The sequence below is a fragment of the Trichosurus vulpecula genome, chromosome 2 (genome assembly GCF_011100635.1).
Source record: "Trichosurus vulpecula isolate mTriVul1 chromosome 2, mTriVul1.pri, whole genome shotgun sequence".
Taxonomy (NCBI): Eukaryota; Metazoa; Chordata; class Mammalia; order Diprotodontia; family Phalangeridae; genus Trichosurus; species Trichosurus vulpecula.
The window spans coordinates 73,612,731-73,683,622 of NC_050574.1; the positions used below are offsets into that span (position 1 = coordinate 73,612,731).

The 70,892-nt window shown below is 43.1% G+C and overlaps 2 protein-coding genes and 2 long non-coding RNA genes across 6 annotated transcripts; 2 read left to right on the top strand and 2 right to left on the bottom strand.

Annotated features, from left to right (window-relative positions):
* Positions 1-267: 267 nt before the first annotated feature.
* On the bottom strand, positions 268-5,418 carry LOC118835506. 2 transcript variants are annotated; one of them, XR_005009505.1, is made up of 5 exons: positions 5,329-5,418; positions 5,127-5,239; positions 4,674-4,886; positions 2,764-2,996; positions 268-1,005 (listed from the first exon to the last, which is right to left on the bottom strand). It is a non-coding gene; the product is annotated as an uncharacterized LOC118835506 (long non-coding RNA). The 2 variants fall into 2 exon arrangements; XR_005009506.1 differs by lacking the exons at positions 4,674-4,886; positions 5,127-5,239 and having other exon boundaries at positions 5,329-5,417.
* Positions 5,419-5,598: 180 nt separating this feature from the next.
* On the top strand, positions 5,599-13,389 carry LOC118838497 (MYC binding protein). The gene is made up of 5 exons (XM_036745807.1): positions 5,599-5,714; positions 5,932-6,004; positions 8,742-8,790; positions 9,743-9,872; positions 11,181-13,389. The coding sequence occupies exons 1-5, from the start codon at positions 5,700-5,702 to the stop codon at positions 11,223-11,225; spliced, it is 312 nt and encodes a 103-aa protein (XP_036601702.1). The 5' UTR covers positions 5,599-5,699; the 3' UTR covers positions 11,226-13,389.
* Positions 13,390-14,783: 1,394 nt separating this feature from the next.
* Positions 14,784-15,836, bottom strand: LOC118838755. Its single transcript, XR_005009600.1, has 2 exons — positions 15,335-15,836; positions 14,784-15,199 (listed from the first exon to the last, which is right to left on the bottom strand). It is a non-coding gene; the product is annotated as an uncharacterized LOC118838755 (long non-coding RNA).
* A 248-nt stretch (positions 15,837-16,084) lies between these two features.
* Positions 16,085-36,844, top strand: RRAGC (Ras related GTP binding C). 2 transcript variants are annotated; one of them, XM_036746303.1, is made up of 8 exons: positions 16,085-16,365; positions 19,785-19,988; positions 20,704-20,903; positions 22,304-22,418; positions 24,248-24,390; positions 30,406-30,450; positions 30,953-31,101; positions 35,181-36,844. In XM_036746303.1, exons 1-8 carry the CDS (start codon positions 16,114-16,116, stop codon positions 35,330-35,332), a joined length of 1,260 nt encoding a protein of 419 aa, XP_036602198.1. In that variant the 5' UTR covers positions 16,085-16,113; the 3' UTR covers positions 35,333-36,844. The 2 variants fall into 2 exon arrangements, with proteins under 2 accessions (XP_036602198.1, XP_036602199.1); XM_036746304.1 differs by lacking the exon at positions 30,406-30,450.
* The last annotated feature ends 34,048 nt before the right edge of the window (positions 36,845-70,892 follow it).

A 70,892-nucleotide genomic window follows, 5' to 3' on the forward strand; every position in this document is an offset into this window, starting at 1 on the left:
CCTACTTTTCCAAACTGATCTCTATTTCCTTTTATGCTTGACTGACCATGTTATAGACACATTGATCTACCTCTCCACTCCGTCCCTACATCTTTGTTCATGTCTAAATGATTCAGATTCACACACCATCAACAGCTCTGTCTGATTCCTGCATCCTTCAAAGTCCAGCTCAAAATCATCTCTATGAAATGTTCCCTTTTAACCAGTGGTATGTGGGTAAATGTTTAACAATCAGCTCTCTGAAAAAAAAATATACACATGCATATATAGATGTTTATTACAAATTTTACTGATATAAAGGATGTGTAGCATATTATTTTCAAAAAATAAAATATGCGAATATTCTTTATTGTAAATTCCATAGAGCTGATTCTTACAGAATGCTTTTAGTAATTTCAGACTCCTCTACCCATAGCTAATCTACAGATGCAATTCAACCCTGATTTGACACATGGAGTTGCATCCTGATCTGCTAACTCTTTCCACTCCAAATTTATTGTTATTAAATCTGATATATGACCTATTGCTAAAGCATTTCTCACTCTTGTACAAATTCTATTCATTAAACTTTGTAAACACTTTTAATTTCAACCGAGTGCAACATTGGTAGCTATTTAACTATTTGTACAGCTGTAGGACCTGGAACATTTTTTGATTTAAATTATTTACGAAACCTCAGAATTCATGCAAATAAATTTCATGTTTGAAATTTCATTTAGATTATACATATGTGTGTATGTGTATATGTATGCATGTGTGTGTGTGTGTGTGCATATATATAATTAGCAATCCATCGTGAAGGTAAGTGCTTCCTAAGGCCAAGCAGCTTATTATCGGTTAAAGGAATGTCTATAAACTTCTCTGACTTTACCAGATCTTCGACTTGAGATTCGTGCTTTCCAGCACCCATTTAAGTTCCCCGGAGCTTTTACGCATGGTATAGCTCTTCATGTTTCCAGAGCTCTTGATTGATTTTTGTACGTTCTGAATGTTAGTCGATCTTGACTGCAAAAGAAACGTAGCAGTTCACGTAATGAAAATTCAAGAACGACGTTCATTAAAACAATGTCTTACAAGAAATTAATGTTAGCTAACTTCTTTGCAAAAGCAGGATCCAAATGAAGAAAATATGTACAATGTAGGCTCTGCATGCCCTGCAGCAGTAGCAGCTTGCAATCACCATACCATCCATCCTAGTACTTCACCAATTTTTATCATTTCAGTTTTAGATTCTTTAGCTTCCATTTTAGACTGGTTTGATTTTTGTTAAACTGGTGATAATAAATTTTATGCAGAAATATTTTTAAATGATTAACTTGCTTTATTTCAGATACTGAATCATCAAAGTGCTAATTGCAACTGATGATTCAAACAGGGCCAAATGATGATTTTAGGAAAAATTTCTACTTTTGTAGTTACTTCAGACTTTCTTCCTAGCACTGTATTAATGCAATTAACTTTGTTTTCAAATATTCATTATCAAAGTCACAATCATTTAAAATAGACAATAACATACACAAAATACACTCTGCTGTAGCTGACAGCAAGTCTTTTAAATCAATATTACCAGTGTGGAAACTGAGTGAACTGAGCAATGGAAATAAATCCTTAGGATCCTTTTCTTTAAAACTGTAGGTGCCTGTCAATGATAATATAGATTTTGGCATTCTCTTCTATAAATTTAAAAAATATTTTTACCTTAATTTCTTTTGCTATATGTTCTATCTCCTTGCATTATCTATGTAAACAATTCCCTACTCCAATTTTCTCCTGTGATTCTATTACTTCCTCAACATTGATAAAAGGCCTCTTAGATTTTACTAAACGGCAAACAACACTGAACGCTTTTAGGGCAGAGTCAATATTTTACAATTAGTTCTGCACAGGACTTACATATTCCTAAAAATCACTACACTATGTAAAATTGCCCAATAAAAACTACAGGGCTTATGGGAAAAATGGGATTAGGGTACAAAACTACAAAACAGTGACACATTAAAAAAAATAGTAACCTAAAAAAAGTAGCAGTTTTATACATATTAAATAAATACATAAATACTACAATAGCGGCAGTGGCAGTGGCCCTGGGCTGTCCATGGTAACAGCTAGAGGCCTCCATGAGCAGCAACTCAGGGAAAGAAGGGTGTATTGGGGAGGAAGGAGGGCTGGTCTGACCCTCCTCTGCCCACAGCTCACACTGTACCAGGAGACAGATAATAAATATGCCTTTACTTTGAAAAAGACCTGCAATTTGCTTGTGAAAGTGAGCATGGGAAGGGTTGTGAGTTATAAAGTGGCACAGGATAACACTCAATGACATGAGGTAGCTGGCAGATGTTTGAGGTCTGTTTGTGGGCACTTTGTGCTCAGTTCAGCTGGATGCAATTTGTTTCTTGCTGATGAAATCATGCATAAGTAACCATGAAATTTGTGTATACTCAACTTGTTCCCTAGTATGTCAATTTCATTGGAGCAAGTTAGAATTTTCAAAACAAGCATTATAGTAGAGGGGACTACGGTTTAGTTTCTGCACTAAGTTGGAAACTGAGTCACTACTTTTAGGAAATCTTGAATGTTAGTATTGCCTTTAGAAATGTATTGTATCCTAAATTTTTTTTTTCCACAGAGAAGCTTGTCTAATAGTTTTATTACTATTATTTGTGGTTAGTAAATATGTGCTCCACTCCTTGGACACGTGGAGATGCTTTTTTCCTGTCATTACTAAATGCTAACCTGCCAAACTATCCTTATATCCTAATTTACCTTCTTTTACTTTAAGCCATTTGCACTGTTTTGTAAACATAAAATGCACATGATTATGTTTCTTCCTTTGATGAACATAATGATTTTTCTTCAGTGATGTGATATTTGATTCTGTTGGCTTCCTTGCTCCACACTGATTTCCATTCCTATCGTTTTGTGTATGTTTTCACCTTCACGTTAAAAAAACCCAACTTAACAGATAGCTGTCATTTTGTCATTTCAGGGATCAGAATCTGAAAAATAATTTTATGTTAGTAAATTCAGGGTACCATTTGGGAGCTAATTAAAAAATTTCTGTTAATGATTTCTTTATAACTTTGGGAAGGATAAATTTTAAGGTAGAATATTTATTTTGTTTTTCATTTTACACCTATCATTTCAGTGTGCCTTGCTACTTCTTGCAATATCCACTATTCGTTTTTGTGATTCTATTAGCAACAATAGTGTCAAAAAAAATCAAACTATGAATACTTGATTACTATCTAATTCAGCAAAGAAGTTGCTTCTCTCACTGATGAATGAACGTAGTTCTCATTGGGTAATGCTGGTTGCTATTTTCATTTACTTTAATGAGGAAGACAAAAGTAAAACAATGAATGTCACTCATTTGTTAATGACTCACTTATTTGCAGAATTTGATAATCCTTTATGAATAATGGAAGAATATTTCCTTACTTTTTTGTGCATATTAACAATGTAATGGCTTACAGACCTGGTATACTTTTAAGTTTAATCTGTATTATCAACTTTCCTCCATTATTTTATTGTCTAGCAATTAATAAGAAAATAGTAAGAAAAACTTAAAACTAAGAAAATTAGGTAAAAAAGCCCTGCTTTGTATTGTTGCTGATTTCAGAGGTATAAAACTCCCACTATAGCTGATTTCAATCTACAATGGGGACTTTGTTAGAGATTTGAAGTAGCACACTATAATATAGTATCTCTACCATACAGTTACAATGGATAACACCTCAAGAGCATAGGAAATAGCAAAATAAAAAGGGGGGAATGATGAATTATGAGTAATTATTATCTTTTTAATATAATTCATTTAATTTATAAATTTGATTTTTAGTACTGCTTCTGCTTAACAACGTGCTTGCAAGATTCCTGAAAATTTAAAAGTTCCCTCCTAGAGGTGCCAGCACACTGATACTATAGTAACTTGTTCCTAGAATAAGACATTCTATCTACTGACTCACGGCATTTTTATTGGCTGAATTCCACGTGTGGAATGGTTTCCCTCCTCAACACCATCTACTGGCTTCTCTTGGTTAAGTCCCAACCTAAAATACTATTTTCTACAGGAAGCTTTCCCCAAGCCCTTTTAATTCCAGCACCTTCTTGGTTGATTATGTATTTATCCTGTATATAGTTTGTGCATAGTTGTTTGCATGTTGTATCCCTCATTAAATTGTGAGCTCCTAGAGAGCAAAGGGTTATCTTTAGCCTCTCCTCACTAACCCCCCTCCCCACCAGCTTAGCACAGTTCCTACTACATAGTAGGAGCTTGCTTATTGACTGACAATACCCAATTGTGATTTCTCACCTCTGAAATAACATACCAATTTGTACACCTTTTACTGTACTTTCCCGTGTTCTCTCTTATTAATCCGATTATACATGAATTTCATGAAGGCACATAACATGTCTTTTATTAGACGATCTCACTAAATGATGAATGGATATGCTTAATATATTTTTAGCTCGGTTATCTTGAAAATAAATCTTAAAGAGTGGTGGGTGTTTTATCTCCCCCCTATCTAACACCAGACAAGAAAATGGTAACATTCATACTACTTGGCTCTAGGCTCTGCACCTTTTTCCATCTTTAGCAATCCCACCCAGAAACAGCTCAACTCAGAGGGCTCAATTAAGACTGAGACGCAGCTATGGGCAAATGAAAACACCTCGAATTGCCTCTTCTTTGCAAAAGGGGCCTGACACAGTAGCTGCATTCTCTAGCTCAACGGGAGGCGGGGAGGAAAACCCTTTGTCAGCTCTAAGCCACCGCATGAAGACGGTGTTGGGTGACAGACTCCTGCCCTCAAGCTTCGCATTGTGCCCTCGTCCCCCGCAGTAAGCTTCGGGACGCCGGCTCCCTTTGGCCACTCGTGGACCTCCTAGTGAAAGGCCAAATAGGCCAGAGAGCGAAAATGGGGTGAGGAGTCGCAGAAGAGAGCCAACCTCCCTTCCTCCTCCCCGGGGCCTGCAGCGCCCTGCTCGTGCGATGTGCGGACTTATGCACGCACGCACATGCCCCCTCCCCTTTCTAGGGCGGGACAACTTGGCTTCGTCCAGCCCCGTCACTCATCACACTTCTCACTACCCCCACACACTCAGAGGGAGGAGCCTGGGCTGACCCGACTTCCCGGCCAGTCGCGCCCTCTGGGCCTCAGTTTCTCGATCCGTACGACGAGAGGGGGTTGGGCTAGCCAGCCTCAAAAGTCGCTTGCAGTTCCGGCGTTCTTGGGTCCTACGAATGGAATCCCCAGAGTCCAGCCGTGTCCCCAGCTTTGCACGTCCGGAAATCCTGCCCCACCCACCTTCCGTTTCCATACTCACCTCACACTGTCGCGACACCAGCCAATCTAGCTCTAGGGTCACGACACTCCCCTTCCCCCCACCCCAAGCAGCTCCTAACTGACTCTGAGGGCAGACCGGAAGAGGAAACCAGGCACAAGGGCAGGCGACAGGGCAGGGGTGGGGCTACGCGTCTACGCAGACTCCCTAGGCGCTGGAGCGCGGGAGGCTAGGGGGAAAAGCTCACAGCGTCCCTGTCACCATGAAAACAGGCCACGCCCCGGCGCCCCGGGCTCGTGGTCCTCCAGTGCGCAGACGTACGCGCCTGCAGGCGCACGCGCAGTTCCTGCCCCAGGAACCCGGCAGCCACGGTGTGGGGCGCGCAGGATACGCCGCCCGCTGCCGCTGTCACTATGGCCCATTACAAAGTGAGGGGACGCGAAGGGGGTCCCGGGACTGGGACGCGGGGCGAGAAGGGGCGGGACGTCCGGGAGCCGGGGGCCCCGGCCTCGTGTGGGGTGTGTGTCGGGGCTTGAGGGAGCCGCAGATGGAGCCGGGTTGGCGCCGGGGAACGGATCGGGGCGTCCTCAGCTCCTCCTCCCCGGCCCCTGACCCTGATCCTGACCTGCAGTGTCTCCTCCTCAGGCCGCCGACTCGAAGCGGGAGCAGTTCCGGAGGTACCTAGAGAAGTCGGGAGTGCTGGACACGCTCACCAAAGGTGAGCTGAGCGGCCGAACCGCCGCAGGAGAGCTGCGCCCCAGTCCCGGCCCGCCCAGGGTCCTGAGCCGCCTTCTCTTGGGGCCTGGAACCCTGTTCTGCAGAACAGGGGGGAGTGGTGCCCCCATGGACTAAGAGTCCCCTGCAGCGTTCACGCTGGGCTCTCTCATTCCCAGAGCTCCGGCAGCCCAGCACCCCCTGGCGTGCCTCTGCCGGGGAGAGGGCAAGAGAGGGGAGGGGAGGGGATGTGTGTGGGGGAGACCGGACCAGGTACGTCTCCACCTGTACCAGGGCCTAGGCTGTTGCTGCTGCCGCAGGGCCCTGCCGAGGCCGCCGAGTGAGCCGCAGGCGGAAGGGAAGACGACCAATGTGCTCGGCTGTGAGGCTCAACCGCCCGCTCCCTGTTGTCCCCCGCCCCTCCCCTTTCTCTGTCTCTGCTTCCCCTTTGCTGGCCAGGGAGTGGCGGCTGTTCCCCGGATTAGGCCAGAGGGAGAAAGATTAACTTCTGCGGTTGTTGCAAATCAAATAGTAGGCCGATCTGGGAAGAGGTGTGACCCTCTCCTTTCTCCACGAGTTTGTGTTAATTCCACCACGCCTTAATCTGGAAAACCTGAGGGTAGGTACGGATTGGAAATCCAGGTGGTTAATTTAAGGCTAGTTTTTAAGCTGTTGAATGTGACTTAAGTCACTTGCTAATTTTTTTAAGGTTACAGAGTGTAAAAAGTTTATAGTATTGGGACCGGGAAAAATTTAATCCAAAATTAAAATTGTCGAAAACGGTGGGTTGTTTAGCTGTTCAGAGTAGGGTACTCTTTCTAGTATGCTGAAATATATACCTTTGTACTTTCTTGGGGTTTATATGAAGAGACCACCAATTTCCATCTTGCAGAATTCTGGTTTAAGGGGCGGGGTGGAGGTATAAAATTGTTATATTCTATCCAGTTCATTAAAATGGAAACCTATTGCTACAGTGTACTTCCTCTTTTATCCTCATCCCAGCTGGATTTTAGATTGAGGATGGAAGTTGGATAAATAAGGGAGCAAGGTAGAGGCGGCAAGGTCAGAAGGTTGGCCAAGGCATTTACTCACTTCAGCATCTTGGATTTTCCATGGGGAGAGAAGCAGGACAGACAAAGTTAAACAGAGAAAAATGTGCATGTGAAAGTAAGACTTACCTTTTAGATCTGGATTTTAGAATCTGGTAGTTTGAATAGAGTTCCTATCCTGGGCATCAATCCAGCCGCCAGTGTGACTACCTCCAAGTCCATATGCCACAATCCTTGATGTTCCCTTCTATCTTGCCTTTCTGTTTAATAGATTTCCCTACATTTTCCCATTAGTTATCTGCGGGGGAGGAGGAGAGGAAAACGGGACTGGGAGTAATAGAGCCTGTCAAATGTTTTGTCTTTAGACATTTTGGAAGGGTTGTTGTGGGAGGAAAATTAGATTTGTTCTCTTGGCCTCAGAGGGCAGACTTAGGAACAATAGGTGGAAGATGCTGAGAGGGAGATTTTGGTTTCAAGTCTGGAGAACCCTTCATAACAAAGATTTCTAAAAGTAGAATGCATTGTATTGTCTTGAGAGGCAGTGGGTTTCCCCTCAGCTTCAGTCTTGGAGGAAAGGCTGGATGACCGCTTGTTGGATGTGCTGTTCAGCAGATTCTGTTCATTTGCAAGCTAGACTAGATGGCTGAGATCCTAGTGCAGATTCTGGGATTTGTATTCTGTTCTCTCTGGTTCCCTAGACTCCTTCCAAACAAGTGCACCTTTTCTGAATGCCCGAGACACCTATTCCCCTACTGATACGGGCACATCTGTATCTTGCCAAACTTTTCATAATCTCTTCTATATTAGTCCTGTTATTAATCCAATTCCACAATTGTTTCTATCAAGTGCCTCTGAAGTACGAAGTGCTGGAAATACAAAGACAGAAAGGAAAATGGCCTTGCCGTTAAGAGTTTACATTTTCTGAGTTTAGGATTCCCTTCTGAAGACTTGTCAGAGGTGCCAGCCTTTCTTTTGAAGGATAAGCCCCTGGCTCCAACACTCACCAGCTGTGTGACCTTGGACGAGTTCAGTTTGCTGAAATGGCTCTTTTTTCTTGACTTATATGAAGAGACTGTGCCAATTCCTATCTTGTACACTTTTCAGAATTTCAGGTAGAATTCCAGTTTAAGGAGTCCAGTCTCTCTTCCTGTCTCATGGATAGGCATCTTATCAGTGGAATCATATCTGAGGACCTGAACACCAGAGTGAGCACTGACAGCCAGAAAGCACGCTTTATTAACTTTTTTTTTAAATGCACCTTCCCTTTTCCTTGAGATCACTGCATCACATTTTGAAAAACATGTCAAATTTTATTATATTGACTATTATGTATAATGTATAAATAACATACCAAAAAGAATTGTGAATAATGTATTTATGTAGGATTTCACATTTGATTTAATATATTGTATCCACTCTAGCATGGTAGTGGTCATATGGACTCAGCTTCTTGGGAAAGAATTTTATTCTGTGCAACAGGATCTCCCATTTCTTGAGCTGTCCTTAGCTGAGCATGTTGATTACTAGTTATTTGTTTAAGTTTTTGATGAAAACTTCCTTAGCATTTCTTGTGCTGAAATTTTACTTAGAAGAGTCCTTGATTCTTTCAAATACAAGTTTTTAAAACTAAAAACCTTAGCCAGTAAGTCATACTGTATTTAACTGCTATTTTTTCTGCCTTTTGATTTGCAGTATTGGTCGCCTTGTATGAAGAACCAGAAAAACCCAATAGTGCATTGGAGTATCCTTTGTCCCACCTGACAGTCTTGGGCCGTTTTTCCCTACATACAAAACCTTGTAAAATGTTGAGGGGAAGAAAGACTTTACAATTTGTCCATTCCAGTTCCTGAGTTCTGAGGTTATGTTATCTGGTTGATCTGTGTGGAAATGACAGCAAGAGCAGCTGGGGATGGCTAGGAAAAAAAAGCACTGAGCCCAGCAGGTGTCAGAAGTGGGTTTGAAGCCACTAGCCCTGCCACTTACTACCTCTGTGATCCTGAACCTCTCAGCATGTTGGATAAGATTCTATCTTTAAGGTTCCTTGTAGCACCTGCTTTTTGCCAGGCACCATGCTAAGCACCCAAATAGGTACTGTTAATACACCTATTTTACAGCTGAGGAAACTGAGGCAAATAGGGGTTAAGTGATGTGCCCAGGGTCACACAGCTCGTGTCAGAGGCCAAATTCGAACCTGGGTCTTTCTGATGTTAGGCCTACCACTTTACTCACTGTGCCACCCAGCTGCTAATAAAGGGAAGGTTCCTACCCTGTAATCTCTTGATTTCCTTCTAGAGACAGGGTTGTGACTATTGCATAAGAATTCCAAGAATGTTTATGTATCACTTAAGAGCTCACATTTATAGGGCTTAAAGATTTACAAAGTATTTTCTCCGTAACAACCTTGTTGAGGGAGAATGAAGGGCAGTATTAGATATTATTCACTCCACTTTATAGGTGAGGAAACTGAAGCCCGAAGACATGAAATCATTTCCCCAAGGTCACACGTAGAAGGATCAGAGTGAGGATTTGCTCCCAGATCTTCTGATTTCCAATTCACTAATCCAGGCTGCTTCACAACACACAAAGTAATATCATACATTATACCAGCCATTACTGAGGAGCATTGCTGTTAATGCTCCTTCACTGCAGCTTTACTCATTGTTTTAATATAATATTCTTAACTCCACTGTTAGTTTTCTAAAGCATCACTTAGGAGCTGCGACTCCAGAAAATCCAGAAATAGAGTTGCTTCGCCTAGAATTGGCAGAGGTGAAAGAGAAATATGAAGCTGTAGTAGAAGAAAACAAAAAACTGAAAACAAAGGTAAATACTGAATTTTAAGGCACCCCCTCCCTCACTGTTCTCGATTATGAATGATATAGTAAAACCTCACAACTTTGGACACGCTGAAGAAAGACTATTCCCAGTCAGTAAAAAAAAAAAAGTCAATTATAGATTGTTAGGAAAAACGATAAAAGTTTTACTGTTTTCAAGTATATGCAAGTAATCTGAGGTTAATAAAGGGCTGTTAATATTAAGAATACTGTACAAAAGCAGGTATTAAATGTTGAACTGAAAATGTTCTTGGGGGCCTCCCTTTATTGAGAAGATATGAATGACTAATAATTGGCATTCTTTCTAAGTAAATGTGTATTTTTAAAAGTTATTTTAATAATTTCTCTTAAGTAGGCCAAAGTGCCCCTTGAAAACTTGTTTTCTTCCTTCATTGATCAAAATCTTATTTTCTTAGCACAATGATAAACCTCAGCTTGGCACTTAATTTTCACAGGTTCCGAATTAGTGTTGTCCAAATCAATGAAGTTTTACTCTGTCTTGAATCTGTAATATGTTTTTTATATATAATTGTAGTCTTCATGTAATTCATAATGCTTGTTAAATATTTTTCTCTTACTAGATGTTGTCAGATGTTTATTTTATCTTTCCAACTCATACCCAAATCCCACAGCTAACTGACAGGACCCGGGTCTTTCAAGTCCTGGCCCAGTATTCTTTCCGCAGGAAAATTCTTCAACCTAGAAAATATTCTAGGAACCACATGGGATTCTACAGTGTGCTGATGCTACTTTGCTCTTGAGTTTTTTGCAAGTCAAAGTGTTGGTAAATCCTGGGGGGCTCATTTGTCAGAATATCCTACACATTTTTTCTCTACACTTATTTTTAGGAAATTTCTCCTGATAAATCATTTAGAACCACAGATTTGGTGGGGAGAGGAAATGTTTGCCTTAATGCATGTCACAAAAGCATCTAATGTGGTCAAAATGATTTGTAGTGAGAGTCCTAAAGATTTCTCCTCAAGGAAAAAACAAAGTAATACTCTTGAAGTAGTGCTGCCAAAAGCTGGGCATATTTTTTAGTTTGGTAAATGAAAATATTTGAAAATGTCAACACTAAAATTTGCCTCTAGTGGGTTTAGTTTGATTAATCTTAGACCCTGGAGTGCCTTTTAAATGGAGGCTTGTTTGGTGCAGGAACTGAAGCGAATGTAAGTGTGCTGCTTCCTAATTAGATCGAATATGATCAAGTTATTGCTGCTGGTTTTGTTGCCTTTGAGTTGCTTTTTACCTAGTTTAGAATCCAACTCACCAAAGCTCCTCTGTCTTTGCCCCATAGCTTGCTCAGTATGAACCACTTCAGGAGGAGAAGCGTGCTGAATAGGATTCTTCTCAGTTGAACAGGCACTGAAAACTGGCTTTGTACGATTTGCATAGTTTGTATAGTATATAATCAGTCTTTTATGGACAGATACTATAGAACTCTTCTAATATGTTAAATTCACGTATCACATTTAATTGTTATAAAAATACTTAGAATCACTAATAAATAAACTTAATATAATTTTCTTTGGCTCATAAAGCAGGAAAATCAAAAGTAAATCCTGAGAAATTCTAAATACAGCCATCTAAATTGTCTTCATTACCTTAAAATGTAGTTATCTGTTGTTTTCTCAGATTAAAAATGACTGTACTGTTGTTATATTTTAACCAAGCAAAAACGAGCATGGAGCTGCCTTGAGTTTATTGCAGGATGGAAGCCTAGATAGGGCTATGCTTTGTAAAGCTGACAACATTGTAGTTGTGAGGCTTCCCTCTGAGCTTGGCCTGTAGCTGAGGGGTGCTGGGGGAGGAGGCAGCCATGGCCCTGCACGGGCTTCCCTGGAGCCCCTGTGGGCTCTTTGTCAGATCTGTGCCATGGATGTCATCTCATTGGCTCGCTGGTCCTTGTGCCATTTTGCTGTTGTGATTGCGCTCTGGCTGCTGGCTCATGTGGTGCTTTGTAGTGGGCTTCCCTGTGTTCCTCCTGCACCTTGGCCTTGGCGTATTTGTTTTGAAGCTCGATATACAGTGGCACTTCCTGAGCCAAAGTTCGTGGAACTTTAAACAGAGCCAGACCTGCTGCTACTAATGTACTGTGTAGCCTTGGGCAAGTCACTTCTCATCAGGCCTCAGTTTCCCCTTTCTGCAAACTGAGGGGCTTGCTCTCCGTGGTCTCCAAGGTCCCTTCTAGTTCTGATGTTATGTAATATTTGTGTCCATTTCTTCCCTTTGAAACTTGCCTATTTACGTTCAGCACTGATCAAAGGCAGTCCTGAAGAGACAGTTCTAGAACCTTGGTACCCGTAGTTCATGGTCATTTGTAGTTATCTTACGCCTTTAAGTGTTTACCCCTCTAGTCGTTTCATCTCATCCTTAGTATTCCTATGATGTAGAGAGGGCATGTTGAGGTAGAGAAGGAAGTTTTTCTCTTTCCCCCAGGCCTCTCTTAGGTTACCTTATGTTGTTACTGATCCTTGCTCTGAGCCCACATAGTACTTGTGTGATCTCATTTGGGGGTCACTTCACCTCTTGGGGCCTCAATTTCTCATCTATAAAACAAAGGGGCTGGACTAGATGACCTGAGCTACCTTCTGGTTCTAAATCCCATTGCTTATACTATACTTTTTTAGATGGTACAGTGTCTTCTAATTACTATTAGGAGTATGAAAGTGTCTCCTCCATTAAGTTTAAGACTGGTTTGGTTAATAATAACACATTACAACCTCTGTTGAAAGCTATTCCAACTTGATGGTACTAAATCTAGTTAATCCAATGTGCCTTGCTGGTCCCACTCTTTACATCTGTGGAGGTGGTTTAAATGCAATACTGTTAACTCAGCTATTTTAATTAAGTACCTACCAAGGGTAAGAGTCTGTGGAACATATAAAAATGAATTCAATCTAGTAGGAGAGAGAAACTACCACTAACTACACTACCAGACCCTATATAAAATGCCACAAGAGAAGGGAATGACATTAAATTCAGTTGGAGACATCACTTTTACCTTTGGGGGAAAAGTGGGGTGAGGCTAGGGCAAGCAAATTACTTGCATTTACCTAGTTTAAGTAAATGATGTGAAACCTCCATAGATGGGTGTGGACAGGCTACTACCAGGAGCTAACCATTTCCTTTTGGGATGGAATTGCTAGAATGGCAGATGTAGGGCATACGTCTTGGGCAAAATTTCACAAAATTTCATGAATCCATAGCTCAAGGATCCATGAATTTTCTCAGTATGGATGCCCCCTCCACCAATGCAGATTTCTGCTCTAATGCTGGTTAGATAGCCTTTTGAGAGTTGCTGTGGCTGAAAAATCCAATATTATGTGGCCTTGATCTTGAAATTTAGATAGATTGGTCTTCAGATGAGATTATAGTCTGTCACTGGGTTCCTACTTCAAGAACCCAGGTCCCCATCAGCATTTACTCTACATTTGTTATATGATGTGGTAAAATGTGGGTTGGATGGGTGATCATGTGGCTAATTAAAGCTGGTTGAACTTTAACAAACAGTGTGGATTTAATGGCTCCATATCAACTTGGGAGGTCTTCAAGGGCACACCATTGGGCTCTGTCCTGTTGGTGTTTTCACCAGTGACTTGGATGAAGATCAGAAGGTATGCTTATTAAATGTGAAGGGTTAACTATTGCAAATGACATGACCTCAAGGGACCAGAATATGGGGCTAAAATCACTAACCTTAAATTTAACAAGATACATGCATATTCCTACAGTAAGGCAGACCTCTAATTTGGGAACAATGTGTAAGAGATCTGGGGATCTTGGCTGACCACATTGTCAGTATGAACTAACTTCTGTTGCTTAAGACGAGCTTTTTAAAGCAGCTGCAATAGAATTAGTGTGCATATCCCCAGAAATTAATCCCTGGGTGTTTTGCTGTTGTGACACATCTGAAATACTAGTAGGTTCATTTCTGGGATCCTCCAGTTCAAGAGGAACACGATGAGCTGGAATACATCTGAAGGAGGGCAACCAGAGGGCTGGAAACCATGCCATGTGACCAATTGGGAATGTTTAACTTGAAGACTTAGGGCAAGGAGATTCCTGATAATTCAGTATTTGAAAAACTATCTTTTATTGATCTTAAATTATTGTCTTCTAATATTTAAAGGATGTCATTTTAAAGTGGGAATAGAATTGCTTGGCATGCCCGACAGCAGAAGTAAGACCAAATGGGAAGTTGAATTTTTCCCAGTACGGAAAAAAAAAAAAAAAGACGTATGGTGTAGGGGAGGAGAAGGTGGTCACTGAGGTCTAATTCTCCCTCCTACCGTATTTGACAGATGGGGGATTTTAGGCTCAGAGATGAAGTACCTCGCCTTAAAGGTGCCAGTTTAGACCAGGGATTCAGATCCAAGACACCTGACTCAAAATCCAGTGTACTTTCCTGTCCAACAACTGGAAAGGCTCCCTTAGGTGGTAGGCTCCTGCTCACTGGAAGTACTGAAGTGAGGAGATTATCTGTTAGGGATGTTGTTATAGAGGGTGTGAGGATGGATTACCTGAACTCCAGGGTTCCACCACTGTGAGAAGTCTGTTCAACGCAAATGAACATGGTTCATCTGAAGGACACCTACAGCTCATGCCTCCTGCCTAGGTGATCAAAGTAGCCAGGGGAGCACTGCCAGGCCAGATAGGATCTGATGGGATCCTTAAGCGTCTAATTGTGTTCTATCATGGTAGGCAGAAGAGGCAACCTTTTACACAAAACTAAATTAGGAATTTTTCTGACATAGTCTCAAACTTAATATGGCCAAAAAACAATCTTGATTTTTCTTCCTAACAACCAAGTCTCAAAGTAATATTTTTGGCTGGAAATAGGTTGCCTAAGGAATTGTCGATGAAATCCTGGCATAGAGGAATAACTAACCCAGAACCATTTTTTATATCCAATGTTTAGTTACTACAATCTTTTTCATTAGGGTTGGATTGATGCTGATTAAATGTTGGCACTCACACATGCACATTAACGATAACTACCCAATTATATGGGGCTTTTAGGTTTTAGGCAGAACTTTCCGCACCACATTGTTCTGTGAGGTAGGCAGGCTCAGGGAGGTGGTGACTTGGGCTTCACTCCCAGGCCACCGATTCTCCCCTCTGTCTATCTAGATTACGCACATCCTCCAACGCCCCAATGGATCTGTCATCTCAACGCGGGTAGGTACATTCTCCCAATGATGCAGACTGCAGCTCTATCACGCCCACCCATCCTGTGCCTCTCTTCTCGGTCCTCCCGTCAATCTGCCGCAAGGTGCGGAGGAGGAGGGGGGACGCCCTATGTACTCGGTGCTCCTGTAAGGGGGTAAAAGAGGGGTGGATTTGGGGGTCGGGGAAAGGTTTCTGGAGGAAATGGCCTCGAGCTGCTGAGAGTAGCCCTGGCATCTCCAAAGCTATGCCAATGGAGCCCAAACTCTTGACAGGTCTTACCAGGCAGGGAGTGGTTTTGAGCATGGTCCTGGCTGTGCTCGGCCAGGCGTCCGCGAAGGCGGAGAAGAGAATCAGCCGCAGGTCCCGACGTTCCGAGTCCAGGGCGGCTGCAGGGGTTCTCACGGTGCCCCATCTCTGGAAGGCGGTCCTGAAGGCCTTACCGACCCATTGGGCCAGCGCAGCGCAGCTTCCTCTCCTAAGGAGCTCTCCCCGTCTGCTGGGGGAAGAAAGGGGCAGAGGGGATCGAGAGACAAAGGCGAGCGCCCCTGCAGGCCCGAGTGCCGGGGACGCGCTTTCAGCCAGTGGGGTCAGAGGCCACGGCCACAGCCACAAGCGCCGGGCTGGGGGTGTGGGGAGGGCTCCCGTGGCCCCGGGCTTTCAGGCCGCGCTAGAGGAAAGGGAGGGGCAGGGGCCGAGCCAGCCCGACCGGGCCTCCGAGCTCATCCAGGGGCACCCTCCTCGTGACCCTATCCTCCTCCTCCTCTTCTCCTCCTCTTTCTCCTCCTCCTCCCCCTCCCGCTGCGCCCAGTCAGGTGACGTAAAGCACGTGACGAGGCACCGCCTACCCTGCTGCCGCAGAGTGGCGGCGGTAGCAGCCAATGAGAGGGCGAATTTCGGGCGTCGAGCCAATGAGCGCGGCGAGGGGCGGGAAGGGTCGGGGCCGGTCCGGGCGGCGGCAGCGGCGGCGGGGGGCGGCTGGCAGGCAGCGGCAGGAGGGGCGGCCTGGCCTGGCCTGGCCTGGCTTGTCCTGTCAGGGCGCAGGCAGCGGCTCCGGTACGATGTCGCTGCAGTATGGTGGGGGGGACGAGGCGCCGCTCTCCGGCAGCTACGGCGCGGCCGATTCGTTCCCCAAGGACTTCGGCTACGGCGTGGAGGAGGAGGAGGAGGAGGCGGCCGTGGTGGCGGCGGCGGGCGGAGGCTCGGCAGGGCCCGGGGCGGGCGGCGGCTGCGGGGCGGGCGGCGGCGACAGCTCCAAGCCGCGGATCCTGCTCATGGGGCTCCGGCGCAGCGGCAAGTCATCTATCCAGAAGGTGAGTCCGGGCCCCCCGCGCAGTCCCCATCGGACCCCAGCCGGGCGCAGCGGGGCAGGGGGCGGGCCCGGAGTCTGGGAGCCCCGGGGGCCGCGGCCCTGGCAGCGTCTCCGTGCCCACGCCCAGCCAGCCGTGGGGAGGGAGAGCAAGCGGGTCCGGGGGGTCAGCCCCTGCCGGGAGACATCGGAGGCAGCCCTCCTCCTCCCGTCTCCTCGGGTGCCCTCCCCTTCTCCTTTTCTTGACCTGTCTGTACCTCGATTATCCTCATCAGTAAACTCCAGGGAGTGGCCTGGATGGCCTGGGAAATCTGTGATCCTGGGGGCTTCCTCGGGCAGGGGGCCCAAGAGCTGGGAAGGAGCACCGAGGCTCTCTAGTTCATTCTACTCGTTCTTACAGAAGGGGAAACTGAGGCCCAGAGAAGGGGGTGGGGCCTCGAGTACCCCAGGTAGGCCTAGATGTCATGTACTGTTGTGTATGTCTCCGACCACACGAACCCTCAATTCGATGGCCTCCTTCTTTTGGTTCGCCCAGACCACAATCCGGGGCTCTGCTGCTTGCTACCTGTGAGACTTAGTAAGTTTGGCCCTTCGTTTTCATGCTCAGAAAGAAGGGCTTGGACTAGTTAATCTGGGAGGCACCACTTTTAGGCCCACGACCCCTAAATCCTTTCTCATCTTTGGGGCTTAGTGTAAAAAAAAAAAAACAAACCAAAATAAGGAGATGTACTGGATTTCCAAGGGAGATAGATCTCTTCTAGTTTGAAATCCTACATCTTTGGGCATATACTTAGCAAGAGCTGATTTAGGTTTGCAGGGATGACCAAATTAAATCTGCTTAGGTAAAGAATTTGTTGTTTACTTCTCTCTTGGTTTTTGAGGAGTTAATGTCATAGGGCTGTTTTGGGATGGGTGAAATGGTTATAATTATTTGATACCTGGTTTCTCTGGAGGTGTTGGGAAGGTTTTCTAGACTGATGTGAACCCAGTTATCTTTACTATGGTTGGGTTTGTGAGGAAGAAAAGGGAAGGTGATTTCTAATTTACTAGGAAGTCTCATATGCTTATAGATTTTGAATTGAAAGAGACTTTTAGAGGACATCTGGTACAATTCCTTCATTACATTCATAAAGAAACTGGCCTCCTGAGTGGTAAAGTGACTTGCCTGAGGTCACACGGGAGATTCAAACCCAGGGTCTTTGACTCCTAACTCAGTTCGATTTTCATTGTGCCAGGCTGCCACCAGACTTGCATAGATAGTCAAGCTGTGCCTCCTCAGACACACAGCTCATTGCTATTTCTCATGTATATGGTGAGGAAGGTAAGTTTGGAAATAAATTCTATATGCTGTATAGTCTTTATTTTGTAAATTTGTTTTTCGTATCCAATCCTTCCCTGAAAGTCTGCTGCCAGCCTTAAGTCTAAGCCCTTTTTGTATCTTCCTTTGGGCTAATACAATAACTTCCTAATTGGCTTCTGACTCTCGTTTTGTTCAGCACCTTGCTCTCAGCTTTATCTTTCTGAAAGACATCTTTGATCTTATTCCTGCAAAAGTCTGACTTAGGTCTGTCTTTCCAGTCTTGTATTGTGCCACTTTTGTGAACTCATAGATCTAGAACTGGACATCCAGTACCCTCTCATTTTAAAGATAGTGAAACTAAGGCACAGAAAGCTTACTACGTGTCTTGTCCAGGGTCAGACAGTGAAGGTGGGATTTGTGTCCAGATTTCCCTGACTCCAAGTCCAGGGTCCTAATCACTGCCCTGCCACTTTATGTAGAATGTACATCCTTCCTTCTCCCGGCTAGACACATGGCCATTCTAGACACATACCTTACATTCCCACCTGTGTTGCCTCATTATCTGCCTTGATATCTGCAATGCCCTGCCTTGTCTTTGCTGGTTACCTGGTGTAGTGGAAAGAAGACTGGAGTTACAGAATATACGTTTGAATCCTGACCAGAATATTGATTACCTTTGTGATCTTGCCCAAGTCCAAATTAAGAGGTTGCATGCACTCTCTTAAGGACCATGTTAATTTTGAGTTCTGTTCTCTTAAGACCTTCCAAATTGGTAAGCTCAAAGCTCAGATGCCACCTCTTTTAGCAGAAAGTGATCTCTTTTCCAAATTCTTTTGTTACTTTGTTACCTCGTTTGTGCTTTTACATTCTGTTTTGTATTATGATTATTTGTATACAAGTCTGGTCTCTCCTACTAGATTGTAAGCTCTTGAAAACAGGGACTATCTAATTTATCTTTGTAGTTCTCCAGTGCAGAGCACTGAGCTTAGTACAAAGCAGATAGAAAATGAATGAGAGGCATCCTCTGTGGGACCGTGGTAAGAGTTCTGGGTTTTCAGTGAGAGGACCTGGGTTCAAATCCTACCTCTGCCCCATACTTCTGGTGGACCTCCTTCCTTATCTGTAAAAATAGGAGTTTGGACTAGATGGTCTGTTAGATCCCTTCTAGCTCTCAGTCTATGATCCTGTGAAATGCTGAACACTTATGCTTTCAAAAAGTGCCTTCATGTTACCCCTAACACCCCCATTTGGGTCAATATTACGTTTTAGTACTATCCTTACATCGCCTTTCATCACACATGTACAAAGTGCCTGCTGTAGCTCCAAATGCCTCTTCAGTTACTGCTCATTGACTCAACCTTGAGGATTGTTACCCATTTAATTTTTTAAAAAAGGAATAAATCTTAATTTTTGACAAAATCCATTTCTTAGAGATGTTGCTTAAATTAATTTAATAGACAGTAGTATTTTAGGTTTTGTGTTCCTTAAACTAACAGAGACCCTTAAATCTCAGTGTATTGCTTTAAGTAGTCCCTAAGTGGACCTTGGCCAAAGGTAAAAATTTTCACTGTACAATAAAGTATTAAAAAGTTTCTAGAAATGTGGATGTAAAGAGTAATGATTATGCTATTAAAGTTGGGTAAAATATTGTGAATCTGGACATAATAATGGTGTGCTATGCTGGGAATCAGCAAACCTGGTTTCTAGCCCTAATTTTGCAACTAACTAATTATCTAATGTTCACCATTGAAGGCAAGGCCCTTTCATCTCTCTGGGCCTTACTGTCTCACTTCCAGGCTCTCTCCCCACCTCTCCAAAGCCTTTAAGCTCATTCTAAATGTAAAATTGTTTATTAGATCAGACTTTTAAATAGAGCAGAGAATAAGGCAAACATTTTGGAGTTCCCAATTTTCTTTGAATGGATAATCAGTAATTTAATGGGACCTCTTAGCAAAATGAAAAAGACTGGTGATTAGACCTTGCAGAAGGATCAATTTAAGCCCATTAACTTCTACTGCAAGGCCGTTCTTGCATTTCTTTATTGGTTCATAATTAATTTTTACCAATCTAGGGCTGGTTTTTGTAACTGGTGGTAAGACTGACTTTTTTTTTTCTTTTAACAGGTGGTTTTTCATAAAATGTCACCCAATGAGACCCTCTTTTTGGAAAGCACCAACAAAATTTACAAAGATGACATTTCCAATAGCTCCTTTGTGAATTTCCAGATATGGGATTTTCCTGGGCAAATGGACTTTTTTGATCCAACCTTTGACTATGAAATGATTTTCAGGGGCACAGGGGCGCTAATCTATGTCATTGACGCACAGGTAATTATGAATAATCAGATTTCATTTTCTTTTTAAATTGGTTGTAAAAGCACGGGAAGAAAAGGAAAAGATTCACTTTCTCTGACCTTTGTTTCTCAGACATTCTTTATGCTAACTGTCACTAGATTAGTTATCAGCGTTCTAAGATAGACTTAAGGAAGTAAGTGGCACATGAGGAACTTGCCAGTCTTTAGGTATGGAAGGGCAAGTGGTTGGGGACGTTTGAAATCCTGAAGTGCTGAGGTCTTTGTTGTGTTTCCTTTTTTATTGGCCCTTTATATGTCGGGTATCTCAGTACCCTGTAGTAACGATGGCAAAGTAGACTCTTAGACTAAATTATTTGTGCCCTGTAATAGATGGAGCATGTTTTCTTGTTTGCCTGAATTCAGAAACTATATAAGAATGAGTTTGAAACAATATGAGTTGTTACGGAAGAATGTGGATTCTTACCTAATCCTCTATGTACAGTGTTTGTGTGTTCACAGTGAATGTCACATTTAAACTTGTTAGAAAATTTGTAGTCAGAAAATATTAATATATTTAGTCTTGATTGGAAGGGATGAATGTTATTTTTAAAGAATTTGTGTAGTTACCAAAGTTATAGATACTTTGGGATGTGTGACTGTATTGTCTTTACAGAAAGGAAGGGGATTTTGAATCAAAGAGATAGTGATAGATTTTTATTGTGGTTCAATTCTGTGTTTCTGTTTTATAGGATGACTACATGGAGGCTTTAACAAGACTTCACATCACTGTTTCTAAAGCCTACAAAGTTAATCCAGAGATGAACTTTGAGGTTTTTATTCATAAAGTTGATGGCTTGTCTGATGATCACAAAATAGAAACTCAGAGGGACATTCATCAGCGGGCCAATGATGACCTTGCGGATGCTGGGCTAGAAAAACTCCATCTTAGGTAATTGTGTGTTCTTTCTTTAAGAACCCTGAGAAAAATGCCTGTAATTGTGTCAGTGCACATGCTATGGTTTTCTTTGTTGACGTTCCCTCCCACAGAGCCATTTTTTTTAATCTAGCTCATCCCCCTCTCCCAACCTTTATTAAGCATGATTGTAGGGAGTGTTTTATGATTTGAGTCATAGCAAAGGGATATACTTGTTTTCCTGGCCATCAAAGTCACCTTAAGTGTTTTCACTAAAACTTTTCTCAAGTAATCTAAGTCTGTATTTTTAGTAAAAAAAAAAAATCTGGTTTGGGACTTCCTTTTCTTGGTCTAATAAGATCTTCCTGAATTTAGTGCAGGAATCTCCTGCTTAGTATTTGGATGTTTTAATAGGAGATTAGTTGCAGAACATCCTGCATCTGGACCTCATTCAAAGTATTATTTACCTGACAGTCAGTCTGTTCTCAGCCTCGGCAGAAAGGGTTGAATTAAGTAGGACTGTGATTGGCAGAGAGGCTTTGAAGGGACATGGCAGACCGGGCCTTCAGGCCCTGCTGGGCTCCAAAGAATCTTGGTTCTTTTCTGAGGTGGGTGATCGCTTATGAGCTTCTACAATTAAGAGCTTTGGGAGTTTTAGTCTTTGTTAGTCCTACTACTGCAAACTGTTTGCAACTGAAAGAATAGCAGCTGTTGGTTTATGATTATTACTAGAGAGTATCTGTGAGGTCTGAGCATGACTCTCAATTTACATGTTTGTTGTACTGTGTTTTTGGGGAACATTTCTCCCCAAATTTCAACCATCTTCATGTTGCAGGTGGAATTCGTTATCTCACTATTTATTTTGCTGTTAATATTTTTTCATTTTAATAATTTGCTAAGAAGCACCTCTCAGTAAGCATCTTAACAATTAAAGGGAAGAAAAGTGCACTGCAATGTTGTCCCTCCATCTCGCATTCTCCCCATGAAGAAGGATAAGACAAGCTATCATTACATTTATTATTTAACAGATGTCACTGATGTCTTCTCTGGATTGAGCTTGCTCTTGGTTTCCATCTGCTCAGTTTTGTAATTGAGAAACCGAGCCTTTTGGATCAGATTCCAAAGACTTAGATCCATGCTCATGCACCTGCAGTCCCAAATACCTCCCTGGGCACAACTTCAAATGTACGTGGTGTGATGGTAATGTAATGAGACTGATTTCTATAAGAGCCATGTCAGAATCAGTCTCATTGGTTTATAATCACGCCTTGTACATTGGACAGTGGGGATGACAAAATCAAGTCTTCTGCTCAAGACTTAAAGATGCCAGTAAGTTGAAATTAAGTATTTTGATATTTAAAAATTTACATGTTACTGTTAATAAGATGCCGTGCAAAATGTTTTTCAGGTTAATAAAACTGGGTTGTGTTTTTCAGCTTTTATTTGACTAGTATCTATGACCATTCAATATTTGAAGCCTTTAGTAAGGTGGTGCAGAAGCTCATTCCACAACTGCCAACCTTGGAAAACCTATTAAATATCTTTATATCCGTAAGTAAGCTATTTAACTCATTATTCTAGTTGGAGGAGCATTATTAGAATACATTTTTGCATTGTCAGTTTCAGAATCGGCTCAGTTTTGTCCAAGTGGTTTTTTTTGGTGTTTTTCCATTCCTAAATAGCAGTTGCTTTTATAATTAATGAAATGCTGAGTAGAGCCTTTATATTTCTTTTAGGGGGGATGGGGAAGGGAATGAGCATTTATGTAGTGTCTGCTGCATGCTTGGCGTTGTGCTAAGTGCTTTACAAATATCTCATTTGATCCTCACAACAACCCTGCCAGATAGGTGCTATCATTATCCCCATTTTACAGATGAGGAAATTGAGGCAAAGAGGTTAAGCAACTTGCCCAGGATCATATAGCTAGTAAGTTTTTGTGGCTGGTTTTGAACTCGGGTCTTCATGAACTCCAGGCCTAACTATCAATCCACTGTGCCACCAGATGCTTCAGTTAGAACAGAAACTGTCTGTAATTAGAAAATACCTTAAAGATGTCAAAGAACTGTAGTAGCTTAAGGAAAAAAGAGGGAGAGTCTGAGCTCAAGAGTCAAGCCTTGATTCTAATGGTTTGTTGGAAAGAACACTGGGTAGGAGTGTGGGAGGCCTGAGTTAGTGTTCTCTGCCTTTCCTTGTCTGTGTAACCTTGGGTAAAGTGTTTCGCCTCTCTGGTGCTAATTTCTACACCTGTAAAATGAGTTTTGGGGATGAAATGATTTTTCAGGGCCTTTTATTGTATTCTTATAATTTCCAGCATATGTAAAAGATGATTTTCAAGCTAAAAACCTGCTCATTTTCCCCTTGAATTAAGTTAATTGCATATTATGCCTTACCTTCTACTTTGAGGAATCAGTTCAGTGAACAAGGAAGTTCTCAGTCAGACTGGCAGCTTAGCGATTATATTGCCTGATGGTTACCTAGCGATCTTAAATTGGCCAGCATGTGTATTTGGTGCATGTGGCTTAAAGTTCCAATCTTTTCGTATTTACAGAAAATCAGATTTGATTTTCTCATGGTCATTGTCACGTGCAGATTCTGCAGCAATTCAGGACTGTGAGATTGAAAATTGGGGTTATTTTGAGCAGTTTTGGACTTTTGAAAGCACAGAATGGATGGAATATTGGGGAAAATTTTTTTGTCATTCTCTCTGTGGCTTCTTCTCTGCCATTGTCTCTGAGGATAGCTGGTGGTGCAGTGGATAGAGCACCGGGTCTGAGCTCACATCTGGCCTCAGATACTTACTAGCTATGTGACCCTGGGAAAGTCACTTACTGTCTCTTTGCCTCAGTATCTTTTTTTTTTTTTTTTTGGTAGGGCAGTTGAGGTTAAGTGACTTGCCCAAGGTCACACAGCTAGTACATGTGTCAGATGTCTGAGGCCGAATTTGAACCCAGGTCCTCCTGACTCCAGGGCCGGTGCTCTACTCACTGCGCCACCTAGCTGCCCCATTGTCTCATTTTCTTAATCTGCAAAGTGGAGATAATAACAGCAGCTACCTCACAGGGTTTGAAGATCAAACCAGATAATAATTATAAGGTGCTTGGCCCAGTTGTTGGTTCATAGTAAGCCCTACATAAATGTTAACTATTCTTCTAGGAAAATAGTATTTTTTCAGTGATGGCAAAGGAGGATAAAGAAAAATTTTGTGATGTCCTTATTCTGGTCATCTAAAACAGTAAAGCAATTCTATTTGTTCACTAGCCCTAGTCATTTCAGAAGCAAATTTGGATTTGATTAAGTGATTAATGTGATTATCTCCATAGATTTTATACAAATTATGGTATTTAAGCACTGAACACTTTCCCAATTTTTGTTTTTTAAAGAATTCAGGTATCGAAAAAGCTTTTCTCTTTGATGTTGTCAGCAAAATCTACATTGCAACAGACAGCTCCCCTGTGGATATGCAGTCCTATGAGCTGTGCTGCGACATGATTGATGTTGTAATTGACGTGTCTTGTATATATGGGTAAGTGACCTATTTTTGAGGCTCTCTTCCTCTGAGATGGGGAGCTTAGAACCTTTCCTGAGCCTCGATTCCTTTGGTCTTCTCCGAAGTACTCCATAAGGCAAATTTGGTTTCGCCCATGTTATTGCAGCCTAGAGACAATGTTTCTCTCCTTTTTGAGATTCTGTCACTATATCTTGGAGAACCGCCTTGGGAGTTTTGTTTTAGTGTTTTAAAGTCTTTCTAGGTAGTCCTTGTTCTACTTAGGAAAGGTGTAAATCCATTTATTTTTTAAATGTATGTGCGTATGTTGAGGGGGAGGGGAGTGTTATTTGTAGTCATTATACCCATTAGGATCTAAATCAAGCTGGTCTGGCATTATTAAAAAAGCTTAGAATAATATACTATGTGCTAGTTCTTAATGTAACCTTCAGGCATTGGGGAATGAGAAGGTCCTAATCTTTCAAAGAATAAAGAAAAAGCAACCTGACAATTTTGGATGTCAAGAGCTTTTATATTTGGTAAGAAAACAGACTCACTCCTCCTAAGGTTAAAAAAGTGAACTTCTTTGTACATTGTCTGAATTTCTTGGGCACATTTTTGAAGTGAAAGTTCAGTTACAAAATAAAAACACATCAGCTGGTTTACAGGCTAGCCAAAAGGGTGACTCTTTCAAACTTTTGGAGGGCTGATAGGCTTCCCAGAGGCCAATGACCTCTGCTCTGTTGCAGATTAAGATTAAGGGGCACAAGAAAAGTTTGCTACTTACATAACAGCAAGAAGTGGTATTTCTATAGCGTGTGTCTCATAGGCTCGCCATGTCAGATGCGTGAGGGAAGTGCTTCAGTGCTTGCTTACTCCTGACCCACATTTTACAAACGTGGTAACTCAGGCCTAGCTTCTGGGTCTCATTTATAGACCCCCCAAGTAGGAGGATGGCAAATGGGAGCCCCCACTTGTGCTGACTCCAAGAACAGTGCTCGCTTCTTCTCGTGCCTCCATGTTCTTTGTCCTTTCTTGGGCCCCACCATGCTAACCCAAGAACTGGAGAAGCTTCTCTTCCCCCTCCTGCCTTTGTTGCCTTTCTGTCACTTTTGCCACTCTAGTCTCTGGTCTTTCCTCATGCTCATCTCTTTCTTATTTCAACCAGTTTGACTCTCCCTTTTTGTGGGTTCCCTGATCCTTCACTTTGACTTGTCTTTTCTCCACTTCTTTGACTCTCTCACCACTTGCCTTTTTGCTTACGTGTGTCCTTCCAGATGTTCTTGAGCTGACGTTGGTTTGTCTCTTCAGCCTTTTCCATATTCAGTTTTCTTTTGCCTCAGTTTTGTCCCAGTTCTTGGGGGTCGCACTCACCCATTCCCTTCCTTGAGTCTGCTTTTTGTCGTCCCCATCATTTGTCTTCCCTACCATTTACCCATGTTTCTCTTTTGTTTTTATTCCATCTTCTTAATATGAGAACTGGTATGTGTGTGTTATGTGTATGTTACATATATCGGTGTTATATACGTAGATGTATATACACACAAATACATATATACGCATATATATGCACACATATACATGTATACAGACATGTATATGTGTGTATATACTAACAAGACAAGGAATATATATGTGTATATGTATGTGCATATATATGTACACACACACATATTCCTTGTTAGTGAATAAGATTTTTGTTCTAGCTTCTTAAGTTTAAAAAAAAAGGTGAGTGGAAATAAGAGGAAATAGCCATTTGATGAGCTGTCTTATTATGGGGAGTGGGGTGGGATGTTTCTATTACTATTTGTCTGTTTATAAAATGTTTTCTGATTAAAATCTATAGTGCTAGAAATCTAGGAAAGTTCAATTCCTTTTTTGGGAATGGAGGTTAGATGAAAAAGGGGATAAGAGACTCAAGTTGTGTTTGAATGAGCTCTCAGAAGCAGTAGGTCCAAGTGACTGGTGAGTATGCTTTAGGCAAGCTGAATCAGGTCTGAGAGGAATGGCTAGAAGTGATGGTGAGAATTCTAGGGACTAAACTGATGAAAACATCCAGTTGGAATAAAGGAGGTAACCATAAGGTCAGTGTAGGATGGCCTGGAATCCAAGAGAGTGGGATCTTGGGGAGACTGGTGTGAAAAGGCCAGGAACTGGGCAGGATCCAGTAGGCTGAGGTCAGCTGTAAGGCTGAAGTATTGTGCCAGAGGAGATCACCAGGGTCTTGTATGTGGCAAGAAGACTAGGAGCCAGTTCTGGAAGGGACTGAAAGCCCCCACTAGACCTAGCAACAGGACCAGCTGAAATCTCACCTGACCAGGAGTCAAACAGTTTGGTCTAGCATCAAAGCCTGGTGGGGCGACCTGCTGGGCTGTGCCAGTGAAGATGATTTCTGGCAGTCTGAGACCTAAGCTGGCATAAGAAATCAGTATTCAGAAAAACTCTTCCCTACTTGTACAATTCTGATGCCCTGAACCAAGAGATGAGCTGGAAAGGGGGAAGTGTTAGCTAAGAAGCCTGGAGAAGAAAAACGTTGAAGGAGAAGGAGGGAAAGAAGGTGGTGGAGCTGGAGATAGCTGTTTTCCCTTCCTGAAGGGCCCTCCTGGGATGTTTGAGTTTGTTGTGAAGGGGAAACTGCTGAGTCATTAACAGAATCTAGAAGCATTCTAGAATGCATTGTTACAGACTTCGAGCCTGAAGGACCTGACAGACTATTGAGTCTGACCCTCTCATAGAGGAGGAAACAGGCTCACAGAGGGAGCTCCAAGGGACTTTCCAAAGCTAACACAGGTAATAAGTGTGTGAAGCAGCAACCCCTAAGTCTAGTGCCACCCCCTGTGGCATCTAGCTGCCTTTGGTCTCCATCATTGGAGACAGGTGGGATTTGAAATCAGGAAAACCTGAGTTTGGATCCTCCCTCAGACGCTTGGACAGATCAGTTAATCTCTCTTGCCTCGGTTTCCTCATCTATGCATTTTGGATAATAGCACCTAGCTCCCCAGGATTGCCAGGAGGACCAAAGGAGATAATCTTTATAAAGTGCTTTGCAAACCTCAGAACACGATATGACTATTATTATTGTCATTATTATTATTATCACTATATATTATTGGAGATCTTCAAGTGGACCATTGGCTAGGGACTCGGGTATTAGTTGGACTGAATGACCTCTCTGGGCCCTTCCTGTTCAGTTTTTGAGATTTCAGTGAATCAGAGGTGCCTTCTAGTAAAAGGAACTTCACTTTTTAAAATTTGTCGCTTTGTGTTTTATCCATATCCCCTGGAGCCACTAGTAGTAAACTTAAAGAAAACTTTGGTCCTCATTTGGGAGATGGCAGGGAAGGTGAAGCTGGGAACCTTTGCACAAGGGCTTGGGGTTGAGAAGAATGCTGGCTGGAAGCAAGGGTGGTGTGAAGAGCAAGCAGGACAGATCTTTCAGGCCTATAGGAGTGATGAAAACAGGAGGGTAGGAGGCTGCCTAGGCCTGGGGTAGAACTTTGGCAGCAAACCCTGTGTGGCACCACACAGGAGGAGAAAAAATAAAACCAACAGGGCCGCAAGATCATTAAATTAATTTGCTCCCTATGTGTGTTTGGTTCTTGATTTGAGTTTTTCTTGTTGTTGGCCATTGGTGCCTAATTTTGACGAATAATCAACATTTCTGGTTTAAGGCAGAAAATAATCAGCAGATTAGATGAGACATTTGATTTTGACAAGCAAAGTAGTTTTTAATCCCTGCAAAGGCTGTTATGCATTGGTCAGAACTTTTCAACATCTTCATGAAACATGTGCAGATACTACCTTCTTTAAGTTTTTTTTCCTACTTAGTCCTCTACCATGTATCAGTGTTTCCTAAAGTAATTTGTCCATTGAATGCTTTTGGGCTTGAAATATATTGAAAGAATTTGCAAATGCTGCTCTGGTGGTCCTGAGGATATGGAATATGCTGAGAATAAACGAATAGGGTACAGCAGTAAAATTGAGGAATAAAACAGAAGAAATTAAACCTTTACCTACCTACAGTAAATGCCATACAGTTTTTGATATATAACTTCATATTTAGTGGTTTAGAAAGGAAAAAATTTTTTCTTATTTCCATTGTTTTGGGGAAGTGCCAAAGGGTGTTTAGGTTTAAATATTTCGTATTTTTTTCTCCCCCATTTCTTTTCTCCAGAGATCAGGACAGGTCATTGTGAAAGCAGTGGTTGAAGCCTATTCAAGCACATTGTAGCTTTACTTTTCTGATGAATTTATGCTTATGAACCATCATAGGATTCAGAGTTCCCTGAATGCTGTATTTTAGAGACACTGGAAGTATCTCTAGCACATTTTTACTCATCTGAGTCTGTAAAGTACTTGCTAGGACTCTCCTTATTCCCATCTTTTCTTCACTTTCCACCAGCATTTCAACCCAAGTCCAAATAAGTTGTTGGTGTTCAGTTGTTTCAGTCATGCCCAACTCTTCGTGACCCCATTTGGGGTTTTCTTGGCAAAGATACTGGACTGGTTTGCCATTTCGTTCTCTAGCTCATTTTACAGATGATGAAACTGAGGCAAACAGGGTGAAGTGACTTGTCCAGGGTCACACAGGTAGTGTCTGAGGCCACATTTGAACTCAGGAAATCTTTTTGAGTCTTCCTGACTCCAGGCCCACGGCGCTGTGTGCATTATGGCGCCACCTAGCTGCCCTCGAAAACAATACAAATACATTGTAGTAGGAGGTTAAACTCGAGGTAACTAAAATTGCCAGTTTTGCAGGAGTCTGTGGAATATTGTGGCCAGAGCCCTTTCATTTTCGTTGACTACACAACAAGATGACAATAGGAGAAAATATCCTGGCCCATGTAGTTGTTATATCCTTTTCCCCTTATGACATTTTGCTCTCACTTTGTAACTTTAGGTTTGTAGTTTTAGCACCTAAGAGGTGATTTGTGTTTATTGAATTTGGGGTGTGCTGTCACAAAACGGTGATGCCTCACTTATGGTCACACAGTCTGATCAGTAAAGCTTTTGCTTGAGATCCAGATAAGTATGTGTTTCTTCTTTAAAAAAAATCACTTTGTATTAAGCTGGCTAAACATAGACAACGAATACCATACTTAAAAGATGATGTTTGCTAGTAAGCCTTTTAAAGAAAGAAATACCTAGATACAAATCAGTACATGGCTTCAGGACTTCCAGCGAGGTTGGGATCAGAAACACTTGTCACTGTCACTGTTCAGGACTTTTGTCTATGGGTCCTTTGTCTGATGTGATCACTTTTCTAAATGCCTTCTTTCAGATCCTGTTGATAGAATCATAGTATATAATGTTCAGCTCACTTTTCTTCTGTTCCATACGTAGAAGCTAGAAGAGAACACTCTATATGTTGTATCAGCACCCAGAACATAAAATAGATTCTTGCTAATTTCCCTCTTTCCAGAAGATACTTTTCTATTTTACACTTTAAGAAAAATGAAATTTTCCCTTTCTTCTCCCCTTTTCCCCTGTTGGTAGCTGGATATGGGGCAGCTAGGTGGTGCAGTGGATAGAGTGCCAGGCCTAGAGTTGGGAAGACCTGAGTTCAAATCCAGCCACAGACACTCAGTAGCTGTGTGACCCTGGAGAAGGCACTTAACCCTGCTTGCCTTGGTTACTTCATCCGTAAAATAAGCTGGAGGAGGAAATGGCAAACTACTCCAGCATCTTTGCCAAGAAAACCCCAAATGGGGTCATGAAGAATTGGACATGGCTGAAAAAGCAACAGCAAATGACTAAGCAACAACAGCTGGATATAATTCAGAAGTTACATATGGCATTCTTTAGCAAAGGGTTAGAGACCTCCAACTTTTATGTTTCCTCAGCCATTGAGAGTTTGAGAAATTATTTTCAGAGACTGTATCACCTACCATGGAATGATTTTAAATGATACCTTTTAAGTGAGGCTTTTTAAAAAACATTTAATTAATGTTCTTCATCTCATATTTGGGATACTCTAATATGGTGTGAGGGGGAAAAAAAATCTATTTACCCTTGAACATAGAATTTCTCTCAAGGGAGTATGTTTTCTCACAGGGTTTCAGATCCCAGAAGTGACCTGAAAGAAATGGGAAGGAGAGGGTAAGCATTTGAGCCAAATGTGTAGGAATAGATTTAAGGCATATAGGAGCATGAACCTATTTGGTGAGATGTTTCAGGGGCCACACACATTGCTGCCATCCTCCACAATCCAGTGTATAGCCTAGAAGTGATGAGAGTTGTGTAGTCTTTTGTGATCATTCCTTTGTGAACCTCACACTAGATTAAAACCTTTTCTATGTCTGTGTCTACTAAAATCAAAACGCACTAACTGGCTTTACACAACCAGTTCTGAGATGGGGAAACTTGACACTGGCAAAATGCTTTGGGAAATGAGGTACCATGTGCAGCAAAGTCAATGTTTCTCCTTTTCATATTCATTCTTATTGAAAGCCATTAAGGGCATTGCGATGAAGCACTTGTCATGTTGTATATTTCTGTGTAGGATAATGATGATTTATAATTTAACTGTATTACAGGTGAAGGTTGGGTATTTGGAAATCTGATTGGGAACATGTGACAAAAAGTTCTTTCTTTTAAATAGGTTAAAGGAAGATGGCAGTGGAAGTGCATATGATAAAGAATCTATGGCAATTATCAAACTAAATAACACAACTGTCCTTTATTTAAAGGAAGTGACAAAATTTTTGGCACTGGTCTGCATTCTTAGGGAAGAAAGCTTTGAACGTAAAGGTAATGGCAACTTTTTAAAAGCTATGTTTATGTAAAGTCCTTTGTTTTACTTTATTTTCCTTTGACTACCACAGAAAATAATAATGGAATGTTATGGACTTGTTATGAAAAATGAGTAATCCCTAAATGAATAAATAAATGAATTAAAGAGCAAAGCATTGTGCTAAACACTAGGAATGCACATACAGAAGGGAAGATGTCTCTTCTCCCAAGGAAGAGTTCTGTTTTAATGGAGGAAGCAACACATAATCAGGAGTGGTAGCTACAGAGGGTCACTTTGGTTTGGAAAGTTATAGGAATGGTGAAGAATGAATAGATTGACACATTATTTTCAGGAGCAGTGACTGAGTTGATTTGATTATGGTTTCTGAAATAGAAGGGAGAAGTTGGGGGGGGGATAGGAGTGAGGGTAGAGCCATATGTGTGTATGTGTGTGCATGTGAGATGTCAGGGTAGGCAATGGGAAGCCTGGGAGTGATTTAACTTTGGATTTCATCATATGTCCTCCCACCCCTCCAACTAAATTTACTTTAAAAATTATTTTAATCAAATTAATTGATAAGGTAAGTCTGTGTTCAACACACAGACTGTGTTGGAGTGAGGGAAGGATGGGAAGTGTGATCCAAATGAGGTAAGTGCCAAATGTCAGGACCATAAAGAACCTCTATTAAATGCTTAGCATCAGTCCATAGATTAGATGATCAACCAAATGCAAAGAGTTGAAGTTGCCTGTCCTGTTCTCTTACTGAAGGAGTTACCAATAATTGCACTCTGAAAAATAGAGTCAAAACCTCAGAATTGAATGGAGCCTTGGGGACAATCCAACCCCATGCTAGATTCTCCTCTATACCATGTCTGATACCTAGTCTCTGCCTTGCTATAACAGTGAGAGGGAATTCACTTCTTAACAAGTGAACAAGGAAGCCTGTTTCATTATGGAATACTTCCAAAGGTTGGAGAAGTCTTCCTGCCGGAGCCAGACTCACTTCTGTAATTTCTATCTGCTCTCCTCTATAGGACAACCCTTCAAGTCCCCGAGACACTCTAGTAGCTCAAATGGTCCCTAGTTCTCAGTTCGACATGTTCCATGATTTCTCGTCCCCTTATCATCCTGGTCACTTTCTTTTGGACAGGTTCCCGTTTGTCAACAACCCTCTGTACTCAACCCTTCTCAATTCATTGCAGAAGTGGGGGACGATGGGTGTGGAATTGTGCATATACTACAAGACAGAGTTGATGTGTTGGTTAGTTTTACTGAATTAATTTTTTCCCTTTTATCTCTGTTACAAAGGATGCCTGATGGGGGAGGGATACAGTAAGAAATATGATTGTGATGTAAAAACAAAAGGTATCAATAAAAAAAAGTCAAATTAAAAAATAGCATGTTGAGAACTGAACACAATATTCTGGCTATGACCCAACCAGCATGTGTAGTACAGTTGGATTATTACCCTTCTTGCTGGGGATGCTATTAGCTTTTTTGGCAATGACTGTAAATAATACTGAGCTTATGATCAAACCATGAATCAGTCAACAAACATTTGTCAAGTGCCTGCTATGTGTAGGCACTGTTAATCCCCTGTTGGGGATACAGAGACAAAAATGAAGCAGTCCTCCACCCTCAAGGAGCTTACATTTGATTGAGGGAGACGTACATAAATAATAGATGCAGAATAGACAGAAAGGTAAATTTTTTGGGGAGGGTGCTAGCAGCTGAGGGGTCTTCATGTAGAAGATGTTGCTTGAGCATTGTTTGGAAGGAAACAAGGTACTTGTTAGAGGTAGATGTGAGGTGGGGGCACGTTCCAGGCGTGGAGATAGATAACCAATGGAAAGGCTTGGGAATACATAGAACTCTTTTTGGACCTGCTGCTAGCTGATGTCTTTCTCCATCCTCTTCTGGGGCAATTAGTTTCCTGTAGAGTTTTACATTTGTTCCTGTTAATTTTCTTCATCTCATAGTAATTTTAAACAATCCATACAAACACTCATGATCTTTTTCAGCCAAAGTGGTTTGCAAAACTAATCAGCAAGTAGTAATAATATTAACTCCTAACACTTATATAGTGCTTACTTGTTATGTGCCAGGCCCTGTGTTAAGCACTTTATAGTTACTATCTCATTGGATCAGTGCACAGTTCTGTCCGCAGTTCTGTCATGTTCCTTTGGGAATGTGAATCTAGGGCTGGAGTTGTGATGTAGAATTTGGGAATCAGAGAGTAGATATCTTGTTGACTGTCATTGAGCGAGTTTGCTGTAAACTAGCAGAGGTTCCCACTATGGCTGTCATGTGAGATAACTCTCCATAGCACATTAAGATTTAGAAATCCTCTTCCTCGTGAGACCTTGGGGAGGTGGGGAGTACAAAATGCTGTTACTACCATTTTATAGAGGGGTCCAGAGAGGAGAGGTGATTTCAGGGAATCAGAATCAGGACAACGGAGACCTCTAATCAATCTGCAGCTGACCAAAAACCCCCTCTACAATGCATCAGCAAGAGGTCATCCAGCCTTTGCTTGAAGATACAGCACTAGGGAACCTGCTGTTCTCCTGAGTTAGCTTTTATGGTTAGAAAGTTTTTCCTTATTCTCAGCCTAAATTTTCCTCTTTGCAGCTTTAAAGTATTTTTCCTTGTTCTGCCCTCCAGGTCCAAGAAAAGAGCCTGATCCCTCTTCCCGGTGATAAATAGGCCTTTAAATATTTGAAGGCAGTTGTCACGTCCCTCTCATCTCTTCTCAAGTCCTGCATCCCCAGGCTCATGATCACTATGACTCGGCAGTGGGAGGACTTGGAGAATTGCTGTGCCCAAAAAAATTCATTACATTTCAGCCAGTCTGGTGACCACTTTTAGCTTGACCGTTCCACATGTCAAGCACAGCCGATCGCCAGGCCCGTATTTTGCCTGAATCAAATAATTAAATAACAATATTGGTAACAATTATTTTGGCAGAATTTAATCACTCCAAGCGTCATCTAACTGGGGCTGGCATTAATGTTCTTCTATAATTGTCGTGTCTGAGTTACTGTCAGTGAATGATTTAAGCATAGTGTAGAATCTAGCTCATTATCACTGGGTCTCTTGGTTGATTTACTTATGAAATTCCTTCTTGCTACCCTGGAAGAAGATGATTAGTACATATAATTGAAGGTGCATGTGTGTAATATGTAATCATGCCATTAGCCTGTCACATTTGGGTTGGACTTTTGTGTTGCCCCTAGCTTGTTCATGAGTTTTCTGAAAAAAATTAAGCTGTTCAAAGGCAGTGTTTTGCTTTGAATTAAATTTTTTGATACCTTTTCTTTTCTTCAATCTCTGAGCCATACCTGGTAACAAAGAATTTTTTTTTTAAATCATAGCTAGTAAGTGTCTGAGGCAAGATTTGAACCACCCATAGTTCTCCAGCTCTGCACAGAAGGGAAGGAGATGTACTTTCTCGGCTCTTCTCCAGCGCCAGGCTTCTTCAAGCTTCTTTATATAATTATCCAGCATTCAGGGTGGTTTTCATTTTTGTCTTTTTTGGTCTTTTTTGTCTTTCTGCTTAAATTGTTATGGTCATTGTGTATATTGTTTTTTCTGGGTCTGCTTGCTTTACTTTCTGTCAGTTCATAAAGAATTTTTATTGGAAAAACATACCAACATTTTCAGTGTTCTCCAGTGCTAGTGAGCTTTAGGCTTAGCATCCAGGGGCTATCAAGTATAGAAAAGGGTTTTCTAGTTGTTCAGTGTTTGATAAGAATAGCTCACTTTTCTAAAAGTGTACAAACCAAAGAATCCCTGTTTTGTTGAGCCTGTGATTTGCCTGAGGGAGTGACAGCTGGCAGAGTGGTGGGGCCCATGTGATTGAGAAGCTGACCATCTTCTGTGAGTCTGGCATATTTATCTTACTCTGTTTTTAAAATAGTGACCCCTGGCACATCTCTGAAATAGCAGACAAAAGTATCTTTGGGAATTTTTCTTTTGGGTGTATGTGCTTTTTATTCATCTTGCTTTTTTTCCCCCCTCCTTCTTCCAGATAGAAGTTTTAGCAAGCAGTTTCATAATTGGCATTTAGGAGGAATCTTCTCTTTTCTTCTTGCAGGTTTAATAGATTACAACTTCCACTGTTTTCGCAAAGCGATTCATGAAGTTTTTGAGGTGGGCGTGACCTCTCACAGAGCCTGCAGCCATCAAGCCAACCCCTGTGCCATGAAAGCAGTAACTCACAATGGCGCACCGAGAAGTGCCGTCTAGTGGGAATGTGGGCTGAGGAGCTCTTCCCTGGCCCTTTCTCCAACTTTGAGTCAGATGCCGTATGTGACAGGACCGGCAATAGCTGGGGTTCGTGGGAATCTGGTACCAGTTCCAGTGGATAGAGGGGTTTATTTTCTGATTTGGATAAAAGCCCCTTCAACTGGTGTTGCACAACTGAAGCTACTGTGTTTCTTAAAAAACAAAAACAAAAAACAAAAAGCAGAAAATGAAAAAAAAATACTTGAGGCCACTGAAGTTTAACATTGGAAACTCCAGGTTTTTTTGAGTGTGTGTGTTTCCTCTTTTGAGTCCTCCTTTAGTAGTTTGAGTATATCAGACTTGGAGACAAAAGCAAGTTAAACTCTTCCTTTAAATGGAGTTTCAGTGATTGCCAGTTGAGTATAATGGAAAAGACAGACTTATCCCAAGCTTCACCTAAGTTGTCATTTGATTAGTCTAAAATACCCTGCCTTGCTTGAGTGCTAACACTGCCTCTCCAATTCCAATGGTGGACACCACACACTGAAAACCAATCCACTAATGCACTTGCTCTCTAATTCAGAAGACATACAGTGTGATTGCATCGAGAGACATTTCACTATTCTTTCTTGAAGAAGTGCAAGAAAATTCCAACCCTTGTCAACTGGAATGCAGGGCTCAGCTATAGTCACCCATCTCTCCAAAGTATTGAGAAAAAAGCTTTGGGACTAGAGAAATTTCGCACTTGAGTTTTGGGCACCAAAATGGCTTGTTTCTCTCTCCTGAAGATGACAGACGACCACAATTTTCACTTTCACGATCAGGATTTAATGTAACCAAGGGAATATTTTTAACTTGACTTCATATTTCACTCTTCTGAGGAAGAAGTGTTCATCATGTCATGAAAACATTTAGCTCACCCTTCCTTAACCTTATTCTAGCTACCCTGATATGAGCAAAAAAAAAAATATATATATATATATATGTATGTATATTTTTTTCTCGGATAATAGATGTCTGTATTTCCAGCGGCTGTTGTTTGCCAAACTGCTCCAGAAGGCATCAATAGCTTGTAACATGCTGGATTCACTTGGGTCTGTTTGGGAATGGGAGAGAGAGTGTGTGGTCCCAAGCCTGTGTTTGGTTTACATTCTTCGTCTCCAGTATTCTGACACCAAGTGTCAAATGTGGTACTTTTCTTTACCCATGATATTAATTTTTGATTGTTTTCTTGATGGTGGTTGAAATCTTTTCAGTTGATTGAAATTTGCATATTGTTTTCCTCCAGATGCCCAATAGTTACATGTTTAAAAGCCACTGGACCACTTGAGTACATAAGTGCCACTGTTATATTAAATCTGTATATTAAGTTCTGTAAGCCTAACAGTGAGACTTGGAGTGCTTTCTGCAGACGATTCTGATTGTTGAGTATTTACATGGACCATGGTGATATCCAAAAGAAAAAATGCTTTTATATTTATAGATTCTTTCACTGAATTATCAAATGGGTATCAATAAATGTCTTTACTCCAAGACCTGGTTTTCTAATTGCATAAGATGGAAGAAGATGGGGTGTCCACTCACCATGTTCCCTTTGTCCAAGAACACCATGAGCCTTGTGGCTCTTTGTTTCCTTTCCAGGTACCTGAGGCTAATGCTGTGGAGGCTGTGCACCTAGGCTGCCCACTCGGGGTCCACAGACGATTCCCTTGTACATTATTCCTCTGTATGATAGGTTTTTGTGCTTGTTAGATTGAGTGTTCAGACCGAGAAGTTTCCACCTAAACACACCCAAGGCCAGAAGGTGCCCTTAGTTTTGGAGTAATCCTGCTTGACACTTATTTTGGTTTCTATTCCATTTTGTACCAGCTTCTTTCATTCACAGGTGGCAGATCACCTGGGTTTCTATGGGCAGACGATGATAGTCATTTGGCCTTGACCTTCATCCAGACCTTTTCAAGATATGCCTGTGAGGAAGGGAAGCAATGTGAAAATGGGCACAATTAGCCTTTGTTTTTTTTTTAAGCCACTTTTTCATAACTACTTCCCCAATCTACTTTCTCTGGTACCCAAGGTATTTGTTACTGACTCTTAAGTCTGTTTGTTCATCAGGGACTGGAATTATTCCTAGGATGTTACAGAAGCAGACAGTTTCAGGAGAAGATGTTCTGTCCCTCACAGAAAAGGGCAGTCTAATCAGATTTGATGTTTTAAGTGTTTTTTGCCAGGGATATTGTATGGAGGATTCATGCGTTTGGATTAGCTTAGGTGGCCTTGAAGGTCCTTTCTAGCGTTGTGGGGCTATGATTCTATTTGACTACGCAGGTGAAGCAAGCAGATAAGAGAGCCAGCTTTTTAGGCTGTAGCTTGGGCTACTTTGGCAGCTTGTAGTTTTAAAACAGTGCTGGCTAGAAGGCTCCTAAGAATATGAGATATGAGAACTGGCAGAGACCTTAAAGATCATTTAGTCCAACCCACTTATTTTACAGAAGTGACAGTGGATCTCATATAGGGGAAGTGACTTTCCCCAAGGGTTAGCCACTAGTTAGTGGCAAATACGGAATCATCTAGTGGTAGAAATTTTCTCTTATTGCTGCTGTGAAGTATTTAGAATTTTTTTAAACCTGTAGCATAGGGTCTTAGAAATTAAACTTTTTAGGGGCAGGGTGAAGGAGAGGGGAAGGAGTTAGGTTGAGGACTGAAAGTTGTGCCTGATTTGAGTATCTGGAGAACTGCTGGGGAAGTATTAGGTTCAAGAGGCTAGTGAATATGCTTTTGGTAAACTGAAAAGGACTGAGAAATAGGTGGAGTGAGAATGGTCAGAGCCCTGGTTGCCCCGAGTCGATGTGAAGGTGGTGATTGCAAGGCCATTGCAAAATCGTCTGAAACCCAAGAGTAGCCTTTTCAGGAGCCAGATTTTTGAAATGCTTTCCTTTCTCTGGAGAACAGGGACTTGGGTAAGATCTAAAAGGGCTGGGTCACCTACATAGTAAAGGTTTGATCCGGCCTAGAGCCAGAGGAGAGGGGCAAGGGGTTTTTGCCCATGAAGAGTAGCCTAGGAAGTCAGTTCTGGAAGGGTCTGAGACTCTCACACGACCTAGCAAGATGGTATCAACTCAAATTTAGTCCTCAACTAAGAGCCTGAGAGCTTGGTCTGATGGCTAAACCTGACTGAGGTGAGAGAAGGAAGAAGACCAAGGCCAGTGAAGGCTCGCTGAAACCCAAGTTGGCATAAGAAAGTTCTTCTCAGCTTGAATCTCAGAGAAAGACTAGATGCAGTGAAAGAGGTTAAGCCCGTACTGTTGCCAAGGAGATGGGAGGGGAGTGACAACAAGCGAATAAGGTTAGAGGACTTTGTGGGCAAACCACTGGAGGGAGCAGAGCACTGGACTGTCCTCTAACACCCTGATGGGTGTTTATCTATAAAATTGGCATGAGAGAACCCTGCTACCTCCGAGGGAGTTTGGCCAATAATTAATATAAATTCTTTTTTTTCTCCACTAAGGTACTTTGGACAGATTACATTATGTCTGCCTTCCCTTTAAATTAAACCACAGCTCCAAAGGAGCAAATTTCCAGTAAGTGATGTTGCTATGGGTATTTGGGTGATAATTTCTCGTTATTTCAGTTTGCTCTGAATTTGAGTAGAGAAAATAATTTTTTGCCAGTAATGAGCCTTGTTGATGAGGGGGGAAGTGGTGAGTGTAACATTTTTGGCTGTCCGTACAGTTCTTAACTTTCTTACAGTTTTCATTTACAGGCTTAGAACCTCTGGAATAGACCAGGGAACAGCAGCTTAATTAGCCTTCGTAAATCTAAGCACTGCCCACTTGTGTCACTGGCAGACGCAGGATAAAAGGGTCTCAGGAGAAGGAAAAGGGGAGTCTCGGGAAAAGAAAAGAGAAGAAACGTTTCCCTGCCTCTGGACTGGGCTTAAGGGTGATGTTCCTTCAGTAAGGACGGAGCTGGATGCGCCGAGGTCCTCCAGCTCTGCCTTCATTCTGAGTCTGCACTTCCTTTTTGCCACTTCACCTATGCAGACATAATAGTGTTTGATGAGAGGAGCATGAATCAGCCATCTACAGCGTTGGACTTGGAGTCAGGAAGACCTGAGTTCAAATTCCACCCCAGACACAATAAGCTGCTGTTTTGACTCTGGGCAAATCATTTAGTTTTTTTGAGCTTCAGTTTTTCTCCTCAGTAAAATGAGGGGGTTTGTACCACATTTCTAGGGTTAAGGATCAATACTGATAATTGCCCTTTATGTGGTTCTTCAAGGTTCACAAAGAGGTTTGTATATGTTATCTTCTTTGAGCCTTGCAAATCATCCACATGTTCTAGGTGACGTGCCCATAATGCAGTAAATAGCAGAGTTAGGCTTCAAACTCAATTCCTCGGACTCCGCTATACCCTGGCCTCAAAAAGGCCACGACCCTAATTCTTGCTCTGCTTCCGTACTGAGGTGGTTCTCTTGGCCTTGGCTTTAGCCTCAGAGTCTTTTCACCACCATTGGGATGCAGAGAGATTGCTGTAACCCTGCATATAGGAGGATGCCTTCCAGAAGGGAGCACAGCAGGATCTAGAAATGTGGTTTTATACTAATTGGAGCTAGACAAGATGCTGAAGATCATCGAATTCCACTCCTGTATTCTAAAAAGGAGGAAACTAAAGCCTAGAGGTTGTGCCTTTACCAAATTTAGGTCAGCTGTAATCAGAAGGCCCGTTTCACTTCTCTTGTGGGAGAATGACTCAGGAACGCCCTGTCATGTGAAGCAGCCTTGAGGCCACCAGTCTGCCTTCATCCTGTCTAGGACTCGGAGTTCTGGTCAGTATTGCCTGCTTTTATTAGGGTGCGGAAGTTGTAATGAAGTTCTTCCCACTATCTCTTGGTTTGGCAGATCCCATCCTGTGTCCCTTCCTGGAGCTTAAAGCTACCTTTTGTCCAAAATGATTCTTGTTCTGTTCCTTACTTCTCAAGTAATAAGTGTTTCCTGGGTTCAAAGCACTCTGCTGGATATTAATGAAGAGGTGATATATTGGAGGAGAAAGAGTAGCTTTGGACGTTGAAGAGCAGCATAGTGAAAAGAGCACCTGATCCGGACTTGGAACCTGGGTTTGAATCCTGGCGTTCTCATGGTCAGCTCTGTGATCTCTGGTCCGATGAGCTCACCAAGCTTCTCCCTGCCTCAGGTTTCTCCTGTGTACAGCGAGGGGGTTAGATTATCTCGAAGGTCTGTTTAATCAAGTTCAACAAATACTAAACACAATGTACAAGGCACTATGTCAGGTGCTGATAATCCAAACGTAAAATAATAATAAATAACTAGCATTTGTAGCATAGCAATAGCTAGCATTTATATGGCGCTTTGAGGTTTATAAAGTACTTAACGGATATCTCATTTTATCCTTGCAACGACCCTGGGGGTTAGGTGCTGTTATCAATCCCCATTTTAGAGATGAGGAAAGTGAGGTAAACAGAGGTTATATTTTGTACAAGGTCACACAACTAGTAAGTGTCTAAAGTTGGATTCAAACTCACGTCTTCCAAACTGCCAGTAACAAGCTTATCCACCGTGCCACTCAGCTGCTCAAAAGAGAAGGATATAGTTCTCATCCTTCAGGGGGTTTCATACCCATGGGAGGGAAATAACATGTATATGTACCAATGAGTAAGAGGGAGAGAGCCCTTAAGAGCTGGGATCAGGAAAGGATTCACAGCGGAGTTGGTCACGTGGTCACCTTCTCTGTCTCTTGCTCTCAGGTCCTTACTGATGTGGCAGATCAATGGCTCTGCTTCCATCATGTTCTGTTGAAAAAGGTGAACAATTCTGAGAACCTAGCATGGAGAGCTTCTTCCAAGAATGTTAGCACAGCGCCTGGCACAGTGGGTGATTAATAAATATTTATTGAGTTAAATTTATTGATTGTAAGTTCCTTGTGAATAGGGTTTGCTTCATTCCTTGTGTTTTGTGTCCCCAGCACAGAGTAAGTGCTTAATAAATATTTGCTCATTGGTTCCTCTAATGCTGTATGACTTGTGCAAGTACTTGGAGGTGGGAGATCGGATGCCAAGAATGAGGAACATCTGTAGTAGTATAGTTTGGCTATACGAATTTAAAAGGAGTGAAAGAATAGCGTGAGAGAAAGCTGGAAAGGTAGGCTGGAGGCAAATTGTGGAGGACCTTGAACATTAGACTGAAGGGTTTCTTGTTCATCCTAGTGAATAGGGAGAAACTGAAGGCTTTTGAGCAGGGGAAGTGTAGCGCTGGTTCTAGTCGGACCTGAGTCTTAAGAAGATTATGTTGGCAGCTGTGTGGATGGATTGGAGATGGAGAGGGACTATCAGACTATTATCAGTAGTCCAGGTGAGAGGTGATGGAGGCCTGATCTGAGATGATCACGTGAGTGCAGAGAAGGAAATGGATAGGAGAGATGTAGAGACAGAATTGAAGATTTAGCAACTGGTTGAATATAGGGGAGGAGGGATGCACTGATGGTAACATTTTGGACATGTTGAGTTTGAGGTGCTCACAGGACATTCAGATGGAGCCTCACTGGACTCAGATGGCTCTGGAGGAGAAAGTGGGGCTGATGACCTTGCACAACCTTCCCTCACTTAAATCCAATTCACTCACGAGTCATGGCATCATCTTCCTGATGTCACGGTCCTTTTCAAGAATGAAGAACAAACATTCAGAGACATCAGATAGCTAATGTGAGTCTGGAGCTCAGGAGATAAATAAGGCTAGATATGTTGATTTGGCAGCCATTTGCATAAAGATGATAATTAAACTCATGGGACCTGATGAGATCACCAAGGTAGAAATCATAGAGTGATAAGAGAGGAGGGTACTTAACTCTTCAGAAGAGAACCTTAGAGGACACTCATGCTTAGGGAGGGGGAGATGGATGATGAACCAACCTCTGGAAAATGTCATACTTCCTGGAAAGGAACTCACATCCTCACAGATGAAAACCAGGAGAGCAGCATCATGGAAGCTGAAGGAAGAGACTGTATACAGAAAGGAGGGTGGGGGTGGTCATCAGTGTTGGAGAGATCAAGGAAATCGAGTATTGAGAGAGAAAAAGGACCTTGGATTTAATGGTTAAAGGATTGTTGGCAACCTTGGAGGGAACAGTTTTAGTCCAATGGTGGGATCAGAAGCCTGATTCTAAGGACTTAAGAAGGGAGTGGGTGGCAAGAAAATAGAAGCAGCAAGAATAGACAGTTCTTTCAAGGAGCTTTGTAGTAGTGAAAAGGAGGAGAGATACTGGATTGTAGCTAAGATTCTCCGGTCCTACTTGTCCACAGACATATGCCTTGTTAAGTGTCACAGCTGAAGGGTAGAACCAAGAGCGGTGGATGGAAGTGGCAAAGATGTACATTTAGGCTTGATGTCCAGAAAAAGAAAAAAAAACACCCCAAACTTTCTAACAATGAGAGCTATCTAAAAGTGGGAAGGGCTGCCTCCGGAGGTGGTGGGTTCCTCCTCCTCGGAAGTCCAAGCAGAGTCTGGACAGTCACCTGTCGTACATATTATATAGCGGGAAGTCCTATGGTGTGTAGGTTGAACTAGATGACTGCCAAGGCCCTTTCTAACTCTCCTGGATCCTGTGACTTCCAGGCCCCTGCTCCTTCCACTGCACCATGCTGGAAGCCTCCTCGGATGTTTCCTCAATTGGATGGGATCTCTTCCTCCTCAGAGCTTTTAAAATAACTTGTACCTTGCATATGACACCCAGACTATAGAATGTCAGAGTAATGGTTCTCAATCTTTTTAAGTACCAGGCACCCTTAACATGAGAAAATTTCATGGACCCCCTTAGATGACAGAAATGATCTTATTAATGAATTGATGGAGAAAATAGATGATGACAAAAAGCTACAACAAATTCAGAAACACTTCTAAATGAGTTTGTATTTTTAATTAATCACAACATTTACGTACATTTGAAAGACAGTAATGTGCATATGTGTGAAACTCTACAGAAGGTATGTTTGTTTATTTCTTATACTGAGTCATGCTGCATATTTTGTTGGAGCTAAATAAAGATCAAAATGACAATTTTTGGTGTGCATATGGATTTACAGATCCCCTCAGAATAATGCTGTGGCCTCCTTGTTGGAAAACACTATGTTAGTTCAGTTGACATTCTATGTCCTCTCTTCGAAAGTCATACTTCTCCACCCCCCTGGCATCTCACTTCCTTGTTCATCTGAAACTGAGTGCTCTCTCCAAAGTTACCGATGATCACCAGATCTGACTACCTTTTTTCAGTCATTCTTCTTGACCTCTCTGCAACCTTTGACACTGTTGACCACCCTCTCCTGTATAATTTCTCTCTTTCTCTTTTTTTTTTTTATAATTCATGACTGCTCTCTTAATTACCTGTCTACCACTCCTCAGTCTTCTTTGCTGGATCATCATCCTTGTCCTACCCTTTATGCATTTGGTGTACATTTGTGTACAGCAGAACTTAGTCCTGAGCTATCCACTCTCTTGGTGATCTCTTTGGCTCCCAGGGATTTAGCTGTCATTTCTATTCAGATGGCGTTTCATTGAATATGTGAGATGGAAGTTGATGTGATGAGTTGGAGATGATACTGAGGTGACTGGAAGGAAGAAGGTGCCTTTGAAGAAATAGCGGAGTTCAGAAGAAGGATAGGTTTTGGGTCCTGTTTTGGGCATGTTGAATTTGGAATACCTATGGGACATCCAGATTGAAAATGTTCAATTAGCAGCTGGGGACTGGGAACCAGAATTCAGGAGTGGAACTTGGGTTGAGACTGTCGATCTGGGAGTCATCTTTGGAGAGAGAAACTCTTGAAAACTAACCAAGAGAGACTGTAGTGGAAGAAGGGAAGATCTGTATCCAAGCCCAGTCTCTTTCTTTAGCTTGGGGTCTGCATCACCAACTACTTATTGGACGTTTTGGTGGTTTTTCCTACAGACATCTCCAACTCAAAGTGTTCAAAACAGAACTCATTCCCTGCCCCCCCAAATCTTTCCTCTCTTTCTAACTTTCCCATTTTAGGGATAGAAAGGTACCCCTATCCTTCTAGTTCCTTAGGTTTGCAACCATGGAGTCACCCTCCACTCTCGCCTCTCATCACTAACATATAATTGGTTGCCGAGTCTTGTTTCTACCTTTGCAATATATCTTACATCTGTTCACTTCTGTTCATTTACAAAGCCACCACCCTATTTCTGGTCCTCATCACTTCTGGTCTGGGATGTTTCAGTAGTCTCATTGGTCCCAGTCTCCGGTCTGCAATCCATACAGTTGTCAGAGCACTTGGCTGGACTCATCCTGATTTCAAATCCGGCCTCAGTTACTTACTAGCTGTGTGACCCTGGGCAAGTCACTTAAGCCTGTTTGCTTCAGTTTCCTCATCTGTAAAATAAACTGGAGAAGGAAATGGCAAAGTTACTACCCGTGTGACCCTGGGCAAGTCACTTAACCTTGTTTGCCTCAGTTTCCTCATCTGTAAAATGAGCTGGAGAAGGAAATGGCAAACCACTGTAGTATCTTTGCCAAGAGAACCCCAAATTATGTCACCAAGAGTGAAAAATGACTAAAAAATGACTAAAGAACAGAAAGCACAGTTAGGATCGTATTGCTGCCTTGCTCAAGCAGGTCTAGTGACTCCATCTTGCTTCTAGGATATCTATTCCTCCATTTGCCTTTTAAAACCTTTTGCTGTTTGGCCCCACTCTTGTCTATCCAGACTGATCTCACGTCACTGCCTTTGCCATCCTCTGTAGTCCGGCCAAACTGCAATACCTGCTGCTATCTCTTGTGCGTGACATTCCACTTTCCATCTTTGTGCCTGCTATATATCACATTCTCTCCACTCCTTAGAATCCCTAGCTTCCTCCAAAGCTCAGTTCAAGCGCCGTGTCCTTTAGGAAGGCTAGCTCTCTCCTCCCAGTTATTGGTAACACCGCCCCCCCCCCGCCCCGACATTGCTTCGCACTTAATTTCTTTAGATTTTCTATTATGAATTTAGCAAACAACAGCAAATGCACACATTTCAACATGCACAGAAAAGAATCCTGTGTATGAAGCTGAACATCTGTTTCAGGTTTTTTAAAGGTGTATTTAAAATTAACCACAATAGTAGCAAAGTATCTTGCTTCTCTCTCTTCTTAGGAGCTTCATTCTTTTGTGTAATTTTTAAAGTGTTGCATTGATGTTCTTTCTTCTTTTCCCATCACCATCCCTCCCTTGTAACAAATAAGTGTAATCGAGCAAAATGAATCAACACATTGACCATTGTATTTAATTTTCTATGTATATTTTGTTGCCATTCCATAAACTGTAAGCTCCTTGAGGACAGGGGCTGTTTTCTGTCTTGAAGCCCCTAGCACAATGCCTGGCACATTAATCCATGTGAGTTTAATTAATCATGTGGAGCTTAATCAATGCTTTTTAAAAGATTACAAAAGTATTTGTTAACCACCTACTATGTGCCAGGCATGGAACTAAATACTGAGAATACAAATATAAGCAAAAAGACAGTTCTTGCCCTCAAGGACCTTACTTAAAAAAATTATTTTCAGCTCTCAGTTCTCACCCTCTCACCTCTCCCTCCCACACTGAGAAAGCATGAAAAACATTCCTTTCTTTCTTTATAAACATGTATATTCAAGCAAAACACTTCCCTACATGTTCTTGTTCTCTCTCTCTCTCTCTCTCTCTCTCTCTCTCTCTCTCTCTCTCTCTCTCTCTCTCTCTCTCTCTCTCTCTCTCTCTCTCTCTCTCTCTCCCTCCCTCCCTCTCCCACCAGCTCTGAGTCTATCAGCTCTTTATCTGGAGGAGGTGGCCAGTATGTTTCATCATGAATTCTGGAATTGTGTTGAGTTCCTAAGCCTTACAAAGTTGTAACAAATACTATTTGAATAAAGGACTATAAAGTCGCTGCCAGCTCTGAGGCTTCTCTTGGCTCTGACATCCTGTGTTCTAAGGTCTTTCCTTAAGCTGAGACATTCTTGGTTCTCAGGGCCGTTCCAGCACTGACATCCTGTGGTCTTAGATGTTAGGTAATTCTTTGTATGACTATCTGTATTCTCTGTTGGTGGTCCAGGTGCCTTAGCATTGCCTGTCACTAGGTGGCAGCATTGTCACGTTTAAACGTTTCCTGGTGTCCTTTGCTTTTAGGATTTCTGCTTAGGTGTTAACAGATAGTTGAGTCACGTGCACCTTGAACTTGGAGCGCCAGAGGAGGAATTTTATTTGCTTTTTTTTTCTTCCCTGCAGCTTGGTCTCAGGAGCAGTATTGGTTTGAGACCATAAATCTTTTTTGTCAACCTGGCACTTTGTAACATATACTTTTTGGGGGCTGGGATAGGATCAATCACAGATAAGGGATCAGAACGTTGTCTTTTGCCAGCTCCTCTAACTTGCTGTCAAGTCAGTACCAATGAGCATTTATTAAGTAGCTGCTGTGTGTGACAGATACCGTACTAAACACTGGGCTGAGTGACCTTGGGCAAGTACTATCCCTTTTATGGACCTGGGTGGGGGGAGGCAGAGAGAGAGAGAGAGAGAGAGAGAGAGAGAGAGAGAGAGAGAGAGAGAGAGAGAGAGAGAGAGAGAGAGAGAGAAGAGAAAGTTGATTAGGTAATTTCTCAGCTCCTTAAATTGCTACTGGAGGGCTCTCAACTAGTCCTGTTCTCGCTTCTCCCTGGTAGGTTCAAGGGGAAAGAGCACAGCACGGAGGGGGCTGGTAGTGAACTATCCATCACTGAAGATCTTCAAATAGAGGCTAGAAGACCATTTGTCTGATTTGATAGTAGGAAATGCTTTTATTTTTGTCTCTACCAACCTGTTACGATCCTGGCTCCAAGGTCTCCATGGCTTAGACTCCTGGTCCCTTGGTGATTACCTCTGGCACTTGAAACTGAGGAGGACAAACAACACAGAACAGAAGTAAACACTCCTAAGCCCATTTCTTAGAACTTGAGAAAAAGAGAGGGAGCAGGGGAAAGAAAGTTCTTTCTCACTGGTTCAGTTCATTGCACACGTGCTGTGGGTGAACTAGGATCTTTACATTCTGAACCCAGCAGTTAGGAGTGGCTGAAAAGAGAGTGACCCATTCAATATGGCCAGGTTTAAAGATGTGGGCAGCCAAACAAAGGAGGCTATTTTCACCTTACCAGTAAGGGATGCATTGGGTTCCATGGGAGACAAACTGGGCGTGCTCAAGCCCTCTTAGAGTGCCTCTGTTATTGGAACTGGGCATGCTTAGACATGGCTGGGGTTACGTGGTGCTGTAAGATTTGCAAAGCACTTTATGTATGTTATCCCATTTGATCTTCACAATGGCCCTGGGAGATCCTTCCTTCCCTCCCTCCCTTCCTTCCTCCCTCCCTGTCTTCCTTCATTCCCTTCTTCCTTTCTTCCTTCCTCCCTCCCTCCCTCTCTTCCTTCCTTCCTTCCTTCCTTCCTTCCTTCCTTCCTTCCTTCCTTCCTTCCTTCCTTCCTTTCTATCTTCCTTCCTTCCTTCCTCCTTTCCATTCCCCTTTCTCCTTCCTCCCTTTCTTCCTCTCCCTCCCTTCTTTTCTTCCCTTTCCCCTCTTCCCTTCCTTCCATCCCTCCCTCTCCCTTCCCTCCTCCCTCCCTCCTTCTATCCTCCACCCTCCCTCCTTCCTTCCCTTTTACCTCAATGTGAAACTATGGCTCAGAGATAAAGAATAACTTGCCCAGTATCACACAATAAGAAAGCGGCAGAGCTACTGGCTTGCGCCCAGAGCTCTCAGCTCTTAAGTCCGATGTTCTTTCCATTTCCCCATGCTCTACAGCCCTCTGATTCTGTGCCACCCATTTGCCTTCCCAATGATCTTGTTTTCTTTGATCTGTCTCAGCCTCCTCGAATTCTCCACAATTCCTACCTTGGGTTTTATTGTGCAAACATGAATGCTAATGAGCCTCCTGTAAGATCTAGGTCCATCACTCCCTCCTCGAGTATGCTTGAGAGAAAATCGAGAAGATAGCAGTGGAAGGCGACACGGAGAGTGACTGAATGTTCCAGGGAAGGGAGAAGAAGTTTAATTTTTTCACTCCTCCACGTGCCCAGTAGTGCTAATGTGCTCTCTCTCCTAAGTGCCATAGCTACCATCTTAAGAGTCTTAAGCCTGAAAATAATACACATAAGACCCCGACGTCTCTTGTGTTAAGTGCAGATGGGTGAATGAGTGTGAAATAGGCAATTAGTTTGGTACGAACACAACCTTAACCTTCAGAGCAGATGGACTGAGTAGCCTGTCCTAGGAGATCAGCTACCAAAGGAGAGAGTATTTGTCAAGTTCTTAGCACGGTGCCTGGCACATAGTAGGTACTATAGAAATGCTCCCTGCTGTTGGTATTGCTGTTGTTAGTGTGAAGTCTCTGGATACTGAAACAGGGAGCCCCTCAACCCTGATGTCCCCTACCTCGCAGCCAACCAGTCATACTCTCCCTACTTCAGGGCTTTGTTTTTTATTTTAAATGCAGCGAATAGCCATTTTTCCTTTCTGGGGGATATTTTTCTTTTAAAAATTGTAATAGAATCTTTTGTTTTTTTTTTTCATCACCTTCATTTCCAAATATATCCCACTCCACGCCCCCCCCCCCCAAAAAAAAGAATAAAAAAGCAGGTCGGCAAAACCAGTCAACATGTCATCAGCCGAGTCTGACAGCGTGTAGTGTTCCATGCCCAGAGTCCCCGGTTTCTACAAGGAAAGGAAGGAGATGCATTTTTTCCTGTCTTCTTTGGGGCCAGGTTGGATGACGACAACTACTCAGTGTTTACAGAATCAGAGATCTAGAGCCGGAAGGGACTGTGGAGGCCGTCTGGTCCAAGACCCTTATTTCACAGCTGGGGAAACTGAAGCCCAGGGAGGCTGGGCGAGCTGCCCGAGGTCACACAAATGGACACAACCGTCGGAAGCAGGACGTTGTGGTTTCTTTTTTTGGTCATTTCCCCCCCATTTACATTGTTGTAGTCATAGTGTTTATTGTTTTCTTGTTTCTTTGAGGCATGGAGTAGGGGGGAAGTGGTGTGCCCAGGGTTACCCCAGAACTAGACCTCGGCCTGGGGTCTTTCACATCCAATTTGAGACTAATAACGGTTACCATTTATACTGCATTTTGTGATTTGCCAAGCATTTCACATATGCTAACTCACTGGAGCCCCACGACACCCTGGGAGGTAGGTGCTGTTAATACAGCCACTTTACAGGTGAGGAAATTGAAGCACAGAGGGTCTCAGCGACTTGTCCAGGGCCGCGCAGAGAGTAAGCGCCTGAGACAAGGACCCAAACTCCAAATTCTGCACTCTCTGTATGACACCTAGTACCACTTTTATAGTGCTTTTTCTATGTTCCGGGCACTGTGTGAAGTGCTTTATAAATACTATCTTATCTGATCCTCACAACAGCCCTGGGAGACAATTGGCGCTATTAGTTGGACCCATTTTACAGATGAGGAAACTGAGGCAAACAGGGTTAAGTGACTTGCCTAGGGTCATGCAGCTAGTAAGTGTCTGAGGCTGAATTTGAACTCAGGTCTTCCTAACTCCAGACCCTATGCTCTAGCCACTGCACCACCTAGCCCCGACATTTGAGGATGGTTGTGAAAGTTCTTAGAGACTGTAGAGCCTACACTGCTGTTGGGGAATTTGGCCCTTTAATTCCAGGGCATCAGATCTTTTTTTCTCTTGTCTTTTTCTTTCCTCAATTCAATTAAATTCAACAAGCATGTTTTAGGCACCTACTGCTTACTCTGTGCCAGACATTGTCTTGGCACCAGAAAGACAAAGACAAAAAAACCTGAAAACAGTCTCTGAACTGAAGCAGCTAATATTCTATGGAGAAGGGGGTGGGTCAGGGCACAGAGCAGTAAATACAAGATATTTGCAAAGCCAATACAAAGCAACTTGTCTGGGGAGAGGGGGAGCCCTCGCAGCTGTGGGAGTCAGGAAAGAAGCTAGGAGTTTCAAGAGCTGAGAGGGTGCGAATTCCAGGCATGGGGCTGGCTAAAGGTGCGGAGGCTGGAGATCGGAATGTTGGGGAGCAACAAGCAGACCTGTTTGACTGGAACTAGTTGAGTTGGCGAAAGGGGAATAATGTATGATTAGCTTTGAGAGATAAATTGAAGTCAATTTTTAAGTATCAAACAGGGGAGCTTATATTCTACAGGCAGGGGTGTTTAGGGAGCTGATTGTTAAATTTCCCATGTGAGCATTATACCTTAGAAAGTGGCAAAGCTACAAATGGAGCTTGCTTTATTGTTTGGTTGATTGTCTAGGTTCGAGAAAGTGGAAAAATATTAATAAAGCAGATTAAATTTAAAAGGGTGTCCTGCTTAGGGGAGCCTGTTAAACATTTGCCAACATACCCCAGGAAGCTATAATGGGCAGCGATTAAATTTCTTAAACATGGGTGAGACAGGGTCTGAAGCTGTTCTTTAGAGAGGGCCAGAGGGCTGAATGCAGTTTTTAGGGATGTCAGGTTAGCAGCTGTGTGGAGGATGGACTAGAGAGGTGAGAAATTGGGTGCAAAGAGGATCTTATTAAGAAGGGATGACGGCTTGAACTAGGGCAGTGGCCATGTGACCACTCCCCAGAGAGAAGTGGATGGGTGTCATTTGGGAGTTGAAGGTGATGTAATAGGACTTGAAAAGACTTACTTGGATTATTCATTTTCTCTTTTTTGGAGGCAATTGGGGTGAAGTGACTTGCCCAGGGTCACACCGCTAGCCAGTGTCTGAGGTTAGATTTGAACTCAGATCCTTCTAACTCCAGGGCTGGTGCTCTATCCATATTTATTTCCTCTCATCCCATTCTTCCCTTCTCTCCCTGGCCCTGTACTTCTCAGAGCTGTAGTGTTCCCATGAGCCCCTTCCCTGCATCCTACCTCCCAGGGGTTCTGGTTGCCCTTAGGAACACTGGTCTGCAAGGCAGAAATCCTCTGCCACTGGCTGACTAAGCAACCTTGGAAGAGGGCCTCTCTTTCCCCATCTGTAGGACAAAGGGGTCAGACTCAATCTGTAACCGAGACATTCTGGAATTATAAGAAGAGAAACCTATTTCCTAGAAGTGGGAAAGTGACCATTTGCTGCATTCCCAAGTCAAACAAGGGCTGATTAACCAACAGCTGCCCATGAAGATGTGGGGGCTGGGGCGGGGCGCAGCTCCTTCCTCATCCCACCTGTTCCACTGCTCCAGCCAGTTCCAAAGGTTCCTTTCACCTCTAACGTTCTAGAGAACTATCATCTCGTGTTCTTCAATTTTTCATTCAACAAACATTTATCAAACCCCTTCTCTGAAGGATTGTTGATTCTTTTGGAGGTAAAGGAGAATACAACCTAATGACAGCTAGCGTTGGTATTTCCAAGTACTCTATGAATCTTCCCTTATTGATCCTCACAACAACCCGGGGAAGTAGGCGCTACCATTTTACGGTTGAGGGAACCGAGGCAGGCCGAGTTTCTTGGTGGTTGGCATGTCATATATGCTATTTATGGCCTCTCCAAAATGGATCTCTCTTAGCCTCAGTGTCTTCATCAGCAGCTCAGGGCATTTGAACTAGATGACCTCTAAGATCTTTGATACTTTCAGGGAGGTCAAGGAGGAGGGAGCATCTGAAGGAAGAGAAGGAATTCAACTGGTGGACATTAGGAAGGAATGCTTTGAAGGCAATGGGGAGCTGAAGCATAGAGGTTAGGAAGGGTGTATTGAGTTCTGCTAACAGGAGCTGTTTGTGGTTAACCGAAACATAGTTTGGGGAGTATGTGAAATAAGGCTGGGAAAATAGGTTGGAGCCAGATTGGGAAGAGCCTAGAGTGATAGGCTAAGGAATTTTGTTGCAGGGGCGATAGGGAGCCACTAAAGATTTTTGAGCAGGGGAGTGACCCTGTAGTTTATGGAGATGCTTTTGGCAGCTATGTATCGCATTGAAGTCTACCCCGATGACCCTCCCCTTGCCCTCACTCCCTACCCCCAGGATCTTGCAATATATTAGCCACCATCTGTTTTTGTGTGCCCTTGTCAGCTCCTTGGTGCTGTTCAGCCCGTCACTGCACAGTGAAGTCCCCAAGCATGAGGCCTGGGTCTTCCTGGCTTTTTCCCCACCCTGTTTCCTGAATGGTGTGATGCTAAATGCTTAGCCCACAATGTATGCTTGATGTATACCTGCCGACCAACTGACTGGCAGGGCCCCTTGTAACCACACAAATATCACATTTGCTAAGTACTTTTTGTGAAGCCCTGTGCCAAGGACCTGGGGAGCTACTAAGCTCAGATTACCCACATCCTCAGTCCTCAAGGGGACCATACTACAGGCGCGGTAGCAAGAGAGACAGAAACACAGATAATTCTAATACACAATTGTGCATGATGAGGTCATTAAAGACACACAAATGGGCAACATAAGGTCATCAGTGAACTGTTGTAATGGAACAAGAAAATCAGGGAAGACTTCCTGGAGGAGGTGGCGTTGATTTGGATTTTCCCTGCTGAATTAGCTTCAGCTAGTCACACTCATGGGAAATGGCCACCTCTAAGCCCATAGACTCTATTGGGTGGGTTTTTTTCCTAGTTCAGGAACTACAACAGCCGACACTAAATCAAAGTGAAGGATTCCACGTCTTTGAGAGGTTTTAGCAGACGCGATGGGAGATAGACCTCCCAGGCACAACAGTGCCATTTCAAACATGGCTATTTTTCCTCTTCTTACTTTGGGTGTAACTGTGTGGAAGTTAACCAAATTCAGCCTTTTTTTCTTTTTTCTTTTAGGAGGGAAGCAGTCCTCTCAAATCTATGTTGATGCAAGATAGCAGTAGCGGCCTGTGTTACCAAGCCCGGGCTAGCCCGAAATGCTCTCCATCTCAGTGGAGCTAATACGGTCTGGGATTTTGGGAGATGACCCGCTTTATAGCCCCGGTCGGTCTGCGCAGGCTCTGAGGCAGAAGACATGGGCAGTAGGAGTTACTGTTACTTCTCTGGCCCCCAGTCTAGGCTGCTTCCCACAATCCTCTTTGTGAACCGCTGACCCTCAGGACCCGAGGGAAGACCAGGATCCTGGGTCTCAACTGGGGCTATGTGAGGAAAGGGTCTGCTGCATGGAAGGTACTGGCCTTCATAGATATACCTTAGTCCAGTCTTGGCTAGTAGGAATATATGCACGTGTGTGTGTGTGTGTGTGTGTGTGTGTGTGTGTATGTGTGTATGTGTGTGTGAGAGAGAGAGAGAGAGAGACAAATAGAGGTAGAGAGAAACACAGAGAAAAACAGAAAAAGAGAGACAGAGAAACAGAAAGAGACGGAGAGCGGGAGAGGAGAGAGAGACACACAGAAAGAGAGACAGAGAGAGGGAGAGGAGAGAGAGACATACAGAGAGAGAGAGAGAGACAGAGAAATGGAAAAAGAGACAGAGAGGGAGAGGAGAAAGAGACAGAGAGAGAGGGAGAGGACAGAGAGATGTAGAGAGAGAGGCAGAGAGACAGACGGAGGGAGAGAGGACAGAAATAGAGACAGAGAGACACAGAGAAAGAGAAACAGAAAAGTGAGTCAGAGAGAGGGAGGGAGAGAGAGAGACACAGAGAAACAGTCATTCAGAGAGGAGAGAATACTGAGTGTGGAGTCCCTGGAGGGATGGCCCTGGTGGATTGCCTCGGGGAGCTGTCTTTGGCCTTGTGCTATTCACCATTTTCATCAGTGAATGGGACAGAGGCGTAGTTGGCATGTTTGTCACATTTACAAGTGACCTGTACCTAGGAGGAACGTACTGAATGACAGTCAGGAATTAAGAAGGCTAGGCTAGAGTAATGGGGGCCAAACTATGATGAAATTTAATAAGGCTAAATGTAAAGTTGGGGTCACAGGGTTAGTGCTGGGAAGACCCTCAGAGGGCATCTACCCCAGCTCTTTTAGAGACAACTTGTCCAAGGTCACACAGGTAGTAAATAGTAGGCTGGGATTTGAACTCAGCTCCTATATCTCTAAATTCATCACTACCACCCCTATACCAAGCTATCTCCCAGGTGTTAAAAAACCAACTTCCCAAGCACAAGATGGGTGCGGTGGGGCTAGATGGTGGCTTTTATGAAAGTACCTTGGGGTCTTAGTGGACCGTGAGCTCAGTCAGTGTAACTGACTTCAGCAGTGTAACATGGTGACCAAAAATGAATTAAGAGAGAGAGAGTATTGAACACTTTAGGAAGAACACTGATAAACTGGTGTGTCCAGAAGAAAGTAACCAGGATAGTGGGGGTACTGGAGACCATACTATATGAGATTTTGTTGTAGGAACTAGATATGTTAAGTCTGGAGAAGAGAGATTCATGTGAGGGAAGGTCATCACCTCTATCTTTAAGTATTTAAATAAACTGTTTTGTAGGAGAGGGAGAAATAGATTGCAGAGAAATAGATTTCAGCATGAGACATGGAATTTATAGTTGTCCCAAAGTGGGACATGCTGTTTTGGGAGATCATGAGCCCCCATCAGTGCAGGCCTCCAAGCACAGGCAAGATAAACCCCTTATGGGCAAAAAGGACACAACCTGGACCAGGGAGAAGGCCTCAGGAACTGGAAGAACGTGATTGATTTGAAGCCTAGCGTAGACTCTAAGACACTTTGCTGCATTAGTGTGTTCTGTGGGCTTGTGTCACATTTTACAACCGGTCATGTGAAGCAAGCTCCACCTTCTAACTTCCCTTGAATGAGCTTCTGCAGTGTAAGGCCTTTGGCTCACGCTCATGGGAAATCGGCACAGACAAGCTAACAGACATTGGCTGATTTTCTCAGATCAGAAACCACAACAGCCAATACAAATTCCATGCGTCTTCTTTCATTTCTGATTCTTCTTCCCCTTATGCATGTGAAAAGGGGACTTTAGAAGTCACTGGAACTAATTCCTTCATTTTACAGATAGGAAAACTGAAGCTCTGAGAGGTTAGGTGACTAGCCCAGGATCACTCATCTAGTAGTGCCTGGAGTAAGGTCTTCTACCTGTGTAGACTGTAGCTCTTCTACACTTTTTGACACAGCTATTCGTGAATTTTATGGACCCTCCCCCTGCAAAATCTATCCCCTGGTGCCCCCTCCTCACTGAATTCCCTACTCATCTCTGCCTCTTAGAATCCCACTGTCCCTCCCAGCTCAGCTGCTATGCTACCTCCTTTGGAAAATCTGCCCAACTCCCCTTCATTGTCAGTCTTCTTTCCCTGAGCAAATTATATTGTAGTTGCTTATTTGCTTGAACAAATGTATCCTTTCAGTAGAATGTTAGTTCCTAGAGGGCTGGTTCTGTCTTTTTTTTTCTCTTTTGCTTTGTTTTTGTATCCCAGGCATTTGGCAGGGTGATTTGCATGTGGTAGGCACTTAAAAAATAAATGCTTCTGGACACGAATTGAGTTAACTGAGCTGGTTCTTACATGGAAGACGCACAGGCCATTGTAGAACTGTGTTTTAGCGGTCCAGGTTCCAAGAACACAGCTTTGAATACAGGTCTTCCCGACTCCAAGCCCGAGGTTATCCAGAGTACAAATCTGACCTCAAACACTTACTTAGATGTCTGACGCTGGGCAAGTCACTTAACCGATGTCTGCCCCAGTTTCCTTATCTGTGAAAAGGGGACAGTAATAGCACCTAGCTCTCAGTTGTGACGATCAAACGGGACAATATTGTGAAATACTTTATGAAGATCAAGTGAAATAATACTTGTAAAAGCATTTTATGAACCTTAAAGTACTATGTAAATGCTGTTATCTTTAAGTGAATGGTTATGGGCAGGTCGCTTGGCCCCTCAGGCCCTCCAGGTAGCCTCTCAGAGAAACTGCTGGTCTGTATTGGTGCAGGGAGTTTCCACACCGGGAGCTCCCCAGATGGCTCATAGGATCGTCTAACCCAATTCCACTATTTTGCCTATGCAGAAACTGAGGCCCAGAGAGGTTGTGGATTTTCTAAGGTCACAAGTCCTAAGTCGTAGGGCTGGGATTTGAACTCAGGACCTCTGACTCCAAATTCAGCATGCTTTCTGTTACATTGACATCACAGATCTCAGCCTACCTCACAAGGTTGTCCCAAAGTTCAGATCAAATAACAGATTTTATTAAGGGTTTACCATTTTACTTGCCACTGTAGTAAGAGCTCACAATACACATACAAGCAAGCAAAACTCTCCCTGCCCTCTAGGATCTTACATTCCAATGAGGGGAGACATTCATTAATTCGGTAAAAATTTATTGAGCACCTACTATGTGCTGGAAATTGTGCTAAGAACTTGGGATACAAAAAGAGGCAAAAGATAGTCCTTGACCTCAAGGAGATTACATCTGAATGGGGTAAGACAGTATATTAAAGGGGAGCTGGTGCTGGAACTTGAGGAGGGGAAGAGGAGGGGACTGTGCATTCAGGGGGACCTGGCATTTGGACATGGCAGGGAAGTCAGGGGAAAGCCTGATCCAAGTAAGGTAAGGTCATTAGTGGGAAGTGCCTTGCCAACCATAAAGCCCCATACAAATATCTCTGCTATGTTCAAGGCCGTCTTTGTTTGGGGTCCCAGCTGTGATCACTGACAAACGGTGTAATCATGGAAAAGGCCATGTAACTGCTGAGAATTCAGTTTCATCTCTAAAAAGGAGATATTACTATTTTTTACCATCTATCCTCCAAGGCTGATATAGGGTCCAAATGGAACCGTCTCTGAGATTCCAGCTCTAAAGCCCGTGATCCATTGTGAAACACATTTCGAGGGAGTCCAGACCTGTGATTTCATCCCTGCAGGAACTCCTGCTGTGGAAACTCTCTCCACCAATGTGGATGGTTCAAATGCCTGGTTAACTTATAGTCTTAGAGATACTTGGGAACAGTGACGGGTTAAGCGACTAGTTCAGGGTCATATAGTCAGTATGTTTCAGAAGTAGGGCACATTGGAACCCAGGATGTTGGAGGAGGAACAGACCTTATAATATGGAATATTAAAGTTGGAAGGAGTCAGCATATAGAACGTGGAAGGTCAGAATATAGAATGTCAGGGGTATGAGGGGCTTTGGTGCATAGAATGTCAGAGCTGGAATGTCTTGCTGACTCCCAGGCTGGCCCTCTCTCCATTATTCCAGTCTGCTTGTCTCTATGAGTGATAGATGGATAGATGGTTATTATTATTTTAAGTGCCCATGTCTTAGACTTCTTTTGTCTCTCCAGCAGCATGGGGCCCATAAGTGACACTCAATAAATGCTTGTCAAATTGGATTGAGTTTGAAACAACAGAGAAGCAGATATAGTTGGAATGGGAGGTACAGGGTTTCACTCATTCATTAGGGCATGTCTTACTATAAACCCTGGTTTCCGTGCTCTGTGATAGCGGGGAGAAGAGAAAGAGGGGAGCTGTCAAGGGCGGCTTAGCAAATACCACTGGTTATTTGTTTTTGACATAAAAGCTCAGTTCAAGAATTCAGAGCTGGTTCTTGCTTTGGTGATAGCATTTGAGGCCAGAGATTAGAAGATGCTTAGAATTGGAAGGGGCCTTCTGTTCCAAACCTCTTGTTTTACCGATAGGGCCAATGAAGGGAGTATTTGTACAAAGTCATATGGCTAGTTACTGGTCAAGCTGATACTAGATACTGGAACCAGGTCTCCTAGCTCCCAGGCCAGGGATCTCTCCACTACACTAAACTGCCCCTGTACCTTTCAGTATTTTATAACTTTTCTCTATTCTCTCCACCACTCTTTGTCTATGATTTCTTTCAGGATCTGTTGTTGTTGTTTGTCCTTCATTCTCAAAGAGGGGCATGATGTTGGGAAGGTGATGCCATGACTTGCAAGTGAATTGGATTTAAGTGAGGGAGGGCTGTGCAAAGTCACCAGCCTCACTTTCTCCTCTGGAGCCATCTGGGTCTAGTGGCGAGATGTAGATCAGGATGACTGGAGATGGCCCTCTTTCAAGATCTAGCTTGAAGCTCGCCTCCACTAGGAAGCCCACCTTGCTTAATCATAACAGCAGAAAGAGGCAGTGTGGTATTGTTGAAAGAGCGCTGGGCTTGGTTCTAGGACGAGTCTGGGTTTCAATCCCAGCTTGATGATGGCGCTGTGAGAAGGATGCTGGATTTGGAGTCAGGGGCTCTGGGTTGGAGTCTCAGTTCTGCCACATTGCCTACGTGGCCTTGGGGAAATCACTTTCCATCTCATGAATGGGGTTAGATTAAATGTCTTCCAAGGCCCCTTCCAGCTTCACATCTGTATGGTGCATCCATGGGCAAGGCATAGCTTTAACTCATGGAGATCACAAATCTGAAGATGGAAAGGGTCTGACAGGTCATCTAATCCCACCTCGTCATTTTACACGAAGACCCTAGTGAGGTTAAGTGACTGGCTCAAGGTCCCCCTGGTAGTAAGTGACAGAGCCAAATTCAGGCGCTTTTCTTTGTACCATGATGTCACTCAACTTCTCTGAGCCTCCATTCTATCATCTGTAAAATGGGAATGACGGTACCTGTAATGCTGACTCCATGGGATTGTTATAAAGATCAAACGGAATAGTATATGGAGTTATCATCCAGTCTTTTCTGCTCTGTGCTGACTCTTCATGACTCCATTCGGGGTTTTCTTGGCAAAGATACTGGAGTAGTTTGCCATTTCCTTTTCACTCATTTTATGGATGAGGAACCGAGGCAATCAGGGTTAAGTCACTTGCCCAGGGTCACACAGCTTAGTAAGTGTCTGAGGCCACGTTTGAACTCAGGTCTTCCTGATTCCAAGCCTGGTGCTCTATCTGCCGTGCCATCCAGCTGTCACAGTATATGGAGAATGCTATATAAACACCAGCTATTATTGTTAACCTCACTCCCCTCCTCCGACAGCTTTAATCCAGGCCTATGAGAGTCTTAAATACAATAGTTGTATAATTAAGTATATCTTGCACTTGTCCGTGTGTTCCTTTGTCATCATTCTCTGGTTATTTTATGGGCTGTGGGGTCTCCTTGGCTCCTTGATGTCAGGAACCCATCAAATTCCTTTGTCCATCCCCAAAGGGATGATGAGCCTTTCTAATTTGAAAAGACAGCCTAGGTTGGTCGAACATACGTCAGACTTGGCATCTGAAGATCTGCATCCGAGTTGTGGCTGTGCTTTTTTTTTTTTTTGAGGGGGGAAGGCAGAGCAGTTGGGGTTAAATGACTTGCCCAAAGTCACACAGCTAGTAAGTGTCAAGTGTCTGAGGCTGGATTTGAACTCAGGTCCTTCTGACTCCAGGGCCAGTGCTCTATTCGCTGCACCACCAAGTTGCCCCTTGTGCTTTTTTTTTTCCATCTGGGTGATTTCTGGCAAGTAATTTAATCTGGCTGAGCCTCAGGCTCCTCATCTGAAGAATGGGACGGACTTTATTTATGTCTCATGATTTGTCGTAAAGGTGACAGATAACGTATGTGGGCAGTGGGGGGCCATTGAAGGCTTTTGTGCATGGTAGTCATGTGGTCTGAGTTGTGTAGTCATTTAACAAGCATTTTTTAAATACCCACTTTAAGGAAGGCTCAGCGCAACAAAGACAGAAAAATAAGACAGCCATTTCCCTCAAAGAACGTGTAGACTTTTTGGGGAGATGAGATATACGTACAAATAAGCATAACACAGTATAGACAAATGTGTGTGAGACAAGTATGTACTGTTAGGAGGGTTCAGAAGATGGAGAGATCACTACCAGCTGGTGAAATTCAGGGATGCTTCCTGGAGGAGGTCTAATTTGACCTGGGCCTTGAATGACAAGGTAGCATTTGAATACAGAGAGATACATTAGGGAAGCTAAATCCTACTTTACCATTCAGTGGCCTGGTAAGGAGTTCCACCAAGACCCAGAGTTTGATGGCCCTGTGAGGATGCACATTTAATTAAAGCATCCTCCAGGTATCGTGACAGGCATTGAAATGAATCAATTGATGGGATTTTACAGGTGTTCTCAGCTCTCATGACAAAGAATGCTTTAGTATAGATGACATTTCATAGTTTCTTGTAGACTGGATATTGTATTTTAAGCTTCTCAAGCCATTTCTGAAAACTCAGAAATGTAGGGACCTTAGGACATAAAATATCCAAACTGGAAGGCCCCCCAGAACATAGAGTATTAGGGATGGAAGCCCTCTTATAACAGAATGTTAGAGCTAGAAATGGCCTCAGAACGTTGGATTTATGGCCAGAAGGACCCTTAGAATATAGAATATTTGAGTTGAGAGGGATCTCAGAACGTAGTATATTACAGCTGGGAGGGACCTTAAAACATGGAATGTCAGAGCTAGAAGGGACCTTACCATATAGAATAGGAATACCTTGGAATGCTGGGAGGTAGCTCAGCATAGTGGAGGTAAGGACACCGGACCTGAAGTCGAGAGGCCCTGGTTTCATATCCCTGCTTAGACACTTACCTGACCTCCAGTAAGGCAAAGCACTTTAAACTGTGAGGTGCTATGTAATTGTAAGCTATTACTAGTATTGTTATTAAGGGACCACAGAACGATTTTAGAATGTAAAACATGGAAATGTGAAAAGCTGGAAAGGACTTTAGAACCTAGAATATTAGGCTTGGAAGGAACCTTGGAGACCACCTAGTTTAACCCCCTCCGTTTACAAAGAGACAAAGCAGCACTTCCTTGCTTGATGCCTCCCAGCTAGCCAGAGGCGGAGAAGGGGTTGGAGCTGGGTCCCTGGCCGCTGTTCTTTTCTCTGCCCTTCCCTGACTCTCTTTCCCCAAATTTTACATGCTAAAGGTGGACCTCACTTGTATCCTCTGCAAATTGCCTCCCTCATAAAATCAAATAACTTAAGATATTCTTTTAAAACACACATACATACATACATTTCATCATTTCAAAGAACAGATCAATATTTCTACAGTTAAGAGTTTTCGTTACCAGCCCTGCTGTGAGATGTAATAATGCGTCTGATATTGGCTCGGAATGAGTGGGATGTTAATTCCCTGGTTTTGTGTCAGTTAAGGGCAAATTGGCCTTCCAGCTAGAGTCATGACTCATTATGTCATTATATGTGAGGGAGGCACTTACTGTACCTCCACTACTATGCAATTTAGAGCCAATAAAAATGGTGACAGCGTTTTTATCCACTTCATTAAGCTACTAATTTCTTGTAAAAAAATGTACATTAATCTTTTGAGAGCGCTGTGCAGAGTGGCATATTTTTAGTCTCTAACATTGATTAGGTCCCGGTTAGGAATAATTTTCACAGTACTCTTAAGAAATGTAAATAAAGTTACAATAATTTAATTTTTCAACCTGGTTATGACAGTATTGATCTCGAAATGAACACGTTGGCTGAATTGAATGTGCTGCCCTGACGAAATACAGAGAGACACTTTACAGAGGCGACAGATTAAAAAACCAGGCTTCACGCTCCCAGGAAGAGGGAGTGAGATAAGCTCTTCACCCCTTCAGGAAGGGGAAGGCCTTGCATAGATTTTTTGAAATGACACCTGACTTCCGCACTCAAATGTTTTTTCAGATTTTGAGGGAGCCCCCCTCAATATGGCACCCTGAAAATTACACCCAGATTTAAGGTGCTTTTTAGGTTAGCATCTAATCAAAAATCTTCGGCTTGAGCCTCCATTCATTGAGTTCTCTCATAGATCAAGGCAAATTTGAAGTAGTACATCATTAGGAAAAGGTGTTTAATAAAATAAATTAAGTCAATAACAAGGGAAAAAAACCCTCCCCCACCATGCACAAGGGTACGCTCTCTCCCAGATTCCCATGCCACCTGTGGGAGAGAAGACACATAGCTTGTGATTTCACTGAGGAGTGACTGATGGCATCTGCTAGGTTGCTTTTGTCACTGAGCTGCTATTACTATCTTCTGCTTCTCAGTTAAATTACTGTTAGACTACTTCTATGCTGTATTGCTGCTGCTATCTGTGGCTTTGCATGTTGGCACACTTGACCCATGGTCCATGCATATCTATGAATTATCTAGCTACTAGGTAGTTACTTTCCCATATCTTTAGGGATATTTAAGTTGTTTTGTGAGCCATCTTATAGATCCAGAGATATTTCAGCTCTTTTTTGAGTCAGGCCCATAGCTACACTCAGCCAACACAGTAGAGTCCTTCAGGGTAGATCTATCTTTTTTGATAAGCTCCTCTCAGTAGGAGCTCCCCAAGACCTGCAGGATATTTAGGTTGTGGTAAGTAAATTCTTTCCTTCCTTCCTCCCTTACTTCCATCTTCCTCCCCCCTCCTTCCCTTCTTTCCTTCCTCCCTTCCTCCCTTCTTTCCTTCCTCCCTTCTTTCCTTCCTTCCTTCTTTCCTTCCTTCCTTCCTTCCTTCCTTCCTTCCTTCCTTCCTTCCTTCCTCCCTCTCTCTCTCTCTTTCTCTTTTTCTTTCTTTTTCCTTCTCTTTCTTTGTTTTTCTTTCTCTTTCTTTCTTTCTTTCTTTCTTTCTTTCTTTCTTTCTTTCCTCTCCCTTCATACTCCTGGCAACCAGAACCAGGGCCATGCAGTTTACCTTGGAACTTTACTTAGCAATGGTAGCGGGGCACAGGTGGAACTGGTGACCTTTGTCCTGTATTCCTGGAACAACACTCATGCGGCTGCTCTCCTTACACAGAAACTTCACCCTCTGCAATAAATCACAGCCCTTACGGGTACTATACCTATGAGATCTTGCACAACTCACTCTACCAGGGGTAGGGAACCTGTAGCCTCAAGGCCGTCCATGGCCCTCTAGGTCCTCAAGTGTGTCCCTTTGATTGAACCCAAACTTTATAGAACAAATTCCCTTAATAAAAGGCTTTGTTCTACAAAACTTGGACTTAGTCAAAAGGCCCCACCCCAGGACCTAGAGGGCCACATGTGGCCTTGAGGCTGCAGGTTCCCCATCCCTGAGGAGTCTCTGAGCCTCAGTTTCTCTACTTTGTACAATGAAAGAGTTGAACTAGTTGGTCTTTAAAAACCTTTCCACCCCCAAAATCCTGTGATCTTGTGATTCAGGCTGGAGGGAATCTTGCCAGACTCAGTCTCATCTGAATTTTTCTTCTTCTACTATAGTAAAGGTTTCCTTGTCAACCTGCTAGCCAGAGATGCCAGGGTATGGCTCCTTCTGGATTATTTCCCGCCCTGTTATTTATACAAGAATGTTGCAGATGGGAAGGGGACAGGGCTCCCAACTCAACCTCAGCCTCTTCTCTTTGAGATCTCATTCTTTTTTCACAGGCTCACCCCGAGAACCTCACCCATTCTCTCCTGGGGCTTAGCATTTCTCACCTGGCTGCACTACTTTGGGACTTCACCATGCCCCAGGAGGCTCATTATTGGCAAAACCTCATTCTCCCACCAGATCCCATTGGTCTTGGGACTCCACCTCATTACCCGATCTGTATGTCTGGTTGAGGGGTGGAGCCATGGACTTCAAAGACTCCATTGAAGGAGGGAGCTCAGCTCAGAACATCCTATTTCTCACCTGACTGCATTATTTTGGGGCTTCTCTGACTTTTCCACCATGCTCCTGCAAGATTCAATACCTTTCCTGCTTCCCTTTCCCACCACCTCTCAGCTTCCTTTTGTGTGTTGCCTTCTCTCATTAGATTGTAAGTTCCTTGAGGGCAAGAACTATCTTTCTGTTTTAGCAGAGTGCCTGGAACATAGCAAGTACTTAATAAATGTTTATTGACTGATAGTGCCTGGCACACAAAGGGCACTTAATAAATGCTTGTTAATGGTTGACTACCTAGCTCACTTGTGAGATCCTGAATCCTCAGCTCTCCTGGCCTGGTATCATACAAAACCTCTCCTCCAATGCCCCTGGGGTCAAAGAAGGTTATAGAGATGAATGGCTTCTCTTTGTATATGTAATTATTGTGAGCTTTGGCCTTATTTTGCCTTAAATTCACAATTGACTAAATTTTGATTTAAGACCATTGTATGAAAGGGGATATATTGGAAAGGGCTTTGGTTTGGAGTTAGAACTGAGTACAAGTTCAAGCTTTGCTCCTTGCTGCCTGCATGACCTTGAACAAATCATTTGTTCAGTGGGACTCCGTTTTCTCACTTATAAAACAGGATGGTTGAATTGGAATCAATGACTTCCAAAGTTTCTTCTAGCCCTAAGGCTATGACCTTCTGGCCTCAAGTTTTCTTCCTTCCATAAAGGAAGAACCCCAGGGCCTCCAGGAACCAGGGAGGAATGGTGGGTAACAGCAATAGATAGGGGCCATCCCACACCACTTGTATGATTGGGCCTTTGAAAAATTGAGAGATCTCTCTTGTAGTAGGCTCTTGGGTTTCATTGCGTGAACCCAGCCTACCCTCCCATGGGGGAGGCCTTTCTTTGAACCCTTGGCTTTTGTTCTTGGTGTAACATTGTGTATCATGGACTCCTTGGGTGAAGTCTATGGACCCTTCTCAGAGTAATGTTTTAAATGCATAAAATAAAATACAAAGGATTACAAAGGAGGTCAATTATGATGAAACTCAGTTATCAATACAAATGTATATATACACATACACACGTGTACATATATATGCATACATGTATGGATATGTATATGTTTATAAATATATATGTGTGTGTGCATACATACATGTTTATAAACCTTAGGTTAAGAAATTCTAATCTAACAATCATCTGTGTTCCTTGTCTTGAAAGCTGATGTTGCTAGAAAATCCCTTCCCTACTGAGCCTCAGTTTCTCTCTCTGCAAAATGGAGGGTGGAATGAATTGACTAAAGATGGTCATTGGGATCTCTAAATCTACTATCCAATGATCTTATTACAGGAGGGTCTTCTAAGCCCTGACATTCTGAATTCTATTTTTTAGTAATTCTAGACACTTTCAGACATTCTAGACTTTCTATATTCTATATTCTATTTTTCTATATTTCTATATTCTATTTTCTGAAAAAACTTCCATCTCTAATATTTTATATTAGATGTATTAATTTCCTTTCTACTGTGACATTCTATGCTTTATATCCTAAGTTGTCACCCAACTTTAACATGGTATGTTCCATAGTCCCTCCTTTCTAGCTTGGACAGTCTATATTCTAAAATTCATTAAAGCTCTGACGTTTTATATTCTACATCCTAAGGTCCCTTCCAATTTTGCCATTTATGTTATATGTCTAAGGGTCTTTCTTAGCCTTGACACTTTGTGTTCTCTCTCAATTCTGACACTCTGAAAGTCCCTCCCAACTCTGACATTTTCTGTTCTAATATCTCTCCCAGCTCTGACACTGTGTTCTAAGGTCCCTCCCATCTCTGACATTATGTGTTCTAAGGTCCCCCTCAGCTCTGACATTATATGTTCTAAGGTCCCCCCCCATATCTGACATTCTGTGTCCTAAGGTTCCCCCACCCCAGCTCTGACATTCTATGTTCTAAAGGCCCTTTCAGATCTAACATTCTAGTTCTGTGTCCAAGGTCACTTCTAGCTGTGATGCTCCATGTTCTCTAGCTCTGGGAGGGCATGTGGGTGACGCCCATGTGCCTTCTCCAGTGGCTGGCTCTGAAGCAAGGGCTGAGTACAAGAGCAGCCCTGCCATACACAGTGGATCATTTATCTCTCTCTGTGAAGAGTGAGTGTTTTGAGGTCATGTAATTACTCCCTACAGAAAGCTCACTAGACTTAAGTATAGGGTTTGGGTATGTGAGCGCTGTCTGAATGGCAGGCACTGGGCCCATGGGGAGGTTAAGTTCTGTTTTCCTTCCAAACACCAATTCCCATGAGATTTGTTTAAATATCCAATCAGTTTCCCATTATGACAATGAGAAGGAACAGTTGGTTGTGTCTTCATAATTAAGACTTTAAAAGAAGTCAATGACTCAGAATAAATTAGACTTTGCTGTATTGGTGCCCTTTCATCCCCCTGGCTCCCTCTAAGCACCTTCTTCCTCGGCTGCTTATGGGGCACTGCCAGGACCTGCATCCCCCTTCCCTCCTACCTTTCTCGGAGGGAGTTGAGTCGTGCCCTGGGGCTGCCAACCTAGCCCTTCCTCCAGAGGGCCAGGCATCTCTGGAGCGAGCCAGTGCCGCCAGCTTCCTCTGCCAGATGGTGTTAGGAATATGGAAGCTCCTAACAATAGTGCAGACTTGGATTACAGCGACTAACAGGGGAATCTTGGAGGGAGGCATTGCACACTCACTTACCTTTGTGGAACAGAGTGTAAATGTTTAACAGACAATTAGCAAGACAGGCAGTTCTGGCCTGGGTGGGAGGCTGTTGCTGGATTTCAGACCGTAGCCTGCTAGCCAAAGCCTGTGTCCAGGCAGCTCTGACTGTGGGTTCAGCAGTGTGCTGAATCCAGACCTCCCCAGCTGGAAATCGTTTACGTCTTTGCAGAGACTGACAACTCCTCTCTCTCTCTTCCTTCTTCTGTCTCCTTATTGCCAGGCATTCATTTCCTTTCCCTGGCCCCTCTGACTTAAAAAGAGGGACTTTATTGCAACCTTTCAGCGTCAGATGCATCCAAAAAAAAATCCTTCCCTTTTACACTTCCTAAGGGAGTTTTCGCTTCTTTCTATTAAAATGGAATAATAAAATTCTCAGCTCCTATCCTAATGGGGTTAGTGGGAGGTGTTTAGCTTTTTATAGCGGCGTGTCTGATCGAAGAGTCAGATGGAACCTTCTCAAAATTAAGGAAGAGGTCATCATTATAAGACTGAGGACAGAAGTCTTTTAAAAGCATTTCTGGTCTTAATTCAAAGAGGACATCTTGAAAGGATCAGTGAGCAGACCCTACAGGTTTTCCTCCATCTGAGCCAAAGCTCAGGCAAGTGGGGGATGAAACTTGGGGTCACACGTTTCTCTAGGGGGTCTTGTGGCAGCTCCGACTCGAGAGCAAATGCATCATGCTCAAAATGGGACTGCTGTTGTCTGAGTGTTTCTTTTGGATTTTTTTTCCCCCTGGGTCATGCAAATGTATTCTACAGTGGGGAAGAAGGGGATATATAAGTAAGCTCTTGGGCAATCATGTTCCTTAGAATAGCCATGGCAGAACTGGCCTAAAAGGACAGACAGAGCACATGCTGATTCTCTTTCCTCTCTGGTCCATTCTCTGCTTAGTGATCGTCATAGGTCTGACCATGTCACCCCCCCTCCACCCCCCCAATCAATAAACTCCAGTGGCTCTGTATCACCTCCAGGATCAAATATAAAATCCTCTGTCATTTATAACCTTTCATAACCTAGCCTCTCCCTGCCCCCACTTCCTTCCCAGTCTTCTTACACCTTACCCCTCCCTTTCCCCATCCCCCAACACACACACACACACACACACACACACCCCCACACACCCCCACCCGCGCTCTCGCTCTCTCTCTCTCTCTCTCTCTCTCTCTCTCTCTCCCTCTGTCTCTCATCCAGGCCTCCTTGCTGTTCCTCAAACAAGACATTCCAGGCTTTTTTTTTTCTAGCTATCCTTCGTGTCTGACATGTCCTTCCTCCTCATCTCTACATTTTGGCTTCCTTCAAATCCCATTTAAAATCCCACCTTCTCCAGGAAGCCTTTCCTGATTCCCCTTCATTCTAGTGCCCTCCCGCTTTGATTATCTCCAATTTATCCAGTATTTATATATACAGTATAGTTTGTGCATAGTAATTTACATGTTGTCTCCCTCGTTGGATTGTCAGCTCTCTGAGGGCAGGGACTGTCTGACCTTTCCTTGCATTCTTAGCACTAAGCACAGTTTCTGGCACATAGTAGCTGTTTAAGAAATGTTTATTGATTGGCTGACTGACTAGATAGATATTAGGGCAGAATGGGAGACTAGAATCATCTAGGATGTCAAAGCTGGAATGGATTAAGAACCCAGAATGTCAGAACTAGAAAAGGGTCTTAGAAGTCCATATACTGTGATGTCTTCCTCTCTTCCTCCCCTACCACTTTTTACAGAAGAGAAAATCAAGGCTCAGAGAGGGAAGTAACTTGCCTGGTGTCACACTTGAAAAAAAAAAGACTCAGGCTTAACTTCTCTTGGAAATAGCTTAAAAAATAGACATTTTTTACTGTGGTCTTGGACACCGCAGCTCTAAATCTGAATACAAACGAGGGAAGATTCTTCTTGGCCTCCATCAGACTAATGACTGTGTCCTGTCTTCCTTCTCCCCCTCACTTTATTCCTTCATCTATAACATCTGTAAGAGTGTGGTAAGATTACTAAAACAGCAGCAGGCTTCCGGAAGGCCAGGGATTGATCCAGGAGTGGGACCCAATTGATCAATGAGATTTGGACACTGTTCTCTCCCCCCCCAGGGGCATTGAGTCTGGCCATGATATTCCCCTCCAAGGTGATCAGAAATTGCTGGTGGTTCTGTAGCCTCTGATCCTCCCTCAGAGCAGTGGACTGGGGAGGCAAGCAAGGAATGGAGCTCATTCTGACCTTACCTGGAGGGACCCTTGGGGGCAGGCAGTAAATTTCACGTCTAACAAGTTGCCTTTAAGTGGGAAGACCATGACTGTGTAGGATGGGCCTGTGGTTGGGAAACGTCTGCAGCTGGTCCCAACTACTGTCTGATTGAGTGCCAGGTCCAGGAATGACCGTGGAACATGGGGAACAGCTGGATTTGACTGGTCATTCTATTAGCTATCCTTCTAAAGGTGCCTGTGTTCCCCCAGCCCCCAAGGGCCACATCTAGGTTCAGAACTCACCAGAGTTAATGCAGCCCTTTCTATGTGGCTAAAGCTAATCCTTAAAAAAAATCGCAATACTATAAGTCATAGTTCTATTTCCCAAAACAGTATGTAGAGATGCCATTGTGTTTTTGTGGAAAATAGGCTGAGTTATGTCTGTCTTGTAAACTCCCTGGGGAATTGTCCTAGGCTTTCTCTTCCTTTGAGTGTATAGCTTCATCTCCCTTTCTCAGCTATCAGCATCCTCATGTTCCACTTATGAAAGGCTACAACCATATTCATTGGCTAAAACTTACACAGTATAATGAATGAAACTAGAAGAGACCTTAGAACAGGTCTGGGGAACCAGACTTAGAACACAGAATATCAGAACTGAAAGAGACTTTAGAACTGACAGAACTGTAAGTAACATATAACATAGAGTATCTAAACTGGGAGAGGACTTACATCATAGAATATGAAAGCTGGAAGGGACCTTGGAATATAGAATGTTAAAGCATATACCAACGAACAGAGAACTAGAAGGGACCTTAGAATGTAGTATGTCAGACTGGGAGGAGTCTCAGAACAAAGAATGTCAGAGCTGGTTGAGACCTTAGACCCATTTCTAGTTACAGAAGGGAATAACCAAGGCTCAGAGGGAAATGACTTACCTAAAGAAAAGAAGGGCTCAAATTTAACTGTTCATGGAAATAAAAAATAGATTTAAAAAATAATGTTGTTCAAGGGAAAAGGCACTGGACTGCAAGCCAAAAGACCTGGATTTGAGTTCCAACTTTGAAAGTTCATAGCTGTGTGATCACATGGGAAAATCTCTTCCCCTTTCTGTTCCACATTTTCCCAATCTGTAAAATGAGAGTCTTGGATTAGATGAGCTCCGAGGTCCTTTCCAGCTCTGACATCTAATGTTTCATGTTGCAAGGTCTAATCTTGTCTGCTCGAAGCCTCCTTTCAGCTCCGACGTTCTCTGTTCCTGTGCCTCTAATGCCCACTGCTGGCACCTGGGCACCGTCCTCTGGAAATGGAGACCGATTCCCACAACTGTCTGTTTTTTTTTCTGAGGAAAGAAGTTAGCTCATCCTTGGCTACTTTCAGCCTCACATTCAAATAGTCCTGAGAAAGGTCTCATTAATCGGAAACACAATTGCTTTACGAGAAGCCACTTTGAAGGTGGGGTGAGGGAAGGGATGCTTTTATTGAAGAAGTAAGCAAACAATTTGCTTCTCTCCTCTGACAGGTGCTCGAGAGACAGACACGACCACCTCAGGATTCTCCTTGTTCAGTGGAGCAGAGCTAGGGTACCTGATCCCCTCCTCCCCCCTGACTACCCTTCCCCCATTCTAGTGTGTGTGTGTGTGTGTGTGTGTGTGTGTGTGTGTGTGTGTGTAGATAATCACTCATTGCTGTGTGAACCATTGTCTCCCAGGTACCGAAAGCATCATTTCTCCTAATGAACATGTGTTCAACATGTCTGCCTTGCCCACTGCCACGTTTTCCCCATCCCCCATCCAGAGAGGTCACCCACTGCCATGGTTCCCATGACAGCAGGGGATGCAAATTCATCTCAGATGAGTCATTTTTAACATATTAAAAAGAAAGACCTTTGAGGAATAAAAACCAGCTGAATAAACTCTACGGACATTTTGTGTACTTGGTACTTGGGAGGGCTTGATTCCCTCTGATCTGAGGATGTGAGAGCTGGAAGGGACCTCAGTCTGACTTGTCTGTGCCTGAGCAACCCTGTCCATACCATCTTTGACAAAGGTCTTTCAGCCTTTACTTACCAATTTATTTATTTATTTATTTATCTATCTATCTATCCATTCATTCATTCATTTATCTATCTATCTATCTATCTATCTATCTATCTTTCTATCTATTCCAGTCCTGGGCAGCCTGTGTGCTCAGACCTGTCTCCTGAAGCACCCCTAGTCCATGGTTGGACATCTCTAATGAATTAAGGAGTTTCCCTCC

Coding starts and splice junctions, on each gene's coding strand:
- LOC118838497 (XM_036745807.1), top strand. Junction 8,791..9,742: donor AAACCCAATAGTGCATTGGA/GTATCCTTTGTC, acceptor CTCCACTGTTAG/TTTTCTAAAGCATCACTTAG. Junction 9,873..11,180: donor ACAAAAAACTGAAAACAAAG/GTAAATACTGAA, acceptor TTTGCCCCATAG/CTTGCTCAGTATGAACCACT.
- RRAGC (XM_036746303.1), top strand. CDS start 16,114: ATGTCGCTGCAGTATGGTGGGGGGGACGAGGCGCCGCTCTCCGGCAGC. Junction 22,419..24,247: donor TATTAAATATCTTTATATCC/GTAAGTAAGCTA, acceptor TGTTTTTTAAAG/AATTCAGGTATCGAAAAAGC. Junction 24,391..30,405: donor GACGTGTCTTGTATATATGG/GTAAGTGACCTA, acceptor GTTTTCTCACAG/GGTTTCAGATCCCAGAAGTG.